At 42.4% G+C, this 57,167-nt stretch overlaps 1 protein-coding gene and 1 long non-coding RNA gene across 2 annotated transcripts; one reads left to right on the top strand and one right to left on the bottom strand.

Moving 5' to 3' along the window:
- The first annotated feature begins 29,643 nt into the window (after positions 1-29,643).
- Positions 29,644-32,307, top strand: LOC121840309. Its single transcript, XR_006079499.1, has 3 exons — positions 29,644-29,892; positions 30,054-30,227; positions 30,601-32,307. It is a non-coding gene; the product is annotated as an uncharacterized LOC121840309 (long non-coding RNA).
- A 3,055-nt stretch (positions 32,308-35,362) lies between these two features.
- LOC112220464 (NK1 transcription factor-related protein 1-like) lies at positions 35,363-38,791 on the bottom strand. Its single transcript, XM_042302835.1, has 2 exons — positions 38,428-38,791; positions 35,363-36,480 (listed from the first exon to the last, which is right to left on the bottom strand). Exons 1-2 carry the CDS (start codon positions 38,789-38,791, stop codon positions 35,765-35,767), a joined length of 1,080 nt encoding a protein of 359 aa, XP_042158769.1. The 3' UTR covers positions 35,363-35,764.
- Positions 38,792-57,167: the final 18,376 nt, after the last annotated feature.

The following is a 57,167-nucleotide window of genomic DNA, read 5'->3' as shown; positions in this document are numbered from 1 at the left end:
TGCGGTCGGATCATCACATAATTGGCATATATATTACTTTTACAGAATTTCCACGTGGGCGAGGATATTGGAAATTTAATCAAAGTCTACTAGATGATAAATTGTTTCGAACAGAAGAATTTATAACTGACTTTTTCAGACATAACATAGCTACAGCAGATCCCCTTACTGTATGGGACACTTTTAAATGTGCCTTTAGAGGCATTCAGTACTCATCTATAAAACAAAAGCAATTTAGATCAAAAGAGTCCATATTAACAAAGGAAATTGAAGGACTGACAGTACAGTTAGATAGCAATAAAACGAACGGTACTAGCAACGGTACTATAGAGGCACAGAATAAGTTAGAGGAAAAACAAAAAGAAATGGATGAACTTATTCAAGAAAGATCTAGTGTAATATATTATAATAATTAAAGCGAACTGGATGGAATATGGGGAAAAATGCACCAAATTCTTTTTCAATCTTCAATATAGAAATGCTACCCCCAAAAAAGTATTAAAACGTGTTACAAATGATGGAGTCACGCATGATTCACCACGTTAAGAATATGTTTTCATTTCAGGCTCCTCCATCTCCACTAACTGAAACTAATTGTATGGATTTTTTTTCCTAATAATAATGTAAAATTAATATCTGTACAGAAAGACTCATGTGAAGGCCAAATTACTGAGGAGGAACTGCTTGGGGCAATTGGGGCCTTTAAGGATGGGAAAACTCCAGGGCTGGATGGCATACCAGTGAAAGTATACAAAACTTTTTTTGGTATACTCAGAGGACCATTATTGGCTTGTTTTAACCACTCCTATATAAGAAGGTCTGATATCATTATTACTGAAACAGGACCCAAGTGGTATATATAAAGATCCAGTCCATTTAAAAAATTGGAGACCTCTTAGTGTTGTAATGCAAAAATCCTAGCAAAATGCTTGGCACATAGAATTAAAAATATTGTCAGATATTATTCATCCTAATCAGACAGGTTTTTTACATGGACGGTACATTGGAGATAATATAAGACAAGTACTGGAAACAATAGAACACTATGAAATATCGGGGACACCAGGCCTGGTTTTCATAGCTGATTTTGAAAAGGCTTTTGATAAAGTACGACTGGAGTTTATATATACAGTGGGGCAAAAAAGTATTTAGTCAGCCACCAATTGTGCAAGTTCTCCCACTTAAAAAGATGAGAGAGGCCTGGAATTTTCATCATAGGTACACTTCAACTATGACAGACAAAATGAGAAAAAAAATCCAGAAAATCACATTGTAGGATTTTTAATGAATTTATTTGCAAATTATGGTGGAAAATATCGACATAACCTGAAATGCCGCTCAGCAAGGAAGAAGCCACTGCTCCAAAACCGCCATAAAAAAGCCAGACTACAGTTTGCACATGGGGACAAAGGTTGCACTTTTTGGAGAAATGTCCTCTGGTCTGATGAAACAAAATAAATACTGTTTGGCCATAATGACCATCGTTATGTTTGGAGGAAAAAGGGGATGCTTGCAAGCCGAAGAACACCATCCCAACCGTGAAGCACGGGTATGACAGCATCATGTTGTGGGGGTGCTTTGCTGCAGGAGGGACTGGTGCGCCTCACAAAATAGATGCCATCATGAGGAAGTAAAATTACGTGGATACATTGAAGCAACATCTCAAGACATCAGTCAGGAAGTTAAAACTTGGTCGCAAATGGGTCTTTCAAATGGACAATGACCCCAAGCATACTTCCAAAGTTGATGGCTTAAGAACAACAAAGTCAAGGTATTGAAGTGGCAATCACAAAGCCCTGACCTCACCCCTATAGAAAATTTGTGGGCAAAACTGAAAAAGTGTGTACGAGCAAGGAGTCCTACAAACCTGACTCCATTTCACCAGCTCTGTCAGGAGGAATGGGCCAAAATTCACCCACCTTATTGTGGAAGGCAACTGAAACATTTGACCCAAGTTAAACAATTTAAAGACAATGCTACCAAATACTAATTGGGTGTATGTAAACTTCTGACCCACTGGGAATGTGATGAAAGAAATAAAAGCTGAAATAAATCATTCTCTCTACTATTATTCTGACATTTCACATTCTTAAAATAAAGTGATGATCCTAAATGACCTAAGACAAGGACCTTTACTAGGATTAAATGTCAGGAATTGTGAAAAACTGAGTTTAAATGTATTTGGCTAAGGTGTATGTAAACTTCTGACTTCAACTGTACATGACATGAATGTGATGTGAATGCCTCGGCAGTTTGACGCTTTGTCTCCGTTGACAGTCCATATTAATTAATGGTGGTATTTTATGGCGCTAGGAAGACGTTAGATGACGTCCTGAGACGTGTCAGTAGCTTCACGAGGCTTAATTACGGCTCATATCACCCCCCATAGAGTCGTGCACCATGCCACCACATTCAGCAGTGTCTTTTGCGCATCACGTAACCCATCATTGCTCCGTTCGTATTTGGGAACCCATTGATGGCAAGGAAACCCCTCTTGACTTCAACCTGTTGTGAAATGGTGTATGGAAATTGTATATGTTACTGTTTATTTTGCTGATGATTGCATCCCTAAAAATAGTCTGGATGTGCACCGGAAAGGCATGCGTTTGAATTCTAATGTGTAGGTCTTAAATCCTCGTAAAAATCCTATAAAATTGTTTTTTGGACTATATCTGGTGAGCCAATCTGTACTTTCTGCAAATAAGTCCCACCTGTCTCTGTAACGGCTTTCTTCCCGCTGAAGGAGAGGAGGACCAAAATGCAGCGTGGTTGGTGTTCAACATCTTTAATATAGACGATCAACGAGAACACTACAAAATACAAAACAATAAATGTGAAAACCGAAACAGTCCTATGCTGGTTCAATGACACAAAGACAGAAGACAACCACCCACAAAGTACCCACAGAATATGGCTGCCTGAATATGGTTCCCAATCAGAGACAACGATAGACAGCTGCCTCTAATTGAGAACCAATCCAGGCAACCATGGGCCTACAAACTACCTAGAAAGGAAACAGCCCCATAAACATACAAAAAACCCTAGACCAGAGTAAAAAACACATAAATCCCCCATGTCACACCCTGACCTAACCAAAATAATAAAGAAAACAAAGATAACTAAGGCCAGGGCGTGACAGTCTCTAAAAACGGTCACTATGCAACATGTCAAATCTTCCAACAGAGCAAGATCAGCCATGTCTCATTCTATTTTGATTATCTGTCTTTTATAGTATTTCAGCAATGGTTTCACAGATGCCTCTACTATAACAAATTACTGTACTTTATATTGATTATTATCATAACAAATGCACCGATGTGGTCAAATAATATGATATAGCCTGTCAAGATAGATTGCATGAATTCGCAATGGAAATACAATAAATCAAAAAAATGATTTAATTATTACTCTCACAATTTCGACATATATTTTCCCCATATCCCTTATCCCACCACTTAGCACTGTGTATACGCATGGTCATGGCTGTGTATACATTTACACACTCTCAATCAAACGTTCGTGTTGATAAATCTCACACTTTGCATGGAAATGGCCCCATGCAGGATTGAGAAATGAGGCCCCTGGAGGACGAGAGGGAAAACCAAGTATCCACAGACAAGTAGAGGGATGAAAGCAGATGAGGAAAATGAGGAAGAGGATTCTAGATGAGTGATATAGAGGAGGTTGTGAATTCAGGTGCATTCCTATACACCACAGGACTCATATCTCACAAATACAGCCTGGACCTGAAACTCTCCGCAGGTGGGTAGTCACTCACACAGGACAGTTACATCTATAACCTCGGGGTGAAAAAAAACATGTTACAAAGAAAAGAATAGAAACAAATATTGCTATTTACCTTTTATAATAAGTGCAAAATTGTCTTCTGTAGTGTGGTCATTGGGACGTAAATATGAACAAATTAACATTACAGTCAATGGGTACAGTAGGTGATAACATAATTGCGGCATCCCGGTGTCCACAACAGAAGACATTTCTTGATTTCTTGCTCTTATTTAGCTCTTTAATATGATTTTGCTTATTACAGTCCTGACAACTCACTTAACTATTCCTAATATATTCACTTACTAGAAACAATTTGAACATAAAACTCATAAAAAATTATTATTCGTAATTACACACACTACTTTTCAAATGTAATAAAATATGCTAATGTTGATGGCAGCCATTTTTTTTAAGAACCAGGAAGATAAAGTTGTCAAAGTCACACCTCAACATGTGATATCATTGAAAAGCCCAGAATGTCCTCTCAAAGTGGCACCAGAACTTAATACAGTGACTTGTATGGCCTCAGAGATATGGACCAAGATATGATGTCCACTAAAGAGAACAACAATGAGTTGCTGGGTCTCTGAAGGATAGGAACCCAGATACACTTTGATGTAATTCTCTAAAGAGTTCTGATCAATGCTTCCAAAAGATCATCACACTGGGAATAAGAAATGTTGTCTTTTAAATGTGCCGTACAGGGAAGGAGTGTCTCCTTTCAGTGGTTTTCCTCAATCCTAAAATAATTTAAGTTAAAGGAGACTTCATTTGGATCCAGTAGAACAGGAACGAACCCATTCAAATTCAAATCGTGCCTTTTTCAAAAACTGTCCAGGGCCTGTCTACATACTCCAGGACAGGCTCGAGGTCTGCTTGATGGGAATGTCGGATATTTTTTCCAAAGGTTTTCACCAAGGCGGGTGTACCAGAACTGCTCCTCGGACAATCCATAGACTTGAAGAAGTCTCTGGATAGAGCCCTTCAGAAATATGGAGACCTGCACATCGACTACAATGCCAGACAGTACAGAGTGGCAAGTACAATTTACACATTATTTAGCAACAAGGGCAGGTCTTGACAAACATAATAATTTGCAATAAATCCAGATCACAATCGTATTTTTCTTTGCATGCATTTGTCCTTTTACTGCGAAGTGGTTCATGGGACTTCTCTGCCTGGTTGCAACTATATTGTTACCAGCAGAGGTCACTATTGCACAACTAATTAGAAGCCGTTTGCCACTTACCAAACCAGTAGGGGGGTTGACAACTATAAGTAGGACTGCACTGTGATTAACGTATTCAGTGAGATGATGATAATAATAATAATAAAAACATCACTGTAATGGATATCTGGGTATAGTCAGTATTGACTATAGCTAGAGTCCTTTTTTATGGAAGTAAACAAATTGCACGAATGCAATTGGTGTGCATTCATACACACAGAGACACATTTTTATCCTCTCTACTTTTACATGTTTATGTTCAGATCTTCTCTGAAAACAGTGAAATTCGACATGTTATTACAGATGGTCTCAATGGGAAAAGTGAGAGGAATCAGTGGCATGGTGTCCATGGCCTCAATACCACTACCACCTGAAGGCAAAAATCCCTTAAATGTAATTCCATGTTTGGCACTTCTGTCATGTCTTTTATTTGACATTGTTTCAGGGCCTGGAAGTGGAAGAACCATTGTAGTGGTAATGGAAAAAATTCAGAGTTGGACATTTGTGCAAGTTCTGATAGTGGTGTTGAAATGTAATGCATCAGGCTGAGATTAGCACAGCAAGAGGGAATGGAGAGGCATGGCTCTAGGCACTAATAGAGCAGCCCACTTCCCTCTCTCTCTGGAATAGTATGCATATATATAGCAGTTATGAGACTCGTCGTTATGACACCTGATATTCCTTTTTAACTGGGCAGGGAGAGCGCTGTGTTTGAGGGAACGCAGAAAAGTGACAGTGACAGAGCGCCATACTGCTTGCTCCCTGTAAAGGTTTATCACTGTCAGCCCACATTTTCAATGCAAAACGCCATTGCTGTGTGATAAAGCAACAACTTAAAGTCCTTTATCATAATTAGTTTTTCCTTTTTACCCGTAAAAGCATTCCATTACCTTATTTGCTTTATCACGGCTCTGAGACGGATGGGATTGCTTTTTCGACTCAATAAACTTGCACTGATTGGGAGTAAATTGAGAAATCAAAAATGGCAAAGATGGTAGTTTTTGCTGCTTCTCACTCAACTGACAAAGAAATGGAAGTGAAGGCTAGAAGCAAAGACATTACCAAAACCAAAACAACTCAACCCTTAATAGTTCTCTAGTATATTTGTATGGATTCAGCATGTAGGCCTACACTACATTCTGTCTTCTCTTAGTTGAATTACCTTTGCATTGGAATTAATGAAACGATCCAATCATAGATTTGGATAATTTACAGTATGTTATGTTTTAATTCACTGTGGAACTATGCTTGTTTTTTTTACATATCCATGAAAACTGCTTAAAGGAAATGTTCCATTGACATCAATTTGACATTTGATTGAGGGATCCATCCTCCATGTCCATGTAGGATGACCTACTTTTTAACCTCCTAGTGCTATTTAAATGATAGGGCCAAACCTGGACCTACGTCCAGACTGAGTGCCTGCTGTACTGCAGCATCCCTCTTCCTTTAGCAGTATTCATCATCTCTCTCTACCTGCACTGGCACCCATCTGATAAATGGAAAAGGTGGATGTGTCTGACACCAGCACTCTGCAGCTTGCTGGATCTCAGGATATCATTTAAGCCCCCTTAATTATTGGTCACTGAGGTTTCTTGTAAAGAAGGGAGAATTTGTAAAGCAGGCACCTTATCACCCCCCCACCCCCTCCCCCTACCACAAAACAGGAGCACATTTAACATGCAGCATGGGAGGAATATTGCATTGTTTACCCCAGATAAGGCATCTTATCAGTACCAGGAGGAAGAGCAATAATTGATGTGTCTTCGTGTTTTTCTCATTGGGAAACTGGAGATAAAAAGAGATAGTCTATCCCCCTGCCTGTTCTGTTCTTCATCCTCACCTGATCAGGCCGTGTGTACAATATCTACAGACTGACTGGTATTAATGTTAGCACCACTCCACTCGTGGAGCTAACGGAGCCTAGTCTGCCTTCACCTTCTGCACCCCTAAACCACACTGACCACAGATCTGTACAGGGTTAATTCAAGCACATGATCACTCATTTGAGATCAGTAAGGGGATAACTGTTGTTATATCCCCGAATATCATGATCTTTATGATGTTCAGAGACTAGACCTATTTAATGTGAACGACTTTCAGCATGCATTTATCTTGACATAGTTCAAATATATTCATTAGATAGGTTAAGTAATATTCTCATCATCCTATGATTGCACCCGTGTCACGACGCTGGTTGGCCCAGTCTGCCTCTTCAGGGTAAAGACATTGGGGGAGCTGACAGTGTCATTTGGAGGATCTGTCATGTGACCTGGCTGGTCCCTCCAGGATGGAGTCCCGGGGGAGGCCCCTGAGGGGCCCGAGACTGCATTCTCATTAGTGTATCCCCCAGACACCCAGTGGGATAGTAGGCCTGGGATAGGGACCATTACCGTTGGCTGGTACCCATCTTCCCATTCCCAAAGCTTCCCTCAGTCTCCCTTCTGTTTATCTTCATGTCATATCCTCTCCCTCCCATTGAATCTTATTTACAGAATGGTCCTTTTATTACTTTTTGACAGAGACTCTTTTTATCAAACGCTGCAGCTAGAAAGTACCATGCCATATTTGGACATGGCCTTTGACCACAGAACCAATCGAATGGTAGCTAGGCTATATACAGTATGTATAGTGGAAATACTCATTAACATCCACAGGAAGTTGCTGAGGGGAGGACGGCTCATAAGAATGTCTGGAACAGAGCAAAGGGAATAACATCAAACACATGGAGACCATTACCACGATCCAGCCATTACCACGAGCCCGTCCTCCCCAATTAAGGTGCCACCAACCTCCTGTGTTAACATAACCATGTGACTGAAAATGTTTTCCAAGAGCAAAGCACATTTTGGGTTAGGCTACATTTTCTTATGCCAATGATTCTTGCATTTAAAGCATTTTACAATATTCCCAGAACACAATCTCCTTCCACAGTAATGCATAATGTAAAATGCTTCTCTATGCTGAGGAGATGGTGTGTCTGTCTGTGGACTTGTGTGTGTTTCTGAGACTGAACGCTGTCTTAGAGCCACACGGCCCAGCCTGGCAGTGAGGGGCATTAAATTGTTGTCAGAGACAATGGAGAAAAACTTTAAGGGTTTTTCACCTCCAGCGGGCTTGAGTGTGTTCTGCTCCTCCTGACCGGCTCGCAGCGTTTAATTCCCCCGGCCGTTCCCTCGACCTAGCCGCCTGGCTCCGGCAGCCCATACACCTGAGTTATTGGTTTGCTCTAATAATTTGCAAGACCTTCCAGTGAGAGTGGATATTAGCATATAAATAGCAGATGCACTGAGGACCATCACAGATGAGTACATAACATGTTAAGTTTATAAGATTGGATGGGTTTCTAAATGCATAGCCATCAAACTTGCCAAAAGACAAATTAAGTTGAGAGTTCAGTTGTCTAAGGCTGTCTCCTAAAATATATATATTTTTTAAAGGATAACAGACTTACTTAAGGAGTGCGCTGGGGCGGATGCTTCCCGGGGCACAAAGTAATTGAGATTGCTTACAGAGTTAATTAGACCACACAAAATATATTGGAAGGCGCAGGGAGCACTTTAGCCTGCTAAAGTGAGTTTTTTTCCCCCAGTAGGTGGTTGATATTTAACCAGAACCTCATTATCTACACCTTTCACTGAGGAAAGGGACGGAGGTTTTGACATGGCCAATCGATAGAGTTCACCCTGGATGTTTCAAAGCTATCTGCACACCAAGTAGCACTTTGGAAAGAATGGCTAATATTCTTCTTTAATCCGCTTGCTTCTCTCTATGAAATGTACACATGGACACATTTGCAGCATTTATATTTGGCTAATTAGGAAAAAGGTGTGTAATTGGATATATTTTCAGAATTAATGAGATACAGTCGTTGTCTCTGATTTACAAAGGATTAAAAAAAGGACAAAAAACACAGAAATACTTAAAGAAATGAAGAGTACCACTGTGTTTGCTGATGCAGCAGGTTTAAGTGTAGACAATTTAGGTTAATATATCCATGTTGTTAACTCAAAAATGATATTGGGGAGCTTTCCTGGAGTATTTTGTAAGAGGTAGAAAAAGTGATTTTCTTTATTTATACATTGTACAGGATGGGGAAAAGGTCTGTTTAAATGCAAAGGAGGGGATAGGGAATAGAGACCATATTTTTGGTAGGATTGTGTCAGCAAAATGTTTCTAAAAAAAGCTAATTCTCTGCTCCCCATACACACCCCTGTACAAGACTTATAATGCTGCCATCTCAAGATGGCAGTCCTGATTTTATCACTGCAGAATTAAAGCGAATTAAAACTTAAATAATGTTTGTCGACCAGGAATTTCTAGTGGGCTCGTAATCTTTTTCCATGGGGTTTTAATCTATCAAGGGAGAAATAACTGCTTTGAATTAAAGAAGACAACTGGTATAAACAAAATGGCAATCTCCTTTTCCACAATTGCTAGCTACTGAGAATGAAAAACTGCATGTGTGCCTGGAGTAATGTAGAAAGTTTGGGTTATGTTGTGGATTGCACTTTTTCTTGGAGGCAGAATCAGTTAAATTAGAATAGAGTTGTTAAAGCAATCATTTGTAATTGCCAAAAATTTGGTTGGGTGATTTGGCTACCTCATACCTTAATATTTATCATGTCTGTTTTATCCATGAACATCTACTTTCAAGCTTTTTCCCCCCATTATTAATATGATATATTCTGTGAAATAACGGAAAATGCTTACGTATCATTGCAAAACCATACTACTTTGTTTTGTTTTCTCACACTGTCCCTCTCACTCTCGGAGAGCAGGAATTATGAATGAATTATAATTTATGTTATTGTTGTAATATTTAAGGAGGGCTAAGAATTGCCAGGGATTTCGCAATACCTTATTAACACATTACTTAGGTGTCAATACGATATGTTTCGCGATTCTCACAATTCTATATGTATTGATAATCGATACTGCAATTTTATTGCGACTTGATGTTCCAAACATATTGCTCACTATATTTCTGCTGCAAAGAGACAAGATAGAGCTTGAGTCAGGGAAATAAAACTGATGATAACATGTTGGCTCACTATTTAAAAAGAAGTTGGAGAGCTATAGGATGAAAAATACAGCTAATGCTTCCTACAGTAGCAAAAAAAGTTGGTTGTATTTTTACAAATCAATATTTTGTAGACAAAAATAATAATAATCCCCCCCCCCCGTCACTAATATTAAGGGACGATTCAATTGGTCTTAGTGTCTAATAAGCGCAGACATTTGTTGTATTCAGTGCAGTGCGAAGGATGAGTCACTTATTCCTATTAGGCTATCACCATCTAGCCGGCCTCTCTGAGTAGCAATGTACAAAACTGTGGCTCATCTCCCTGCTGAAGGAGATGACAGGGAGTAATTGAGACCTCATCCAAAGACAGTTTAGACCCTAATCTACCGTAATCAACACCGTGCACAGGGGGTAATGAAAAATAAAGAGGGGGAATAAGATAAATAAAAATCACGCCTTGATCTCTCTTTACTACCTGACATAAAGGTAATCATGGAAGCAATTAAGCCGAATAAATGGAAAAGTGTGCGTAAAAACGGGCTCATATGCCTAGAAGAACGAAGGGCATGACGTTACGTATAATGTATGATGAAAATGACCCCTATTTAAAAAAAAATCGCATTCTGTTATGCATTGTAGCGCAGGGAATGGTTAACTACATTTTGAGTAAATTAAAAAGCATAAATTCTGTTGAAGGCTGATGCAGGCTTCGCTCATCCCCCAGACAGAGCAGAACAGAATAGCCTCCCTAGAGAGAGAGAGAGAGAGAGATATTGGGTTGCTTTCACCTTTCATAAATTCCCTGACTCGGATTCCATACCCCCAAAAATGTTGGTGGCCAGGGCAGCTCATTGTTATTCCGCCAGGATTGATGGTGGTCATTTACTCTCCTAGGGAGTTAAGTGCCCCTGTCATTCCTGAAGAGAGTAATTTGGAGGTTCCACAGGTCAGCGCTGGTGACAGTTTTCTCTTTTGATTAGTGTTAGAGTGATAGCAAAACTTACAGGCCAGGTAATAGATGAGCATGTGAAGGCAGAGACTCCAAGCAAGAAGGGAGAAAAGGAGGAGACCATCACACCTCCCCTCCAGCCCACCTTCTTCGTTCTCAACAGCATTGTCTTACAGACAGACTGTGCTATGGACATGGTGGCCACTCATCTGCACCTGTCCTGTGGTTGTTTAGTTTCATTCAACCAATTCCCTGTTGTCTGAGAAAGTGTTCCTGCTTTTAGTTAAGTGTGAAATGAAAAATAGTCAAATGCACTCCCTGATAAATCAGACAGATTTCTGCAGGGTTTTTATGTGGTAGTGATTATAGCTAGAATCCTAATAACTAGGCTAGTTGCCACCTAGTCTTCTCAGATAGGCCTAGATCGGTGTGTCTGGGAGCTCGTGTTGAGTAAATCTCCTGAAAGCGATTGTGTTGAGGAAATGCAGCTTGCTGCCTCTGAGGTGAGAGCCCTCCGTATCGCTTGGTGACCCGGTCTTTCTCTGACCAGCATGTCTCAGGTTTCTTATCAGCTCCACACGCAGACACCGATCCCACACCTCTGAATCAGGGCCACAATACACTCCACTTATCGCTCCATCTGCTGGACTGTCTATTGCTCCCTTCACAGTTTTCTTTCCTATTCACGTCTTTCAGGATTAAATATGTGTTATTATTATTAACTAATACATGTGTTGTCTTTGAGACCATAAGTAGACTTTAAAAAAATACTACCTTTGGCATTGCTAATTGTATCAGTTACTTGAAAACACAATTTGGCAGTATGTCCAACCAGCCTCATAACCGCAGAACACATGTAACCACGCCAGCCCAGGACCTCCACACCCGGCTTCTTCACCTGTGGGATTGTCTGAGACCAGCCACCCGGACAGCTGATGAAACTGTGGTTTTGCACAACCGAAGAATTTCTGCACAAACTGTCAGAAACCGTCTCATGGAAGCTCATATGCATGCTTGTCGTCCTCCCCAGGGTCTTGACCTGAATGCAGTTCGATGTCATAACCGAATTCAGTGGGAAAATGCTCACCTTCGATGGCCACTGGCACACTGGGGAAGTGTGCTCTTCATGGATTAATCCCAGTTTCAACTGTACCGGGCAGAGGTTTTCTGATGTCAACGTTGTGAACAGAGTGCCCCATGGTGTTGGTGGGGTCATGGTATGGGCAGGCATAAGCTACGGACAATGAACACAATTGCATTTAGTCAATGGCAATTTGAATGCACAGAGATACCTTGACGAGATCCTGAGGCCCATTGTCGTGCCATTCGTCTGTCGCCATCACCTCATATTTTAGCATGATAATGCACAGTCCACATGTACACAATTCCTGGAAGCTGAAAATATCCCAGTTCTTCCATGGCCTGCATACTCAACCGCCATGTGACCCAATAAGCACGTTTGCGATGCTCTGGCTCGACGAGCACGACAGCGTGTTCCAGTTCCCGCCAATATCCAGCAACACCGTACAGTGAAGAGGAGTGGGACAACATTCCACAGGCCACAAGGAGGAAGGAGATGTGTCGCGCTGCATGAGGCAAATGGTGGTCACACCAGATGCTGACTGGTTTTCTGATTTGTGATGGTATATGTGACCAACAGATGCATATCTGTATTCCCAGTCTTGTGAAACACGTAGATTAGGGCCTCATTTATTGATTTTAAATTGACTGATTTCCTTATATGAACTGTAACTCAGTAAAATCTTTGAAATTGTTGCATGTTGCGATTATATTTTGTTCAGCTTACATTGCTAATGCACTTCCATTTAGTATTTGGACTGATGATACTTTCTTTAGTCAGTCAACCATGCATACATTTTGAGCTGACTCTGTACTAAAAATACACCCTCTTCCTATCCACTAGATGAAAGCACCCGAGGGCAGTGATGACGATGATGAGGACTTTGAGGATGTGCCAGAGAAGGAGAGCTTTGAACCACAAACTCCAGAACATCTACGGGAAGAGTATGGTGAGTTTGCTCGGCTGCAGGGGATCAGGGGCACATGCATATACAACAGGGCCACAGCCAACCAAACAGCAATAAAGAGCATAGTAAAGGGCCATGCTGCCTCGATAATCCCAGTAAGCTCTCACCCTCACCTCAGGACATCGCCTCACACACACATCCCCAACTGATTGGACTGGTTCAGATACACATGAGGAAGGTGCCAAATAATGCCAGTAAAAAGCTGGTTTGTTTGTAGAGTGATTGTTTAGGGCCCAACTTGTGCAGTGTTGGTAAAGGTAGTAAATTTGACCTCAGATGAGGCATGTTCCATGTCATCAGGCTGATTTCAACTTCAGATTAAAAGTACTTCAGCATTGTACTCAATTATCCAAAGCAGTTTTACCTTACCTAAGACACGCCTTTGCTCATTTACCTGTGCATCCCCTAGGATTTATGAAAATAAACTATGTCTTCCATAATTGACAGCAAACCAGTTTATCCCCATAGTCCAGTTCTATATTCAGAAGCTCATTTTCCCAGTGTGTGTAATTTCTAATGGCAACAGTATTGATATATGGTTGCAAGGCTGTAATTCAAGTGGTTATAGCACTCTTGCCAAGATAATCCATCCACCTGACAGATGTGGTATATCAAGAAGCTGATTAAACAGCCTGATCATTACACAGGTGCACCTTGTGCTAGGGACAATAAAAGGCCACTCTATAATGCAAAGTTTTGTCACACAACACAATGCCACAGATGTCTCAATTGTTGAGGGAGTGTGCAATTGGCATGCTGACTGCAGGAATGTCCACCAGAGCTGTAGCCAGATAATTTGCTATTTTTTTCTTCCAATGTCATTTTAGAGAATTTGGCAGTACGTCCAATCGGCCTAACAACCACAGACCACGTGTAACCAAGCCAGCCCAGGACCTCCACATCTGGCTTCTTCACCTGCGGGATTGTCTGAGATCAGCCACCCGGACAACTGATGAAACAGAGGAGTATTTCTGTCTTTAAAAAAGCCCTTTTGTGGGGAAAAACTGATTCTGATTGGCTGGGCCTGGCTCCCAAGTGGGTGGCCCTATGCCCTCCCAGGCCCACCCATGGCTGCGCCCCTGCCCAGTCATGTGAAATCCTAATGAATTTATTTGAATTGACTGATTTCCATATATGAACTGTAACTCAGTAAATCATTGAAATTGTTGCATGTTGTGTTTATATTTTTGTTCTGTATAACTTCAGTCGGCTGGTGTGACACCGTGGAAAAATTTAAATTGGACGCAATTTTCATGTCGCACAACTTTTAGTTGTCTCATTAAAGGTGCAAAATGGAGAAATTGCAATGTATAGTGAAGAGAATCATTGTTTCATCTAAACCACTGTGAAATATATTTTCAATAACCAAAAATATTGTATTTTAAGATGTTTGAAGCTGGTGTACAAAACTGAAAGTAAAAGATGCAAAAACTAAGGTTAAGAACGAGAAGCATAGAGATAGCGTATATAGAACGGACCTACGCTTACATTTCGATGTGAATTTGGTCGAGTCGCATTATTGCAACTTTAAGTGCCTTCAATATTTGTATATTAATTTCTAAAACGTATAGTTGGCTTGAGGTTGAGTCATTGAAATTAGGAGCTATTGACCTTTTAAAATATTGTACATTGTGTAATTTACTGATGGTCCCTAACCAGCCCCATAGGGAAATCAAATGTCAAACCAAGCTGTCAATGGGCATTACGATCTGATCTGGTCATGTGCAGCTGCCCTTCGAATGTGCTATATAATTACTAGGGTGCTGCCAGCTGTGGGCATGTGAGCAGGATTAAAATAAACCCAACCCAGGCCTCCTCTGAGTGGCACAGCAGTCTAAGGCACTTCATCGTAGTGCTGAGGTGCCACTATAGCCTCGAGTTCGATCCCAGGCTGTGACCGGGAGCCCCATGGGGCGGCGCACAAATCGCCCGGGTTAGGGGAGGGGGGATTTTCTTGGCTCATCATGCTCTAGCAACTCCTTGTGGCGGGCTGGGCGCCTGAAAGCTGACTTCAGTCGTCAGTTGGACAGTGTTTCCTCTGACACATTGGTACTTCTGGATTAAGCGAGCAGTTTGTTAATAAGCGGCTTGGCAGGTCATGTTTCGCCTCTCCCAAGTCCATTGCGGAGTTGCAGTGATGAGACAAGATCGTAACTACCAATTGGATATATCTCAAAATTGGGAGAATAAAACATTTAAATAAACCCAACGCACCCATGACACAATTTTTTTCTTTATCATCTCCCACATCTCAGTTTAGGACGAGACTGACTTTGTGGCCAAAATTATCACAGGCCATTTTCAAAATGCGAAGTTGCTTTCTAGGGGAAGTCGCTAATATTTTGCCATAATAGTTGACAAAATGTCTATTAATACCTTCTGGTTAAAGAAGTCCTACTTGAATTGTTTCTGGACATGTATTGTCTGTTTCAATCTACATTTTGCTACATGCAATGTTTATTGTAACCACAGGGGCAGGCAAACAACAGGTCAAGGCAGGCAGGGGTCGATTATCCAGAGTAGGAGCAAAGGTACAGGACGGCAGGCAGGCTCAGGGTTAGGGACAGGCAGGCGGGTTCAGGGTCAGGACAAACAAGGGTCAAAAACCAGGATGACGAGAAGAAGAGAGGCTGGAAAAAGACAGGCGCTGATAGGACGAACACTGGTAAGCTTGACAAACAAGACGAACTGGCACAGGCAAACAGAAAACACAGGTATAAATACCCAGAGGATAACTGGGGGAGATGGGCAACACCTGGAGGGGGTGGAGACAAGCACAAGGACAGGTGAAACAGATCAGGGCGTGACAGTTCACATTCAATTTATCCTAACTCCTCGTCATCACGTTTTCAAATTAAACTGACCATGTCACTTTAATTAGATTTAAAATCTGATTAGCCAAAAAACACACCTCATTGTGTGTTGTCCAGTAGCTTGATTGCTCCATTTAATGTGTGTGAAAGTGAATGGGAGCCAGCCCACAGAGTCTACAGCAGGCTGGTTTGATTAGTGAGCTATGTAATGATCTGCGGAAGCCATGCCAAATTAACAATGCATTGCTGTTAATAAGCTTCCATTTTCCCAATGCTGTAATTTACAACATCCACCTGGCCTCTGTCTCTCTGTAGGGGGGCGAAACCACAGGGACGGACAGGGAGCGAGCAGAGCCATGCTGCGGCAAACTCACTCGTACACACTCACAAGATACTCTGTGACGAACATAATGGCTATTTCCTCATTGAATCAGAAGCAATCGTTCTGTGAGGGTAAATGATTATGATTTGGTCCCGGAATGAATCTGGCAAAGTAGTCTTTTTAGTGGCACTAAATGTGATGTATTTAGTACCAGTGTTCTGGTTGGATCTCTATTGATTTTGGCTTGAGGACTTTAACGGCACATTGTAGATGTTTCTCTTGGCTGCTTTAGATGTTTTTCCTCAGGGATTTGTTACAAATGAAAGTAGTCCAATGAAACTAAAGCAAAATAAATTATTCCGTTTTAGGTCAAAACATTTTTTTTTCAGCACCGGTGTAATCAACAGTAATCAACAGTGTAAAAAAATAGGTAGCCTACACTTTTTTATAAAAAATATTAGTAGAAAGTAAAATACAGATAATAGTTTGGTGAATAATATGCTTTTTTTTCTTAAACTTATCACATTCAGACTAGTCTATCAAATACGTCAACACATTTCTCTGAAAACATATTTTACTTCCCTCTCAAAACCCACTTTGATTCATTCAAAACAAATCTCTCTCTCTCTCTCTCTTTCCTCCATTCTCTCCACTGCTCTTTTCACGGCTGATCTTTTATCTATCTCTTCATCCCAGCACTCCTGTCAGGATGTTATCTCTTTCTCAAATTTACATTTTAATTACAAGGCCTGCTGAACTCAGGAAAATCAATATGGCCACCATTGGCAGCCACGTTCTGTGCCTCCCTGCCGCTATAGGCCTCTCTATTTCCTCTTATTGATTTATCTCTTTAACACCTGCAATTTTATTGCTTCAGCTACCATTTTTGTCAATTTGAACAGAAAAATAAAGGATTTGCTAGTATTTCACAATTCCTCAGATGGGGTCTTTGCTTGGAACAATGCAATAAATCAGAGGGATGGAGGGCTCTTGGATTAACCCAGGGATACGCCAAGGAAGGAAAGAGCTCTCTCTGAGGAGAAAGGAGAAAGTGCATGAAACATTTAAAATGTTACTTGTGCCTCTGACCAACATTACATTATTTCTATTGCCCTCTTTTGTTCCTGGGGAGGTGGGGGGGGGGGGATTTATTTTAAGAAATACATTTGCATCATAGTAATAATTTTTCGTAGTACCATAGTATTTTCTAATGTATCTGGTCTGTTACTCTTATCTGCCTACACTGATATTATACGTGGTGGAGAGGAGAGGAAGATGAGGTTAGATACTCACAAACATAGCTGTCAGGCAATTACCCTGTGTCCTTTGTGATGTTAAAAACTGCCCTTTAAATCTTTTAATTTATTTGTTTTAATAAGTTTAAATTGTCCTGGCGTACGCCCGGGGCAGGTGTCGGCTTAGAGCAGAGCTGTGATCTCTCTTCCAGCCTTCCAGTCTGACCCCCATAGAAGCCCTCTACAGACCCTCCCTGCCCACCCAGGAGGCTAATGCACTGTGGCCGAGCCACTCCACTCCACTGTGTTAGCATCACCTACATTAGGTGTGGGAAACATCTCGAGGCTCGAGGGCCACACAGAATTTTGTTATTGGAGAGGCTGTGGATGTTGTTTAAGAGGATAGTGTGTTTAAGAGGATAGTTGTACATTTTACAAAAGGCTAGGACAATAAATAGCTGGCCCACAGACACTCTGGTCAGTGAGCACACAAAACTGAAGTAGTATAATGTGCTAGATAAATCTGTGCATAAGTCTACGGAAGTCCTTGAATATATACAGTATATAACCTCATATAATGTAATATAAAAACTATATAACCTACTCTGCTGGTTATTCCAGGTTTGGAGCCGTCCCCCTCTACCTCTGTGGCCAATAAGAATCCAGTCCAGCCTCCAGTGAAGCGTCCTGCACCAGCAGCCTCTCACACCCTCTCCAGGCCCAGAAAAAGAGCCACTGATTAGGAACATGACCCCACCTGTTCCAAGCAGGGCCAACCCCACATACCTAGCTCCAGGTGACCCCTCTCTGCTTCATTTCATAACTGTATATGTTTGTAACATAATTTATGTTTATAACATATATTGCACCATCCCCTTCCATTATATCGTTCCACATGAATTGGAATTTGGGACTGCTACTTGGAAATATTTGGTGTCACGGCCAATGAGAAGAACCACAGCCTCAACTACTTGTAACTCCCTGTTGTCTCCCGTCTCTCTTTTTAGCTCTGCAGCAGGAGGTAGCGAGGACCCCACAGACCAGGCTAGTGACTCCTGTGAAGAGAGGGAGAAAGCTCCAATCATCCCCTTCGGTCTGGTCCTCTATTACTGGGGAGAGGAGCAACACAACGCAGGGAAAAATCATCAAGTACATACAGCCTCACAACACCCTCAATGACTAGCCTATTTTATTGAGTAAACATTGAAATGGGCAACTGCAACGTCTCGGGTTCAACTACTGCACACAACTTAACTTCTCGCAAAGTTTTTTATTGCCATTAATATGGCCACTAGAGCACTATTATCTGTTCAGAGGCATTGTAAATCTCTGTTATTAGTTTTAAAATGTAAAGATAACGTGATTATGAGTTATGAAAACAGACTCTCCCATAACAATGCAACTAAATTCTCAGCTATTAGCTATAGAATTGCTACAGATTCATGTTAATAAAGAACAGGTCATTGCAAATGGAGTTCCTCACACCCCTTCCTCTATCCTGGTATCCAAGAATAGCTCCCAGCACCAGTTCTGGGTTCCCAACTAGATAGAGGAGGAGGTGGAGAATAAGAAGTTTGCCGGCCAGATGAAGTCCAGGTACACTATATATACAAATGTGTGTGGACACTGCTTCAAATTAGTGGATTCAGTTATTTCAGCCAAATCTGTTGCTGACAGGTGTATAAAATGGAGCACACAGCCATGCAACCTCCATAGACAAACATTGGCAGTAGAATGGCCTTACTGAAGAGCTTAGTGACTTTCAATGTGGCACCGTCATAGGATGCCACCTTACCCACTAGTCAGTTAGTCAAATTTCTGCCCTGCTAGAGCTGCTCCGGTCAACTGTAAGAGCTGTTATTGTGAAGTGGAAATGTCTAGGAGCAACAACGGCTAAGCCGCGAAGTGGTGGGCCACAATCTCACAGAATGGGACTGCCGAGTGCTGAAGCTTGTAGCTAGTAAAACTCACCTGTCCTTGGTTGCAGCACTCACTACCAAGTTCCAAACTGCCTCTGGAAGCAACTTCAGCACAGGAACTGTTCGTCGGGAGCTTCGTGGGTTTCCATGGCGGAGCAGCCGCACACAAGCCTAAAATCACTATGCACAATGCCAAGCGTCGGCTGGAGAGGTGTATAGCTCGACGCCATTGGACTCTGGAGCAGTCTGACAGACGCATCTGGGTTTGGTGGATGCCACTTAAATGCTACTTCCCCAAATGCATAAGACCAACTGTAAAGTTTGGTGGAGGAGGAATAATGGTCTGGGGCTGTTTTGCATGGTTCGGGTTAGGCCCCTTAGTTCCAAAAATCTTAATGATAAAGCATACAATGACATTCTAGACAACTCTGTGCTTCCAACTTTGTGGCAACAGCCCTTTCCTGGTTCAGCATGACAATGCCCCCAAAGCGAGGTCCATTCAGAAATGATTTTCCCAGATCAGTGTGGAAGAACTTGACTGGCCTGCTCAGAGCCCTGACCTCAACCACATCGAACACCTTTGGTATGAATTGGAACACCGACTGCGAGCCAGGCCTAATCCCCTAACATCAATGCCCGACCTTGTGGCTGAATGGAAGCAAGTCCCTGCATCATGTTCCAACATCTAGTGGAAAGCCTTCCCAGAAGAGTGGAGAATGTTATAGCAGCAAAGGGGGACCAACTCCATATTAATGGCCATGATTTTGGAATGAGATGTTCGATGAGCAGGTGTCCACATAGTTTTGGCCAATAGTGTAAATCACATTTCCATGGGTAGATCATCCCACGAGACGAGCTGGGAAAACCCACCAACCCAGAGGACGCTGAGCGCCTAGAGAAAGAGGAGAGGGAACTCAGAGAGCCTGGTGAGGGACATAGGAGTGGTCCTATTACATACTTTTCCTTTTTAAAATTAAAAGAATATCAAGGAATTGAGACTGAAAAAAGTAATTGTATAATTCTCTAGCTCACAGCAGTCAGTAATATGGCTCTAGGCATTGCCAATATGCAATAGGTTCCCTTCAATAATGGTCTTAATGTACCAATAGTTGCCCTGTGCAGTAGCAGCCCTCTCCGGTCTAGACTGTGGTAAAGAAGGAGAGCCAGAGACAATGGAAACACTTCCTGCCTCTGACTCCCCCAGTTTTCTCCCTTGGAACTCTCCATCACTCCCAGTCCCATCCTGTCACACAAAGGAGAGGAGCAAGACAGCACCACAGAGCCAAAGTCAGGAGGCCAGAGGGGGTGGGCCTCTTCAATAGCCCCGATAATAGGTTGGGCTGCTGTGTCTGGCTCTGGGGTCTGGCTCTCTCTTTCTCTCTCCCTCTCCTGGAGGCCGCGCTAAAAGCCAATTAAGCGTGTGTTGGCTGCTGCCAGCGGAGCGTCGGATGTGCTTTCTCTGCCTGCAGTCACTTGTTAACAAACAGGTATCAGGGCCAGCTGACTCGGGGCACTCGCTTGTGAAATAGCATCTTTTGTAACTAACTACTCTATTGATCCCCCGCTCCATCAGCCCTGCAGACCCATCCCATCCAGCCACTGCCACACAGTGTGTCTAGGGCTCTCTGAGCTCAGCACAGCGGCAGGCCCTCCCACCGGTCCGCCAGGCCACCCACCAGGTACCAACTGTATGAGGACCTGCAGAGTTCCATCAATCCTCTCACTGCCTGCCTGGTCACTCCACTCGCTCTCCTAGAGCACTATTGATTTTTGCTCAAATGCCCTCAAATAGTTTCTTAGTGTGGCCCCACACACTCATAGGTTGTATTTTATATTCTACAGTAACCAATTTATGGGTCTCTGACTGTTGCCAGTCTGAAAGAGAAGTAGACCCTGGCTTGTAGACATTGCAGCACGTTTATCTTTCGATGCCAACTCAATTCTTAATTTGAACTTAATTTGTCTAACCATTCCAAACTCTTAAAAATAGGATTGGTCAGGCTGCTATAGGTTATCACTGTTAACAATATTGAAGACGTCTTCGATGTCTGAGAGAAAGAGTTACGGTTTATGATCCATCTTTGCACATTAAGGTATAAGTAGATTTGAATTAGAATTCCCAATTATAGTCATGACATTTAGTTAATTTGCTATGTGGCTCACATTGAATTTAGCAATAGTTAGCTGGAATATTGTATTAATGATACTCCAGGCTTGCATTGATGACTTATTTCAATACAGTTATTACAGCAGCTATTTTTTACACTCTAAAACCTCCAGGCCATCCTGCTGAAATGACATTTACACCAGAGAAATAATAAATGATCCACTTTAGTTATGGTTCAAAAACCACAGTCTCAAACAGTGTATGTGTCGAACTGCTTTGCTTTATCTTGGCCAGGTCGCAATTGTAAATGAGAACTTGTTCTCAACTTGCCTACCTGGTTAAATAAAGGTGAAATAAATAAATAAATAAAATGTTTCTTGAGAAATAACGGTAGTGTATGCGTAGGGTACCTCTACTGCCCGTAGGCCAAGGCCAGGACTGTGCTCCTGAGGCTCTGTCTGTATACTGTATAGTGTCAGTCCAGGCTCCCAGCTGCCTTTGTGGTGGTTGGTCTGTATGGTGTGTGGCCTGACCCTGTGGACGGGCACAGCTGGAGTGGAATCCAGGCTGTTGACAGAGAAAAGGCCCATGCTGCAAGGGGCTTCAGACAGCTTAACTTAATAAGGGCTCTCTCCTCTCATCCTGGGGATGGGAACGAAAGCACACAAAATGCAGGACTTAACCACAGAGGGATCATGTAATAGGGGGCTTTCACCATCCCATTCCAACCCGACACTGCCTGCCACCCCAGGGGAGATGAACACTCCCCCACCCCAAATTAATTTGTAACTAAAATTGGTGCCCCTCTTTTACAGGCTCTCACAACATGTCACTCTCAGGGGTGATTGAGGAGAGCCCTAATACAGGACACAAAATATCAACAAACAAACAAACACCTTTTTTTCAGCTTGATGCTGTTATGAGGCTGAGTTGACGGTGCAGTTCACCTATTCCATCAAGGTTAGCCGTAGCCTTGGAGTGGGCCATCACAGCCATGATTAATCCCCCATACCATCACCATCCTCTTGTAGGACCTTGAAACACATACCCTTTCTGGGCCCTGGGCTGGCTGCATGTCTCTGAAACTGTCTCATACAGCCTCATCAGGTCTTCCACACTGTGTTGTCTGTGTGAGGCATTTTAGGTTTGACCTTTCTTTTAAAACCATAATCGAGTATCTGTATTAAGTTGTCTTAAAAATATACAGTACCAGTCAAACGATGGGACATTCCAGGGTTTTTAATTGATTTGTACTATTATCTACATTGTAGAACAATATTGAAGACATCAAAACTATGAAATAACACATATGGAAACATGTAGTAACCAAAAAAGTGTTTAACAATTTGAGATTTTTCAAAGTAGCCACCCTTTTCCTTGATGACAGCTTTGCACACTCTTGGCATTCTCTCAACCAGCTTCATGAGGTAGTCACCTGGAATGCATTTCAATTAAAGGGGGGCCTTATTAAAAGTTCATTTATAAATAATGGCACCAGAAGGGATGGCTGCAGTTTTATAGGCTCCTAACCAACTGTGCTATTTTGTTCTTTTTTTCCAATTTTTTGTAACTCATTTTGTACATAATGTTGCTGCTACCGTTGCTGCTACTGTCTCTTATGACCGAAAAGAACTTCTGGAATATCAACCAAGAGTTATTCGTAGCCATCAATATTATTTGTAGCCATCTATTTACCACCAAAAAACAATGCTGGCACTAAGACTGCACTCAATGAGCTGTATAAGGCCATAAGCAAACAAGAAAATGCTCATCCAGAAGTGGCGCTCCTAGTGGCCAGGGACTTTAATGCAGGCAAACTTAAATCCATTTCATGTCATGTGTAACCAGAGGGAAAACAACTCTCTAGACCACCTCTGAACACATACAAAGCTCTCCCTTGCCCCACATTTGGCAAATCTGACCATAATTATATCCTCTTGATTCCTGCTTACAAGCAGAAACTAAAGCAGGAAGTACCAATGACTCGCTCAATACAGAAGTGGTCAGATGACATGGATGCTACGCTACAGGACTGTTTTGCTAGCACAGACTGGAATATGTTCCGGAATTCATCCAATGTCATTGAGGAGTATGCCACCTCAGTCACCGGCTTTATCAATAAGTGCATCGGCGACCTCGCCCCCACAGTGACCGTACGTACATTTCCCAACCAGAAGCCATAGATCCCAGGCAACAACCGCACCGAGCTAAAGGCTAGATGTTTCGCTTTCAAGGAGTGGGACACATAAGAAATCCCGTTATGCCTTTAGACGAACCATCAAAAATGCAAAGTGTCAATACAGGACTAAGATTGAATCCTTCTACACCGGCTCTGACGCTCGTCGAATGTGGCAGGGCTTGAAAACTATTACAGACTACAAAGGGAAATCCAACCCCGAGCTGCGTAGTGACGCGAGCCTACGAGATGAGCTAAATGCCTTTTATGCCCACTTTGAGGCAAGTAACATGGAAGCGTGCATGAGATCACTAGTTGTTCCGGACAACTGTGAGATCACTAGCTGTTCCGGACAACTGTGTGATCACGCTCTCCGTAGCCGATGTGAGCAAGACATTCACATAGCAGCAGGGCCAGACTGATTACCAGGACCTGTACTCAAATATGTGCGGACCAACTGGCAATTGTCTTCACTGACATTTTCAACCTCACCCTGCCAAGTCTGTAATACCTACATGTTTCAAACAGACCACCATAGTCCCTGTGCCCAAGATAGCGAAGGCAACCTGCCTGAATGATTACCGCCCCGTAGCACTCACGTCGGTAGTCATGGCGTGCTTTGAAAGGCTGGTCATGGCTCACATCAACACCATCATGCCAGAAACCCTAGACCCACTCCAAATCGCATACCGCCCCAACAGATCCACATATGACGCAATCTCAATTGCACTCCATGCTGCCCTTTCCCACCTGGAGAAAAGTGAGAATACTGTTCATTGACTACAGCTCAATGTTCAACACCATAGTGCACACAAAGATCATCACTAAGCTAAGGACCCTGGGACTAAACACCTCCCTCTGCAACTGGATCCTGGTCTCCCTGACGGGCCGCCCTCAGGATGTAATGGTAGGCAACAACACATCTGCCAAGCTGATACTCAAAAAGGGGGCCCCTCAAGCATGCTTAATCCCCTCCTGTACTCCCTGTTCAAGCACGGCTCCAACACCATCATTAAGTTTGCTGTCGATAAAGCAGTGTAGGCCTGGTCACCGACAACGATGAGACAGCCAATAGGGAGGAGGTCAGAGACCTGGCTGTGTGGTCCCAAGACAACAACCTCTTTCTCAATGAGAGCAAGACAAAGGAGCTGATTGTGGACTATAGGAAAAGGAGGAACGTACAGGACCCCATTAACATCGACAGGACTGAAGTGGAGAGGGTTTAGTTCCTTGGTGTCCACATCACCAACAAACTATCATGGTTCAAACACCAAGACAGTTGTGAAGAGGGTTAGACAAAAAAAATCCCCCTCGGGAGACTGAAAAGATTTGGCATGGGTCCTCAGATCCTCAAAAGGTTCTACAGCTGCCCCATCGAGAGCATCCTGACCGGTTGTATTTACCGCCTGGTATGGCAACTGCTCAACATCTGACCGGAAGGCGCTACAGAGGGTAGTGTATAAGGCCCAGTACACTGGGGCAAACCTTCCTGACATCCAGGACCTATATAATAGGCGGTGCTTGAATCTTGACTAGCACCCCAAAAATGTATCATATTACTCAAGTGCTAGCCTCTCCACACTGGCTTCCTGGAAAGGCTAGGGCTGATTTCAAGGTTTTACTAACAAAGCATTACATGGGCTTGCTCCGACCTATCTCTCCGATTTGGTCCTGCCATACATACCTACACGTACTCTATGGTCACAAGATGCAGGCCTCCTTATTGTCCCTAGAATTTCTAAGCAAACAGCTGGAGGCAGGGCTTTCTCCTATAGAGCTCCATTTTTATGGAATGGTCTGCCTACCCATGTGAGAGACGTAGACTCGGTCTCGACCTTTAAGTGTTTATTGAAGACTCATTTCTTCAGTAGATACTATGATTGAGTGTAGTCTGGCCCAGGGGTGTGAAGGTGAACGGAAAGGCACTGGCGCAACGAACCGCCCTTGCTGTCTCTGCCTGGCCGGTTCCCCTCTCCCCACCGGGATTCTCTGCCTCTAACCCTATTATGGGGGATGAATCACTGGCTTACTGGTGCTCTTCCATCTCATCAGTAGGAGGGGTGTGTCACTTGAGTGGGTTGAGTCACTGATGTGATCTTCCTGTCTGGGTTTGGGCCCCCCCTTGGCTTCGTGCTGTGGGGGAGATCTTCATGGGCTATACTCAGCCTTGTCTCAGGGTAGTAAGTTGGTGGTTTGAAGATATTCCTCTAGTGGTATGGGGGCTGTGCTTTGGCAAAGTGGGTGGGGTTATATCCTGCCTGGTTGGCCCTGTCTGGGGGTATCGTTCGACGGGGCCACTGTGTCTTCTGACCCCTCCTTTCTCAGCCTCCAGTATTTATGCTGCAGTAGTTTGTGTTGTGGGGCCATGGTCAGTCTATTGTGTCTGGAGTATTTATCCTGTCTTATCCGGTGTTCTGTGTGAATTTAAGTATGCTCCTTCTAATTCTCTCTCTCTCCCTGTCCCTTCTTCCCCTCCCGGAGGACCTGAACCCTGGGACCATGCCTCAGGACTACCTGACCTGATGACGTCCACCTGGTCGTTCTGCTGCTCCAGTTTCAACTGTTTTGCCTGTGGCTATGGAACCCTGACCTGTTCACCAGATGTACTACCTTGTCCCGAAAACCTGCTGTTTTTGACTTTCTCTCTCTACCGCACCTGCTGTCTCTAACCGGGGCGGCAGGGTAGCCTAGTGGTTAGAGCGTTGGACTAGTAACCGCAAGGTTGGAAGTTCAAACCCCCGAGCTGACAAGGTACAAATCTGTCATTCTGCCCCTGAACAGGCAGTTAACCCACTGTTCCTAGGCCATCATTGAAAATAAGAATTTGTTCTTAACTGACTTGCCAGGTTAAAAAATATATATATTTTTTTTAAACTCTGAATGTTCCGCTATGAAAAGCCAGCTGATGTTTACTCCTGAGATGGTGTCCTGTTGCACCCTCTACAACCACTGTGATTAATATTTGACCCTGCTGGTCATCTATGAACGTTTGAACATCTTGACCATGTACTGTTATAATCTCAACCCGGCACAGCTAGAAGAGGACTGGCCAACCCCTCAGAGCCTGGTTCCTCTCTAGGTTTCTTCCTAGGTTCCTTCCTTTCTAAGGAGTTTTCCTAACCACTGTGATTCTACATGTGCATTGCTTGCTGTTTGGGGTTTTAGGCTGAATTTCTGTGTAGCACTTTATGACATCGTCTGATGTAAAAAGGGCTTTATAAATACATTTTATTGATTGATTGATTGCCAGAGGAAGGCCCAAAAAATTGTCAAAGACTCAAGTAATCCAAGTCATAGACTGTTCTCTCTGCTACCGCATGGCAAGCAGTACCGGAGCATCAAGTCTAAGACCAAAAGGCTCCTTAATAACAGCATCTACCCCCAAGTCATAAGACTGCTGAACAACTAAACTTGTCACACCCTGATCTGTTTCACCTGTCTTTGTGCTTGTCTCCACCCCACTCCAGATGTCGCCCATCTTCCTCATTATCCTCTGTGTATTTATACCTGTGTCCTCTGTCTGTTGCCAGCTCGTTTTGTTTCGTCAAGCCTACCAGCGTTTTTTCCGTGCTCCTTTCTGTTCCTGTTTTCTAGCTTTCCCGGTTTTTGACCATCTACCTTCCCTGACCTTGAGCCTGCCTGCCATTCTGTACCTTTCGGACTCTGCTCTGAACTACTGACCTCTGCCTGCCCCCCTGTTTTTGTAATTAACTTCTGTTACTTTGAAACTGTCTGCATCTGGGTCTTCTCCTAAGCTTTGACAGTACGAACTGGCCATGACGGACCCAGCAAACTCGGACCAGCTCTGCAACGCTGTCTCCTTACAAGAGCCACATTTGGAAGGCACGAGGAGTTGCTTCGTGGTCTTATGGAAGGGTTCCAGACCTTGGCAGAACCTCATGACCGCGCGTTGAACACTTTGCTGGAGCAATTCCGCGGGTTGTCTGTCAGGCAGTCTACCATGACGGTAACCTCCCACCCCCTCAGTAACCTGGCTGTTAGCAGCGCGGCCTCCCCGGTTTCCCGAGAGCCCCACTTACCTCCCCCGGAACACTTAGCTGGAGAGTCTCAGAGGAGGAGGTTAAGGATGAACTAGTAGCCTGGGAACTACTGACGGATCTCGACTCGCTCGTTGCCTTGACCACCCTGATTGATGGGCGGCTACAGGAATGCAGGAAGGAGAGGGGGTCCGATTCCACTCACCTGCCCAAGGATTCCACCTCGCCTCCAAGGCATCCCGGAAGTCCCAGACGTCTCCGTTGCCGAGAGGACTCGAGGCGACTCTATGACTGCAGGATCGAACTTCCTCCAGGCACCACCCCGGGACTACTGTACTCTCTGTCGGGTCAGGAGACCAGGGCTATGGAGACCTATATCAAGGACTCCCTAGCTGCAGGGTATATCCGTCCTTCTGTCTCCCCCGCTGGCGCAGGGCTCTTCTTTTTGGAGAAGGACAAAACCCTCTGCCTGTGCATTGACTACCGGGGCTTCAATGATATCACCGTGAAGAACCACTATCCACTACCACTCATCGCCTCGGCCTTCGAGCCACTACAAATATATCTAGTCATGCCATCTGGCCCAGAGACCCAGAGTTACCTCTGTTGCAGGGGATGAGTTCATTAGAGTTACCAGCCTCAGAAAATGGGCAATTAACTGCACCTCAGATTGCAGCTCAAATAAATTATTCACAGAGTTCAAGTAACAGATACATATCAACATCAACTGTTCAGAGGAGACTGCTTAAATCAGGCCTTCGTGGTCAAATTGCTGATAAGAAACCACTGCTAAAGGACACCAGTAAGAAGAAGAGAATTTCTTGGGCTAAGAAACACACGCTATGGACATTACCCTGGTGGAAATCTGTCCTTTGGTCTGATGAGTCCAAATATGAGATTTTTGGTTCCAACCTCCGTGTCTTTGTGAGATGCAGAGTAGGTGAAGCATGGATGGGAAGTTGTGATGGTGTGGGGGTGCTTCACTGGTGACACTGTCTGTGATTTATTTAGAATTCAAGGTACACTTAACCAGCATGGCTACCACAGCATTCTGCAGCGATAGGCCATCCCATCTGGTTTGTGCTTAGTGGACTATCATTTGTTTTTCAACAGGACAATGACCCAACACACTTCCACGGCTATTTGACCAAGAAGGAGAGTGATGGAGTGCTGCATCAGATGACCTGGCCTCCACAATCACCTGACCTCAACCCATTTGAAATGGTTTGGGATGAATTGTACCGCAAAGTGAAGGAAAAGCAGAGTGAAGGAAAAGCAGCCAACAACTGCTCAGCATATGTGGGAACTCCTTCAAGACTGTTAGAAAAACATTCCAGGTGACTACCTCATGAAGCTGGTTAAGAGAATACCAAGAGTGCAAAGGGTGGTCAGTTCAGAACAAATTCTTATTTTCAATGACAGCCTAGGAACAGTGGTTAACTGTCTTGTTCAGGGGCAGAACGATAGATTTGTACCTTGCCAGATCGGGGATTTCGATCTTGTAACCTTTCGGTTACTAGTCCAACGCTCTAACCATTAGGCTACCTGCCGCCCCAATGTGTCCAAATTTCTGACTGGTACTGCATATGTTTCATTGCCACATACACCGGAGAGGTGCAATGAAATGTGTTGTTTTACACGGTCAGCTATAGTAGTACGACATCCCTGGAGCAAATTAGGGTTAAGTGCCTTGCTCAAAGGATATTCAAACTAGCAATCTTTCAGTCACTGGCCCACACTCTAAACACTGCTGCTCTGTATTTGAATGTGTCCTGTCTTTGAATGTTTGGACATTCTCATCCTCTAGTCCATCCAAGTGTTTGAGTAAATTGATGTTTATGTCATCTTTAGGTCTCTGTGTCTACAGTATGTGATTGGATGTCTGCAGACTACACACGATAAAGTTTAGGAAGCCTTACACCGGAAATCCATTTAACGCGTTGGGCGGGGCGATGAAACAACTAAGCCCCATAAATGTTTAATGACGGGAAGCGACGTGAGAGTGGACGGTTGGGCTTTGTAAATATTGTCGAGGGAGTGTGAACAGGGCGGGACCAAAATTGGGGAATGCTGAAAATTTGCTGTGCACTCCGTGACGTCGCGTTGCTATTGGCCAATTGAAGCTCACTGTAATTTCCAACCCCTACGGTATTGACTGTTGATACCAGCTAGTACTACGTAGCCTGCTTGTTAGCACCAACATGAGGGCGAAGGTAGCATGGCTATCCGAAATTACGCGTTCAAAGGATCTTAGTTGTTATAGATTGCATGCTAGAAATGTAAAGGTAATTTCTATTTGAGACGATATATGCAGCCTTTACCGTGAATGCAGTCTTCCGCTATCGCTGGAGCCATTGCCTTTACATTTCAATAACGCAGTAATGCTGACTACTGTTATACTGATTGAATAGAGCCATGAGTCTAGTTAATTTGTTTGTTTGTTTAGACTGGCGGGACCCTGAGGTGATGAGGGACATAGAGCTTGCCACTGGAGAGGACCTGGGAAGGGCAAGAAAGGTAAAGGGAAGGGGAAGGGCAAGAAGAAATACCCCAACTTCAATGATCTCAAGAAGAGTGCCATCACTTTACGCTCCAGACTAGAGAGGAAGGTTTTCAACTCGTAAGTAGGCTACTCACTCAGAAACAAGTGGCCGTTTTTCTCTGTAGCTCAGTTGAGGTGCAGGGAGTACAAGTCATCCCCAACACAATAGATACATGGCCTTACATTCAGTCACTAGTCGTTAGTGTATTGACGTTGCGATAAATATATTATTTAAAATATATACTGTAACCTTGTTACAGATGAATCATCCCATGTGTAACTCTTTACTTGTGCATGTACTGTATAGTGTAAAATTCCCATGTGCATTTGAGAGGATTCATTATTATTCAAAACCCACCTAGACACTTACTGTTGGTTAAAGTGTTTTATTATGAAACATAACCACTAATAAACATCTGTAGTTCTAATCCTTTCATACTTCATTTTTCAGGAGCTCCATGAGGCGAGTGACAGACGTCATATAACAAATCGACAAGTTGAAACATGCAAAGTTTGCAAACCAATGTTATTAGGCTATGCACTGAATTAACAGAAAAGTTGAGGAGACCGGTTGATTTTGTGCCAGAAATATCATACTCATCTACAGATACTGTCTGTACTGGTGGAAATAACTCAGGAACCTTTTTCAAGATTCACACACAAAGACTTTAATGTGCATGTAATAACACGTTGAATTGCATGCTTTCTGATTTGTAAAACAAATCCAAGCCGTTTTGATTCGTTTTTATAAAATAATTTGTCAAATAATATTATTTATTGATTGATGTGTAACATGAATGTGATGCCAGTCTTTGTAATCGATTTGTCATTGTGATTTTCAGTGGCATAACTCTCAGAACTCTTTTTTACACTGCAACTCTATTTTTCAATATCTCTTTTGTAATTATCATAAACAACCAGTGCTTAATATTCGATGTGGAAGTGGTAACCGAATTTACCACTTGTGGATGACCGGCAGATTTTACAAATGTTTCCTACACCTATATAAGTTGCCAATAGCTGCCCTGTGAATCATTATTTTTTTAAATGTTTAAATAATGCTTATTTCCTCTGATATTGTGTAGATTATACATTTTTTATTCAATTTAACTAGGCATGTCAGTTAAAATCAAATTCTTATTTTCAATGACGACCTTCCGGGGAACAACTGCCTTGTTCAGTTGCAGAACGACAGATTTTTACCTTGTCAACTCGGGGATTCGATATCAACAACCTTTCGGTTAGTGGCCCAACGCTCTGACCACTAGGCCCCACATATGTTGATAATTAGTGAGTTCTTGTTAATTCTTGTTGTGTTGGCTTAGTACATCTTGATTGCAAGGAGAGGAATCTTCAGGCGCTGTTGTTGAGCTGTGTTTTGGTTCATTGTGTTCCTAGGCACCAATTGGGCAGGTCGTGTGGGAGCAAATGTTATGAAAAAAAGTCAATGTTGCACCAGGGCAGGCTACTGTCTGCTGGTCATTGGGAGCACATTAAACTAATTGCTTGCACATAAGCTGTCATGTTCTTTAATATTGAAACGTCATTAAACATTCCATCATAATAGTTTCCTTCATTCAGTTCACTGTGTCAGCAGCTGAAATATTATTCAATGAGCATACTCCCCAACCTGAGTATTTTTTTTCCTATTAGGGCCTATGTCAAATCGAATTGGCTTGCATTGTTGTTTACATGATTTCTAAAAAATATATCCCCAAAAATAAACAAGCCAGCTCCCTAGATGCCAGTGAAAGAGTAGCCCAGGGATTAAATTTGCTTCTGGAATTGCATATATTTTTATGACAGGGCAGTGGCTGCTTGAGAGTCAAATGTTTTGTTAAAATGATCCTATTTAGCCTAATTATCATAATATCCCAAAAATGTATTAAACTATTTTCGATGTTTTGTTACTCAAATCAAGCATATGCCTAGTTCACCATGTAGGCCTATTTCTATCAGTTAATTGTCAAGTTATTATTAAATTATATCTTGCAATTGGCATACTATTCAACATAATAATTACACTATTGCTTTTATGAGACCATTCAAACGAAAGTAAGACCTAGATTTAATCAGATCAAACGTTAAGGAACGAATTGCAAAAATCGCTGAAGCTGGAGATTTATATTTCCCTCACTAACTTTAAACATCAGCTATCTGGGCAGCTAACCGATTGCTGCAGCTGTACATAGCCCATCTGTAAATAGCCCACCCAATCTACCTACCTCATCCCCATATTGTTTTTATTTACTTTTCTGCTGCTCTTTTGCACACTACTTGCACATCATCATCTGCTCATCTATCCCTCCAGTGTTAATTTGATAAACTGTAATTACTTAGCTACTATGGCCTATTTATTGCCTTACCTCCTCAGACCACACTGTATATAGACTTTCTTTTTTTCTATTGTGTTATTGACTGTATGCTTGTTTGTTCCATGTGTAACTCTGTGTTGTTGTTTGTGTCGCAATGCTTTGCTTTATCTTGGCCAGGTCGCAGTTGTAAATGTGAACTTGTTCTCAACTAGCCTACCTGGTTAAATAAAGGTGAAATAAATAAAACTGTAAAGAGCCGACACCTACATAGAGCTGATGTGTTGGCGGTGTTAGAGGAGGTACTTTGTTGGATCTGTCAAATTGGTGAGCAGCTGATCTTGTGACCATTGTCAGTAAACAATTAGAAATAACGAGGTTGAAATTAAAAATCCTTCAACAAAACAATGAGGATTTCACCCGCCTAATCAAGGTGTGCTTCTCAAATTCCGCTGTTGGGATTTATCATAATGACACTGTGCAGCCAATGGCAATGTCCGCTTTAGGTATAGGCCTAATTCCGGGAGCCACTTTTGGAGAGAAAGGTCGCTAAGTACATTGTTGGAGCATGTGTCAATACTGATATGATTGAAAGTTAGAAAAGAAAGAAAGAAAGAAAGAAAGAAAGAAAGAAAGAAAGAAAGAAAGAAAGAAAGAAAGAAAGAAAGAAAGAAAGAAAGAAAGAAAGAAAGAAAGAGAACGCTGCTATTGGATCAGATATGTCCTTAACATTGTAATTATTTCACAATACTGAAGACGGATCTGCTCCTATAGAGATATTACCACCTATGGCTGCAAATATTGAGACCATGTGATTCCATGTTTAGTGGCATATAGCCTAAGTGACATACACTCTTGGAAAAATGGATAGAACCAAAAAGGGTTCTATGCTTGTTTCATACAAGCTACCCCTTAAGGTTCTATATAGAACCGAAATTGGTAGGGTTCTATATGGAACCAATTTTGGTTCAGTGAAGATGATCCCCCGAGGTTCTGATCAAAGAACCCTACAAAAGGGTTCTATATATAACCGTTAGGGGTGCCATATATGAGTCAAGCAAAATAACCCTTTTTGGTTCTATCCAGAACCTTTTTTTTCTAAGAGTGCAGGAGGGCAAAAAGCATATAACGACGCATTTAACTGTTCTATGAGTGGTCTGATGCAGGCATCAGATTACGTTTTTTTTTTAAATTGCATCTTTAATAACGATGGTTGTGGGAAACCGCTCCGAGATTTAACGATGCTCCTACAAGGTCCTATCTTTAAGATGCTTTTGGGAAACTGGCCCCTGATTGAATCGGCCCTAAGATGTCTTTAAGAACAAATGTCGCGCAGTGCGCTCTCCAATGCAGAGGGGAATTTAATGATTCCACTGCAAAACGTGTTGAAAATAATTTTATATTTACATAATGAACCCCTTAAAACTCACATTTTATCCAACAAGATATTCCAAGATCCTAAGACTTGATAAAAACAGCTGGCAGATAACAAAAAATGACACACTCCATAGGCTATTTTCTGTAACGCCTTGGTCGGGTCTGTGTGTCTTCAAGAAATGTCCCATTTTCTAAATAATCCCGAAATCTGGAAAGTTGTTTAGACTATCTACAAAGTAGAGGTTATATTCCAGGCTACGTCGTATAATGCATTTGTGTTTAGTCATACCTACATGTGAAATTCTAGAATGGTTCCAGGAGCACGTTCCCTAATGGCTGGCATATGCCATTTCATCACGGCATAAATACAGACTATGATCCGAAGCGAAATAGTCATCAGGTGTAAAGGGAATATAAATAAATGCTGTATCCATGTCACTTTTGTCCTTATAAACTCGACGAAACTATAGTTTTAAATATTGTATATACCTACCCTACAACTTGCATCGATAGTGCAAAACGTGCACTATTGACTGGATTTTCTGCACTTCTAAAGTGGCCCTATTCAAATGCGTCTCCTTATCCCAGATGGGGGGGAAATTAAATTGCTTAATTAAATACATTCAATCACCGCGTGTTTTTGTTAGACTTTTAATTATGAACTCATTCAAATATTATATAACCTAAAAGGGTGTTTTATGCACAAGCGCATTTCGTAGCCTGTATCTATCCTTAATTTGGCATGACGTTCTCCCACAATGAAACTCGTTTCTCTCAAGAGTTATGAAGTCAAAATCCCTCTTTTACACAGGGATGCCGTTTAAGTTACCAGTGAGTGTTTTTCCTCATCAAATGTATTCAGATTTCGTATCAATAAAGCCTATATCAATAAATCCATTATCCATTAAGTAATTAAATTTAATTAATAAAAGTTAGGCTATAGATATTCGCCATGACGGATCCAGTAATAGGCCTATGGTTGGGCTACTGTATTTTTCGATATCTACTAATCCTTTTCCGCACAAAAAAATATTAAATATAGGCTGTAGCTTTTTTGCTAGAAAACAAATGCAACATAATATCGTCGGTTTGCCAACATAAATAACTGGTCAAATAAATAAGAGTTAAACATGTCTTAAAAAGGGGGTAAAAACTCTGTGTTCAGTTCCAAAATGTCCTTTAATTTGGAGGAAAAGGGAAAAAAATGATCGACTGATAAGAAACAGGATTTAATGTATTGAATCTATTAAAGTAGCTTATTCGTTTGTAAATGGTAGCCTATAGTTTATTATTATTTTACTTTGTCTTATCAAAGACGAATCCAGATGAAGTGTGTATTCATTACAGCCAAATATTCTCAGGTAACTATATAAAATAAATTAGTAGCGACAACTTATATGAAAACAATCATATTTAACTTTCACAGTTTAGTTACACAGTAATTACAATATTTCAAGCCATTCCAGATGTAAATGAACGATATTGATAGGCCTACATGTATTTTTTAAACTCTCTAATATTTATGAACTGCATTCGAAATTTGAAGCTAGACATATATTTGTCAACATTTGTAGGCCTATATACATTTTGACCACGAGTATTCACATTCTATCAAAATGAAAAACAAATAGAACATTAGCATAATAAAAAATATTATTCCCTTGGTAAAGGTAAGTTTTCTTCGAGCATTAAATGTCCTTGACGAAACAGCAACATGAAATGTTCATCAGAGTTCTTCCCATCTTGCGTCAAGTGCATTTTAGTCTTTAGGTAAGGGCATGTCTTTAGTTCTCTTAAACCTTATGTGTAATATGGTTATTTAAGTTCATATTTCATTGGAGTCAATTCGTTTGATAATATCGGTTAATTTAAGACGCCTCTGAAAACATAATATTTGGGCGTAAAACCACACGTATGTCCATGTCTTTATAGGTGTGAAGTGTAAAACGCAGGCGCTCCGTAGGTCTGAGATCCCAACATGAAAGGTGACAGTACCGCATGACTTGGCAGAAAGGGTAATTGGGTGGTGCAGACTAACCCGCCTGGCCCGTGACCATAGCTCGTGTGCATTGACAGATGGCCGCTCATGGGAGGAGACGGGCTGAGCGGACTCAGGCCCCCTAGTCCATTGCTCTGGCCATTCGGCCCCCCGCCCGTCGGGGCGCTGGTGTCTGCGCCAGGGTTCTGCTTCTTCCACTTGGTCCGTCGGTTCTGGAACCAGATTTTGACTTGAGTTTCAGTCAAACTAAGTGACAGTGCCAAATTTAGCCTCTCACACACGGAGAGGTATCGGGTGCACTTGAATTTGTTCTCCAGTGCAACAAGTTGTTCGTAAGTGAATGCTGTCCGGGCCCTTCGTGGCTTACCCGACTTTGAATCGGAGCCAGAGCGCTTTCGCTTCGGCTTTCCTTGATGACTTTGTCCATTCGACCCTGACTGTTGCGTTTGCTGTCCGTCAGGACTTCTTGGGCTCTTGCTCTCCTTGTCGTCGTCTTCACGGTGGCCCAGTTCCCCCTGGGTATTTTCAGTCAGTCCACTGCTGCTCTCCTCACTAAACAAGTCATCCTGCATCTCGCTGTCAGAGTGGGAGTCTCTGTTGAAATCATTCTCGCATTCGTCCGATCTGTACACCAGCCCCTCATCTGTAAAGAAAACAAGACATGCAATTGAGTCTTTTTAAATTAAGAATCACAGAGGCCAAGTCATTTAGACAGATAATATTCAATAACTTATCAAGTAGCATATTCTAATTAACATATTGCTGAAGGAAATAGTGATGAAGAATCATGCCAGCTAATGCGTAATGGATAACTTTTTCCTCTATCCTCTATCTGTCCTCTCACCTTCATACAATTGTATTTATGAAGATAAACTGTTGTTTTTATCTCCACATTGTGCATTTATGTAGTCTATTGCTGTTGCGTAAGGATTTATTACAGTAGCCTATATGCACAAATAATGCTCTGCGTAAAAATTTAAAAGTCACAAACGTAATTCATGTTACCAATTTTATGGTAGACTATCAATGAAATATTGAAAACCTGCTTGTAATATGGTCTACTTTGACACCTTTAAGAAAAAGACTTGAGGCCTAATTATTTAGGAAAATCTTTACTCTAATTGAGTATAGGCATACTAAATATTCTAACAATATTATTTGTTTTTTAAAATCCATTTATGCTACATTATATTAGGCCTAAATTGTTCAATAAGGATAGACGTATTGTTTCTCAAACTTTTTAGATTCATTTGGTTTGTTTTAATATATGACCATTATAACACATAACCAGGTGAAAGTTAAATAAACAAAATTGTCTTTCAATTATTTTCAGGACAAGGCATCACTTTTACGCACACGCACCATCGTATAACAAAATAAATTATTAGAATTTCTTATATCAACCAAATATTTACTTTTGCATGATTTAAACAATACTTATACTTCCAGGGGAATCTTTTTTCCAATAAGGCCTGCACATCTTCAGCAGTGTTTGTTGACACAATTTTGGCAATTTGCTAAACCCTCTTCATGTGATCATATAATCTTAAGAATAATGTTTTTTGGTTTGTTAGTTTGTCTATTTCATTCAGTCCATAACAAATTACCCGGTCGATATGGCTGGTAATGCAGTGTCCTCTTCTCTGACTGATATTTTAAATGCAAAACCTATAAAGTGGTTACGGAGATCAATGTTTGTTCCTTATATTTTCGTTTAAAAAAATGACAGTGGGGGCAATATCAATCTCATGCCTTTTTTTCTGGGATCAATATCTTCCCTAATAATAATAATAATTGGTTTTAATCGTGTAATTATCCGAATTTTGACGTTATAATTAAGCTGTTGAAGGAGAGTCAGGCAAGCTGCCTGAACGAGATAGGCTACTCAATTCGATAATAAGATATCGAACTAGCCACGTTCCGAATGTCACTCTGGGGCGATTTTCGCCATTATCCTGCAAAGCACTTTAAATGAAATGTAATCGAAGGGTTAAAAAAAAGAGATTACATGCATTTTTTTCTCTGGGGTAGCCTAAGGGAATGTGTGCATGGCTAGAATATTCCACATCATATAACCTAATTTAACCTCAGATATGATCAAATTTATTTCTGAATCAAAATCTATTTTGAGCAGAAATATAATTACATAATATAGAATGCAAAGTTAGATGTGGAAAATACAATTTCATGAACTCCTTGATCTAAAAAAACTTGCAGGACCCTCTAACCTCAAAGACATAGGCTAACCTAATAAGACAAACACTCATCCAGTTCTCTGTCTTGTCATGATCAAAACAAATAGGCTAAAACGTGGTTTTACTAATAGGTGACATTATGTAACCGACGTAATTGAGCGTCTTCCTGAAGCATAACATCTAAGATAACAAAATGTATATTATATGTCTAATCTAAATTAGATTTTTCAGAAACCTGTAGGCTATTCAAGTGGGCCTACATCATAAACAACAACACTTTTGGAAAACCAAATGTCACCAAGAAAGACACAAACACTTACTTAGTGCTGTATATTTTTTACATTCATAGTCTTCTGCATAAGATTTCTGATCTACAGCATGATTCGAGTCGTCACCTCCACGGTTCTCTGTCCCGAAGGCGATTTCACTGCTGGTCCGGTTAGGATTTTGCTTTTTGCTCGTAAACTTATTTGGGTCCAAAATGTCCAAAACAGAAAACGCGGTGGTCCGGTGAACCGTTGGAATTGCTATTGGAGCCGGTTCTTGACGTGGAGAGTTGTTTCGACTGTCCCCTTGCAGTATGTCTATACCGCCTGGACAGGAAAACAGCGACAGTTCGTTGGTAGAGAGCCGCTTCTCGCAGTGATTGTCCATGCTTTCTGGACCGGTCACGACGATCACCGCTGTTTGGGCAGCCACAAAAGACGCCGTCGGAGAAGCGATTGAGAGATCTCCCCCCTGAACCTTCTCTCTATTCATGACTTCTCTTCAGGCGGAAGAGCACGTTCTCTTCTTTTGAACTATCAGAGATTTAGCACCAAGACAGTAAATTTAAGCTTATCTTTCAACCGATGACATAATATCGCATACAATTTGAGAAAAGTAGTCTAATGTCTGGTGCGGTATTCCTGCACAGCTTGCGTTACCACCCCTCTACGGCTGTACTGCTCTGGACAATGTTACACACGGCTGGTAGGAGGTGATGGTTCACTGTTGGATGTTGGTCTCCCTTGCTCAACTCCTTTTTTGGGTTTGAACCATCCCCTCAGGACCCGCCAACGTTTATGTCATGCATGCAGGCACACCTCGCTCGCTCGCTCGCTCGCTCGCCCCCCTCGTTCGTCGCCAAAACTTAGACACAAGCTACGCCTTATTTATGCATTCATATTCAACTGTGGGTTGTAATTGGCTACGAATTAATCCCATGTCTCTAATAGCCTATTATCTCCATATGAGCGCGTGAGAGGAAACAGAGGCGCACGGAGAGTGAGGGATGATGCGGTTCGTGATATACTCTGCAGTCAGCTCGGTTTCAACTCCACTGAACTGGAAATGATCTAAATAGGCTTATTTTTCCTTCCTCCCTCGCCTATATCGACCACTTTGTGGTTGTGATACTTATTGTTTTATAAAGTATTTACAATATCATAAGGCCATGATCTAACTTTTTATCAGCATTCAGTGATCCATTGCAAATGAAGGTTTTCAGTATAAAATCTGTAAGGGAAGGCTATTATTATTATCACTAGGCTTATTGTTATTTTTTTTATAAGCTACCCATTCAAACATTAGCCTAAACTCATTGCATTCGCTTGATAAAGTTCAGATGAGAGAGATTCGTTATCTTTAAGGCAAATTACCGGGCACTTTCCAGAATTCAATTATGCATTGAATAAACTCAGTAATGCCCCTTTCAGTGAAATATTGATTTCTAATCTGAGATGTAAATATTATGCCAGAAAAATAATAGACAAAATAATTTGATTTTGATTTAAAGACGTGTTTATTCTAATCTCGACCTTAAAATTCTACTTACTCTCATTTTATGCACTCCTTAAAACAGTAGAATATGGCACATCATAAAGAGAGAAAAAAAGAAAAGGAGGTGTGCCAAGCCTCACAAAATTGGATTTCACTCGTCCGGGGGCTGATGACACATACAAGGTCAGCTCTTTGCAATTACCGCGGGCAATGATCATTTGGGAAGTAGAAATTAAAAGTTGGGGAAAACAATGGGTAAAACAATCATCTGTAATTTTGATAGGAATGAACATGATTATTATATCAAGAGGGCAAGCCCAGGTCAGGGGAACCAGCCCTGCTCTCCACACCTCTATAGAGACTGACTGACTGCTGATACAGACTCCAGAGCAGGGTCCACAACGGCCAAACTGTAATTAAACAACTATTCGATTTTCATCGGATCTATGCTGTGTCCTAACAGTGGTTTGACGCGTCGTTCTTTCTTTATGTTTTCGAAGTTTGTGACTAAATACGCTCACAATTGCCTTATAAGTTAGGACCAAACACATCATTGGCTAGGACTCTATTTGCTGGATAAATAAAGGAAAAACTGATAATTTTTATGTTACTTTTTCTCCCCAAGGTGGGATGATAGCCTACAAATAATCTCTTTACATTTGTTAATAATGATGATGATTACATAGGCTAGGAATAAACAACAATAGCCTAATTATAAGCATCATCATCGTAACATCATATTAAGATGACATATTACATATTACATCATATTGAAATATTTTAAAGCTCTTCTTCCCTGTTTGAGCTAAGATACTGCCGCCACAATGCTGCCCTTTTAATAACCCAGATCACCTTCGCCAATGGCACACAAGACACCACTGATATCGAAAAACATATACAACATTCGTAATAACTTTGAATATGTTGTCACTGATTTTATCCAAAAACAAAACACCTATTTTCATATTCCCATGTAGGCCTACTATGACACGCATTCAAATGTCCCTTGTGGTCCAACCTCTTGATCTGAATATACACAATTAATTATACTGCAGCATCCGCGGGTCCGGCTGTCCCGTCGAACAGATTGGGGGGACGTGGTGCCATAATTACTATTTCCACGTTGCCTCAGAGTCCATTCTCCACATTTAGACGTATAACGCTCGATAATTTGCATGTAAATAGTGTCTTTCAAGACCCTCTTTTTCACTGAACTTTGAAAGGGCCCCGTGAATTACCGACAGTGACCTGCCAATTATCCGTACATTAATCACTCAAGTTAAATCTCATGACAACAGCCTCTCTCTTCTTCAACGGCAAAATGAGTCATCTGTCAACATGAAAAACCAGTCTGGCCCTTCCACAGACACCCCAACCCCACCAATGTTACAATAACAGCTGAATAAATAGGGTCACATGCACCAGGCTCTTCCATCTTCGAAAGTCCATGGCAAAATGTTCAGGTGCAGGGCAGGGCAGGATCTGGGTTTAGTAAGGAACATCAATTTACATCTGATTACACCAAACTGAATGAGTTGAGAAGATTTAACCATTTAAATCTGTATTCCATATCAGATACATGTATGCTGACTCCCCCACTAGTAAGCAGCATTCATAAGGTTAAAGACTCCACATAATGATAGAATACACAGACTTGTATGAACAGTATTTCAAATTATATACCCTTGGTAAGATGGTGTGTTTTACAATCTGAATAAATGCAAATACCCAAATCAGACACTGAAAAAATTATGTTCAACACCCAGTCAGCATCCAATACCGAACATGAGAAGGCCAATCCTGAGAGAGCCCAGGCTCCCAGTGAGAGATATGGTATGGCAGAGAGCGGGATAGGCATGGCTCCCTGTGAGAGATTGCATGGCAGAGAGAAGGAGACTGGCATGGCTCCCTGTGAGAGATTGCATGGCAGAGAGAAGGAGACTGGCATGGCTCCCTGAGAGAGATGGGATGATAAGAGAGAGAGCACTGCGACTCCAAGTTGTGTCAGGTACACTAGAAGATTTAAATCACCATGGAGGGAGAGAGAATCTAACTCAGTAATGATCTTAATTAAGGTTAATGAGCTCTGATCTGCCTCTAGATTATTCAATTAATCTGATCATATGAATGAATCATAATTAGAATAATTAGAAACTTAGAAATGTATTGCAGATGATACCGTTTCTTGCTACACAGGACCCAGAAGAATTATAGTGGGCATGTTAATATCATCAAATATTGCTTCAGACTTCAGACAATACTGTAGCCTTCCCTCACTTACTCTGTTAATGGTAATAATAGTAACAACAACAACAACAATAACAACAGTTTTTCACTATAATATCAAAGACTGTGGGCCACATTCAGTCAAATCTGGTAACCGAGTGTCTCTGGCAAACTAATGCAGAACCATATTTCGTTTGCCGTTGGCATCACAGCGTCCTGTGGGGATTTTCGTCTAGCTACAAAAGAAGTTCTAATGCTGGCTTGTGATAAAGCTGTAAATGAGTGACTTTTTTATGTGAGCTGACCCTGATGTCAGCATACAAGCAGCTGTTTATTGAAATACATTCCAGCAAGTCAGGTACTTGTACCTAGCTAATGAGCCATTGCATCTAGGGGACAGTTAACCTTGTTAATTGGCCATATTTTAAGAGGTGAACTGGGAATCAACCACAGATTTTTGATACATTTTATTACATTGTTACAGTGGGCATACTGGAACCAGAAATCGGCCCTGGCATTTCTAACACACCGGTCAATTTTTTTCCTTGAGGCCCCCACACCGGCTCATTTCTTTCCTTGAGGCCCCCATTATTAGCCAGATATTGATCCTTTGCGCTACAAACCCAAGTTAGACAGGGCCTCTATGCAAAAAAATGGACCAGCCTATCTGGCATTTGGTATTCAAACTAGTTCAAATACAGCTGCCCTGTTGGATTCTGTTTAAAAAATCTGAAAAAAATAAATGTTAGAAAAGTACTAGTGCACCACCTCACAACAGTCATAATATGTCACCAGGGTTGGTGAGTCTAGCAACTAACCTAGAAAATGTGGATATACAGTGACCATTTGATTTGTGCAAGAACATTATGCTACAGTGGAAGGGTTCCGTGCATACACTTAATTCATATGTAACATGAATCCAAACAGTGCAAGATGAACATTTTTGTCTTATCCCAGACACCTGGCTTCAGGGTTTGATTGAATAGAACTCTGGGTCTCGTATTGTGCAAATACACTACATAAAAGCAACTCAAAACACTATGTCCGATTTCTGGTACATTTTCTGTAGAGACATATAGTTCCAGGGAGGGGTGTTTGAGGGGGTTGTGAACAGCACGGCAGCAGTTTAACGATTTTGAATGAGCTCTGAGTGGTAAAAACCAGACAATTCCCCATCACGATGGCACATGACAGTTAAAATGACCAGAAATCAATATTCTGACCAGGTGTCTCACACTGATAAGACCGACCAAGACAATGTTGACTATTAAACTTGACAGCTTGAGATATTACACTATTAGTTATGCTATTTTTAATAATCTATAATATTTGGGCTATAATTAATTAATTATACGGGTCAGATAATATCTGAGGCTGAGATGAGGTCGGAGGGGTCTACTATGGTGGGTAATGAGAAAGGAGAAATCTAATCTAAGGATGAGGAGCCGTGAAGGAACAAATATACAACCACCTCCCTTCCTCGGATACAGAGGAGAGAGGAAGAGGAGGAAAGGGGAGAAAGGAGGGAGAGAAAGAGGTACATGGGCAGAAAGAGTGAGCGAACAATATAGAGGGAAATTACCAGTAGGACCAGTAAGATGAAGGAAAACATGCATATGTAATAACATTTTAAACATTTTTCATGAATAGATCCAAAGCCTCTTTTAGATTTCAGCGAGAACAAAGAGAGATTATATATAAATAAAAAGAGCAGCAAAATTCACAGCTTTGTATTATTTTGATGTACTACTAAGCCAATCATGGATAACATACACTAGATAATGCTATATGCTATAAAAGCACTGCTTTTCTCACAAGCAGTGCAAAGTTAAATGTTGAACACATATTCTTAAAGCTGTGCTCCACAGCTAGACAGACACTACTAGCATATGATGCAACACCCCTGTAACTGGGAGAGCTCTCCACATATTGGCTGTGATGGATTGCAGTGTGCAGGTCAGTATTGTGATGTTCTGGGTGAAGGAGAGGATGACTCCACGGTTCTCTGCAGGCTGATTGGGGGTCACCACGGCCGTCTTAATGGCTGCCGCGAGGTGAGACACTTTGCCAGAAGCCAGATCATGTCTGATTTGCAGAGGTTACACATCAGCTGTCAAACTGTTTGCTCTATTTCAGCAAAAGTTTAGTCCTGCTTAAAGACTGAAGCCACTATAAACAATTAAAAGTGACACTGTTAAGGCTACTGCTTAACTTTTCAGATTTACACCAATAGCACCGACTGCTGAATAGCTACTCCCTGAAATAACTTTCAATCATTTTCTTGGGTCAAATGGAAAATCAAGAGCCACGAAAATGCACATTTTAGAAATACAGAGCATTTACAAGTTTTGTTCAGGTCTAATACAGCCATTTGTATCTCAATATCAAACCATTTCTGGGTAACAATTAAGTACCTTACTGTGTTTTAACATAAAATGGTAAAAAATAAACTAAAATAACTTCTTAGCAAAAAACTATTTCTCAAGCAAAAGGTTTGGAGAGGGAAAACTGAAAACTAGCTGTTATTGGCAGAGGTTTAGAACTTTCTTTCTTATTGGTCTATTAACTAATTTACCGCCTGGTGATTTTACCAGGCAGGCCAGAACTCCATTCCACCAAAATAGGCTGAAATTTCACGTGGTCTTTTCCAACACTAAAATGAATTATCAAATCAAATCAAATTAGTCACATGCGCCAAATACAACAGGTGAAACAGTGAAATGCTTACTTACAATCCCCTAACCAAGAATGTAGTTTAAAAAATATGAATAAGAATAATAAATAAAAGTAACACGTAGTTAAAGAGCAGCAGTAAAATAACAATAGCGAGACTATATCCAGGGAGTACCTGTCCAGAGTTAATGTGCGGAGACACCAGTTAGTCGAGGAAATTGAGGTAATATTTACATGTAGGTAGAGTTATTAAAGTGACTATGCATAGATAGTAGCAGCGGCGTAAAAGTGTGTGTGTGTGTGTGTGGGGGGGGTAGCCATTTGATTAGATGTTCAGAAGTCTTAGTGCTGTTAGGAGTGTGTATTGGAGGCGAAGTCAGGTGCAGGAAAGCAGAGTGTAGTGAACAGGCGCACTTTTTATTCCAGTCCAAAATGACAGCACAAAGTAACATAAAATGTGCCCAAACACGGAACATAGACAAAAGGTGATGCGTGTAACAATATCCACAATTCCAAAATACCCGTAACACAAAAAATCTTACACAAAGACATGATGGGGAACAGAGGAATAAATACATATGGATTGATTGGGGAATGAAAACCAGGTGTGCAGGGAACAAGACAAAACAAATGGACACATGAAAATGGAGCGGCGATGGCTAGAAAGCAGGTGACATCGACCGCCGAACGCCGCCCGAACAAGGAGAGGAGCCGACTTCGGCGGAAGTCGTGACAATTGCTTGGGGGTAGAAGCTGTTTAGAAGCTCTTGGACCTAGACTTGGCGCACCTGCAATGCTTGCCGTGCGGTAGCAAAGAGAACAGTCTATGACTTGGGTGGATGGGGTCTTTGACAATTTTTAGGGCCTTCCTCTGACACCGCCTGGTATAGAGGTCCTGGATGGCAGGAAGCTTGGCCCCAGTGACGTACTGGCTGTTCACACTACCCTCTGTAGTGCCTTGCGGTCAGAGGCTTAGCAGTTACCACACTAGGGTGATGGAAACAGTCAGGATGCTCTCGATGGTGCAGCTGTCAAACCTTTTGAGGATCTGAGGACCCATGCCAAATAATTTCAGTCTTCTGAGGGGGAAAAGGTTTTGTCGTGCCCTCTTCACAACTGTCTTGGTGTGTTTGGACCATGTTAGTTTGTTGGTGAGGTGGACACCAATGAACTTGAAGCTCACAACCTGCTCCACTACAGCCCTGTCGATGAGAATGGGGGTGTGCTCGGTCCTCCTTTTCCTGTAGTCCACAATCATCTCCTTTGTCTTGATCACGTTGAGGGAGAGGTTGTTGTCCTGGCACCACACCGCTAGGTCTCTGGCCTCCTCCCTATAGGCTGAGGATCAGTGTGGCAGATGTGTTGTTACCTACCCTTACCACCTGGGGGTGGCCTGTCAGGAAGTCCAGGATCCAGTTGCAGAGGGAGGTGTGTAGTCCCAGGATCCTTAGCTTAGTGATGATCTTTCAGGGTATGATGGTGTTGAACGGTGAGCTGTAGTTAATGAATAGCATGCTCGCATAGGTGTTCCTTTTGTCCAGGTTGGAAATGGCAGTGTGGAGTGCAATAGAGATTGCATCCTCTGTGGATCTGTTAGAGTAGTATGCAAATTGGAGTGGGTCTAGGGTTTCTAGGATAATGGTGTTGATGTGAGCCATGACCAGCCTTTCAAAGCAATTCATGGCTACAGACGTGAGTGCTACAGGTCGGTAGTCAATTTGGCAGGTTACCTTAGTGTTCTTGGGCACAGGGACTATGGTGGTATGCTTAAAACATGTTGGTATTAGAGACTCGGACAGTTGAAAATGTCAGTGAAAACACTTGATAGTTGGTCTGCGCATGCTCATAGTACATGTCCTGGTAATCTGTTTGGCCCTGCAGCCTTGTGAATGTTGACCAGTTTAAAGGTTTTACTAACATCGGTTGCAGAGAGCGTGATCACACAGTCATCTGGAACAGCTGGTGCTTTCATGCATGTTTCTGTGTTATTTGCCCCAAAGCGAGCATAGAAGTAGTTTATCTCGTCTGGTAGGCTCGTGTCACTGGGCATCTCTCGGCTGTGCTTCCTTTTGTAGTCTGTAATGGTTTGCAAGCCCTGCCACATCCGACGAGTGTCGGAGCCGGTGTGGTATGATTCAATTTTAGTCCTGTATTGACACTTTGCCTGTTTGATGGTTCGTCGGAGGGCATAGCGGGATTTCTTATAAGCTTCCGGGTTAGAGTCCCGCTCCTTGAAAGCGGCAGCTCTAGCCTTTAGCTCAGTGCGGATGTTGCCTGTAATCCATGGCTTCTGATTGGGGTATGTACGTACTGTCACTGTGGGGATGATGTCATCGATGCACTTATTGATGAAGCCAATGACTGATATGGTGTACTCCTCAATGCCATTGGAATATTCCAGGAACGTATTCCAGTCTGTGCTAGCAAAACAGTCCTGTAGCTTAGCATCTGCTTCATCTGACCACATTTTTAAATCAAATCAAATCAAATCAAATTTTATTTGTCACATACACATGGTTAGCAGATGTTAATGCGAGTGTAGCGAAATGCTTGTGCTTCTAGTTCCGACAATGCAGTAATAACGAGCAAGTAATCTAACTAACAATTCCAAAAAAAACTACTGTCATACACAGTGTAAGGGGATAAAGAATATGTACATAGGGATATATGAATGAGTGATGGTACAGAGCAGCATAGGCAAGATACAGTAGATGATATCGAGTACAATATATACATATGAGATAAGTATGTAAACCAAGTGGCATAGTTAAGTGGCTAGTGATACATGTATTACATAAGGATGCAGTCGATGATATAGAGTACAGTATCAGCGTATGCATATGAGATGAACAATGTAGGGTAAGTAACATTATATAAGGTAGCATTGTTTAAAGTGGCTAGTGATATATTTACATCATTTCCCATCAATTCCCATGATTAAAGTGGCTGGAGTAGAGTCAGTGTCATTGACAGTGTGTTGGCAGTAGCCACTCAATGTTAGTGGTGGCTGTTTAACAGTCTGATGGCCTTGAGATAGAAGCTGTTTTTCAGTCTCTCGGCCCCAGCTTTGATGCACCTGTACTGACCTCGCCTTCTGGATGGCAGCGGGGTGAACAGGCAGTGGCTCGGGTGGTTGATGTCCTTGATGATCTTTGTGGCCTTCCTGTAGCATCGGGTGGTGTAGGTGTCCTGGAGGGCAGGTAGTTTGCCCCCGGTGATGCGTTGTGCAGACCTCAGTACCCTCTGGAGAGCCTTACGGTTGAGGGCGGTGCAGTTGCCATACCAGGCGGTGATACAGCCCGCCAGGATGCTCTCGATTGTGCATCTGTAGAAGTTTGTGAGTGCTTTTGGTGACAAGCCAAATTTCTTCAGCCTCCTGAGGTTGAAGAGGCGCTGCTGCGCCTTCCTCACGATGCTGTCTGTGTGAGTGGACCAATTCAGTTTGTCTGTGATGTGTATGCCGAGGAACTTAAAACTTGCTACCCTCTCCACTACTGTTCCATCGATGTGGATGGGGGTGTTCCCTCTGCTGTTTCCTGAAGTCCACAATCATCTCCTTAGTTTTGTTGACGTTGAGTGTGAGGTTATTTTCCTGACACCACACTCCGAGGGCCCTCACCTCCTCCCTGTAGGCCGTCTCGTCGTTGTTGGTAATCAAGCCTACCACTGTTGTGTCGTCCGCAAACTTGATGATTGAGTTGGAGGCGTGCATGGCCACGCAGTCGTGGGTGAACAGGGAGTACAGGAGAGGGCTCAGAACGCACCCTTGTGGGGCCCCAGTGTTGAGGATCAGCGGGGAGGAGATGTTGTTGCCTACCCTCACCACCTGGGGCGGCCCGTCAGGAAGTCCAGTACCCAGTTGCACAGGGCGGGGTCGAGACCCAGGGTCTCGAGCTTGATGACGAGCTTGGAGGGTACTATGGTGTTGAATGCCGAGCTGTAGTCGATGAACAGCATTCTCACATAGGTATTCCTCTTGTCCAGATGGGTTAGGGCAGTGTGCAGTGTGGTTGAGATTGCATCATCTGTGGACCTATTTGGGCGGTAAGCAAATTGGAGTGGGTCAAGGGTGTCAGGTAGGGTGGAGGTGATATGGCCCTTGACTAGTCTCTCAAAGCACTTCATGATGACGGATGTGAGTGCTACGGGCGGTAGTCGTTTAGCTCAGTTACCTTAGCTTTCTTGGGAACAGGAACAATGGTGGCCCTCTTGAAGCATGTGGGAACAGCAGACTGGTATAGGGATTGATTGAATATGTCCGTAAACACACCGGCCAGCTGGTCTGCGCATGCTCTGAGGGCGCGGCTGGGGATGCCGTCTGGGCCTGCAGCCTTGCGAGGGTTAACACGTTTAAATGTCTTACTCACTTCGGCTGCAGTGAAGGAGAGACCGCATGTTTCCGTTGCAGGCCGTGTCAGTGGCACTGTATTGCCCTCAAAGCGGGCAAAAAGTTATTTAGTCTGCCTGGGAGCAAGACATCCTGGTCCGTGACTGGGCTGGGTTTCTTCCTGTAGTCCGTGATTGATTGTAGACTCTGCCACATACCTCTTGTGTCTGAGCAGTTGAATTGAGATTCTACTTTGTCTCTGTACTGGCGCTTAGCTTGTTTGATAGCCTTGCGGAGGGAATAGCTGCACTGTTTGTATTCAGTCATGTTACCAGACACCTTGCCCTGATTAAAAGCAGTGGTTCGTGCCTTCAGTTTCACACGAATGCTGCCATCAATCCACGGTTTCTGGTTAGGGAATGTTTTAATCGTTGCTATGGGAACGACATCTTCAACGCACGTTCTAATGAACTCGCACACCGTATCAGCGTATTCGTCAATGTTGTTGTCTGACGCAATACGAAACATCTCCCAGTCCACGTGATGGAAGCAGTCTTGGAGTGTGGAGTCAGCTTGGTCGGACCAGCGTTGGACAGACCTCAGCGTGGGAGCTTCTTGTTTTAGTTTCTGTCTGTAGGCAGGGATCAACAAAATGGAGTCGTGGTCAGCTTTTCCGAAAGGGGGCGGGGCAGGGCCTTATATGCGTCGCGGAAGTTAGAGTAACAATGATCCAGGGTCTTTCCACCCCTGGTTGCACAATCGATATGCTGATAAAATTTAGGGAGTCTTGTTTTCAGATTAGCCTTGTTAAAATCCCCAGCTACAATGAATGCAGCCTCCGGATAAATCGTTTCCAGTTTGCAGAGAGTTAAATAAAGTTCGTTCAGAGCCATCGATGTGTCTGCTTGGGGGATATATACGGCTGTGATTATAATCGAAGAGAATTCTCTTGGTAGATAATGCGGTCTACATTTGATTGTGAGGAATTCTAAATCAGGTGAACAGAAGGATTTGAGTTCCTGTATGTTTCTTTCATCACACCATGTCACGTTGGCCATAAGACATACGCCCCCGCCCGTCTTCTTACCAGAAAGATGTTTGTTTCTGTCGGCGCGATGCATGGAGAAACCCGCTGGCTGCACCGCTTCGGATTGCGTCTCTCCAGTTAGCCATGTTTCCGTGAAGCAAAGAACGTTACAGTCTCTGATGTCCCTCTGGAATGCTACCCTTGCTCGGATTTCATCAACCTTGTTGTCAAGAGACTGGACATTGGCAAGAAGAATGCTAGGGAGTGGTGCACGATGTGCCCGTCTCCGGAGTCTGACCAGAAGACCGCTTCGTTTCCCTCTTTTTCTGAGTCGTTTTTTTTTTTTTGGTCGCTGCATGTGATCCACTCGGTTACACTGGTTGTAAGGCAGAACACAGGATCCGCATCGCGAAAAACATATTCTTGGTCGTACTGATGTTGAGTTGACGCTGATCTTATATTCAGTAGTTCTTCTCGGCTGTATGTAAAGAAACCTAAGATGACCTGGGGTACTAGTGTAAGAAATAACACGTAAAAAAACAAAAAACTGCATAGTTTCCTAGGAACGCGAAGCGAGGCGGCCATCTCTGTCGGCGCCGGAAGTGGCTTATTGACCGAGTCACTGCTGCTTCCTGCTTAGATTTAGCTTGTAAGCAGGAATCAGGGGGTTAGAATTGTTGTCAGATTTGCCAAATGGAGGGCGAGGGAGAGCTATGTACATGTTTCTGTGTGTAAAGGTGGTCTAGAGGTTTTTCCCTCTGGTTGCACATTTAACATGCTGATATAAATTTGGTAAAATGGATATAAGTGCCCCAGCAGAGGAGAGCAGGCGAGTTGGCAGTGGTTCCCCCACAGTGACGGAATGTTCCCCAGTAGAGGAGAGCAGACGTTTGGCCGAGGCAGGCATGTCCCACAGCAGACCAGAGGAAGGCCTAGATAGGGAGGTAGTGGTAGTAAGTCCAGTGAAGATGGCAGATCAGGCTGGACCCCAGGAGCAGGAACAGATATTGGTCCTGGGACCAATTTTATTTTAACATCCTGGCCACCCCGAACAGGACCCCGGTCATCGACTGGGTCCCTGGCCGGGGCTGGACAGGTCATCAGGAATGGCCAAAGGGAGGTCGGATGCTGCTGTGGGAATAGGTAGAAAGTGAGGGGAAGCCAGGAACCCCTGACCGTGGGGTGTCAGCTCGCTGTAAGGGCAGCAGCTGAGCAATCAAATAAGCACTGTGTGGCGACTCAGTCAGAGTGGGAGCCACCCCCTGTAACGCTGAGCCAAGGGCTGCTCCGTCATACCCTGCTGAGTATAATAATGTTCAAATGTCCAATGTCCCTTTGGTAGCTGGGCAGAATGCTGGTCTGGAGTGGAAGAAGGAAGAGGTTGGTACGGCAAAGCATAGGGTCAAGTCAGCAACATAGGCTCTCTACCGTGTGGCGATGCTGCTAGAGTTGCTTAGGCAGCCAGAGCTGGAGAGAAGGTTCCCCCAGGCTCCACAGTAGTGGAGGGGGGGGATTGAGAATGATGTCTGGGGTGTGGGCTCAGTCTCTGTAGCCCACACTGGAGCCAAAGAGGCCGCATTTCCTCGCCATACAATCACAATTCTATTTTTATTTATTTATTTTAATATTTATTTAACTAGCAAGTGAATTAAGAATAAATTCTTATTTACAATGACGGCCTGCCAAAAGGCAAAAGGCCTTCTGCAGGGACGGGGTTTGGATTTCAACTTTTGCCTAAAATGACATACCCAAATCTGACTGCCTATAGCTCAGGCCCTGAAGCTAGGATATGCAAATTATTGGTGCCATTTGAAAGGAAACACTTTGAAGTTTGTGGAAATGTGAAAGGAATGTAGGAGAATGTAACACAATAGATCTGGTAAAAGATAATACTAAGAAAAAAAACAATCGTTCTTTTAAAAAAAAAAACATTATCTTTGAAATTCAAGAGAAAGGCCATAATGTATTATTCCAGCACAGGTGCAATTTATATGTTGGCCACTAGGTGGCAGCAGTGTATGTGCAAAGATTTGGACTCATCCAATGAATCATTGCATTTTTGTTCAAGATTTTGTAGCAAAACTGTCCAAATGTGCCTAATTTGTTTATTAATAACTTTTCATGTTCAAAAATGTACACTCTCCTCAAACAATAGCATGGTATTATTTCACTGTAATAGCTACTGTAAATTGGACAGTGCAGTTAGATTAACAAGAATTTAAGCTTTCTGCCAATATCAGAATTGTCTATGTCCTGGGAAGTTTTCTTGTTACTTACAACCTCATGCTAATCACATTAGCCTACGTTAGCTCAACCGGCCGATGGATGGGACACCGATCTCGAAGGATTCGATAAAATAAATAATTAAATTAAAATATAGGACAAAACACACATCACGACAAGCTAAACAACCACAACACTATATAAAGAGAGACCTAAAACAACAACATAGCATGGCAGCAACTCATGACAACACAGCATGGTAACAACACAACATGACAACAACATGGTAGCAACACAACATGGCAGCAGCACAACATGGTAGCAGCACAAAACAGGGTACAAACATTATTAGGCACAGACAACAGTACAAAGGGCAAGAACGTAGAGACAACAATACATCACACAACACATCCACAACTGTCAGTAAGTGTGTCCATGATTGAGTCTTTGAATGAAGAGATTGAGATAAAACTGTCCAGTTTGAGTGTTTGTTGCAGCTCATTCCAGTAACTAGCTGCAGTGAACTGAGAAGACAAACGACCCAGGGATGTGTGATGTTTAGGGACCTTTAACAGAATGTAACTGGCAGAACGGATGTTGTATGTGGAGGATGAGGGCTGTAGTAGATATCTCAGATAGGGGGAGTGAGGCCTAAGAGTTTTTTACGAATAAGCATAATCTTGCAATGGGTATACAGAGATGACCAGTTTACATTAGAGTATAGAGTGCAGTGACGTGTCCTATAAGAAGCATTGGTGTAAAATCTGATGGCCAAATGGTAAAGAACATCTAGCCGCTCGAGAGCACCCTTACCTGCCGATCTATAAATTACGTTACCGTAATCTAGCATGGGTTGGATGGTCATCTGAATGAGTGTTAGTTTGGCAGTTTAGGTGAAAGAGGAGTGATTACGGTAGATTTAACTTTAGCCTGCAGCTTTGATGTGTGCTGAGGGAAGGACAGTGTACCATCTAGCCATACCCCCAAGGACTTGTATAAGGTCTAAACCGTCAGAGGTAGTAATCACACCTGTGGGGAGAGGGGCATTCTTCTTACCAAACCCCATGACCTTTGTTTTGCAGGTGTTTAGAACAAGGTTAAGGGCAGAGAAAGCTTGTTGGACACTAAGAAAGCTTTGTTGTAGAGCGCTAAACACACAATCCAGGGAGGGGCCAGCTGAGTATAAGACTGTATCATCTGCATATAGATGAACGAGAGAGCTTCCTACTGCCTGAGCTATGTTGTTGATGTAAATTGAGAAGAGCGTGGGGCCTAGGATCGAGCCTTGGGGTACACCCTTGTTGACAGGCAGTGGCTGAAACAGCAGATGTTCTGACTTTATACACTGTGCTCTTTGAGGTAGTTAGCAAACCAGACCAAAGACCCCTCAGAGACACCAATAATCCTTAGCCTGCCCTCAAGAATGGAATGGTCTACAGTATCAAAAGATTGGACCAAGTCAATAAAAATAGCAGCACAACATTGCTTAGAATCAAGGGCAATGGTGACATCAGTGAGGACATTTAAGGTTCCAGTGACACATCCATAACCTGACCGGAAACCAGATTGTATACCAGAAAGAATAGTATAGACATCAAGAAAGTTTTTCCAACACTTTTGATAAACAGGGCAAAATAGAAATAGGCCTATATCAGTTAAAATCAGCTTGATCTCCCCCTTTAAACCTTTCACACGTATCAATGCACGGGTGTGATCATTCTACAGTGGTCCCTGAAGCGTACGATCACACCCATGTGATTAGAACGCTTTTTTAGAACGCTTATTTAGAACGGCCAGTTTCGAATGACGCAACAATCAGCATTTGAGCTGGCTACACTTTTTTTCAGGAACTATTGAAACAAACACAGTCCTTACAAAGTTATGGCTAGAATGTGAGCAGATTATTTTTGGATGCAATGTTCAGATATTCACAGAATTACCTATAGCATAACACAATCATCCAAGCCGGAGAAATGTAGGCTACATTTGTCCTAGCGCTAACTGAGGAAAGATTGACGCAACACAAGCGGTCATATTTGTATAACTCTCGGCTGACAGAAACTACAATATGAATTAGCTAATAGCAATTACTATTTATAATTAATCACATCACCGGTGAGCTCAATATTGATCAAAATAATTGAGTAATACACTTTCTAGAAATCGAAAGTAATCCGATGATAATTTTCAGTGCGCCTCCATGTGTCACGTTTGTGATGATAGACTGACCAAGGTGCAGCGTGTGTTGAGTTCCACATCTTTTATTTAAGTTAAACTTTCAAACAATAAACAAACAATGAACGTAAAGTCGTAGTGCTCAACACACTAACACAAAACAATATCCCACAAATGCAAGCGGGAACAGGGACACCACACCTTAAGTATGATCCCCAATTAGAGACAACGATAATCAGCTGCCTCTATTTGAGAACCATACTCAATCCCAAACATAGAAATAAATCGACTAGAACACCCAATAGTCACGCCCTGACCTACAACACCATAGAGAACCAAGGGCTCTCTTTGGTTAGGGTGTGACACCATGCTTTTTTCCCTCACAGAAACCAAAGATAATAAGAGTAGACAAGATGAGTTTGGTCTGTTTACAGTATGCATTTTGAAGGGGTGTGTCGTCTACCATCGTTCACATCCCACCATTCACTTCCTGAAGTTCTCAAAGAAGGAATGAACCCTTACTCACCTAATTTTGTTATAGCATCTTTGCTCGACAGACGATTACGTGAAACCAAGAGCATTGTATGTCAACAAACATGGCTCCACACACATAGCTGGAATTAGCTTAGCCCATCATAATAAGTACAACCTTCAAAAGAGTATTTTACACACATAATACCTGCCCATTACAATCTATGCAATAATCAAAATGCATGATGAAAATCAAAGAGTTACTTGAAAACATGTAAATAAACAGTAAATATATCAATAATTACTAAACAAAATATTTTCTGATAGTGATTTATTGATACAAATGTTGCGTGCTGGCATTCAGTCACATAACCTCTCACTCCCACTCTGAGCCATGCAGTGTTGTTTATGTTTGTAGCTAGTGAGCTAATCTGTAGCATTAGCAATGTCTCTCAAAGAGGACCCACAAACACGGTAATTCTGACAATGAGTCTGAGTATGAAAGTCAGGAAACAGATTCTGACAGTGACAGTGAGGAGCTGCCCCCGGCCATTGAGAACCCTGAATCTGAGGACCCCTTGACCACTGACAAAGTCCCAGTTCCCTTTGAAGATGCTGGTGGTGATGTAGGTAGACCGACAGTGGATGAAGTACAGGAGTTCTGTGGTATCTGGAAAGCTGCCAGCCGTTTCACCCCTCCTGGCACTGCTGTTTGCTTTGATGAGTCCCAGTCTGGAGTGCAACGCCCCTTGCCATTTCCGTCTGAGTGCTTCAAGTTGTTTCTGACAGAGGAGCTGGTGGGAGACATAGTAGAGACCAATCGCTATGCCTTGGAGCTACAGGAGAAGAGAGAGCCAGGAGTGGGGGGGACAACCACAATTAGTGAAATGTATACTTCCTGGTGACAGTCCTCATGGGGATAGTAGAAGAACTCCCTAAGAGAATACTGGAGCACAACTCCCTTCTTTGCCACCCTCTTTTCCCAAGACTGCTTTCTAGTTCTGCTGCTATGACTGCATTTCATCAACAATGCTACTGCCATCCTAAATGACCCGTTACACAAAATTAGAAATGTCAACAGCTGGCAGTAAAGTGGCATGACAAACCAGACATTCATGTCCTCTCCACTGTCCATACAGCAACCATATCGGCCACAGGGAAGGTGGACCACTCAGAAAACGACAAAGTGATACAAGAAGATATTTTTCCAGGGTAGCTTCAAATTACAACAAGCTTCAACAAACTTCTCTGGTAGCATTGTTTTACAGAGCTAATAGAAGAATGTAACTAGCTACATAAGCACGATTGAATATAACATCATAAAGGTTATGAAATTAGTAACCTTACCTCGCGTGTCCGTGGTTATAAGGAATAAACACAAATATATTATGCTCCAAACACAGTGAGCTACAGTAGAAACGGTATAACACGACGTACAGAAACTATTATAATGTAATAAGGCACTTTCTTTGATAGAAACGTGTCTGAATTTGAGACTGGGTGTCTGTAGTGACACCTTTAGCACTGAGACGCTGTGCCTTAGACAGCTGCGCCACTTGGGAGTCATACGGCCAGGGTAGCTTCAAAATACAACACATGCTAATACTACTCTGAAAAATCAAATCAAATCTTATTTGTCACATACACATGGTTAGCAGATGTTAACGCGAGTGTAGCGAAATGCTTGTGCTTCTAGTTCCGACCATGCAGTAATATCTAACCACTAATCTAACCTAACAATTTCACAACAATGACCTTATACACACAAGTATAAAGGAATGAATAAGAATATGTACATAAAAATATATGAATGAGCAATGGCCGAACTGCATAAAGTAGATGGTATAGAGTACAGTATATACATATGCGATAATTTATGTAAGTTATGTAAACATTATATAAAGTGGTATTGTTTAAAGTGGCTAGTGATACATTTATTACATCATTTTTTCATTATTAAAGTGGCTAGAGATGAGTCAGTATGTTGGCAGCAGCCACTCAATGTTAGTGATGCCTGTTTAACAGTCTGATGGCCTTGAGATTGAAGCTGTTTTTCAGTCTCTCGGTCCCCGGTTTGATGCACCTGTACTGACCTCACCTTCTGGATGATAGCGGGGTGAACAGGCAGTGGCTTGGGTGGTTGTTGTCCTTGATGATCTTTTTGGCCTTCCTGTGACATTGGGTGGTGTCCTGGAGGGCAGGTAGTTTGCCCCCAGTGATGCGTTGTGCAGACCGCACTACCCTCTGGAGAG

This window comes from Oncorhynchus tshawytscha, linkage group LG21 (genome assembly GCF_018296145.1).
Source record: "Oncorhynchus tshawytscha isolate Ot180627B linkage group LG21, Otsh_v2.0, whole genome shotgun sequence".
In the NCBI taxonomy this organism is placed as follows: Eukaryota; Metazoa; Chordata; class Actinopteri; order Salmoniformes; family Salmonidae; genus Oncorhynchus; species Oncorhynchus tshawytscha.
This window is presented reverse-complemented; position numbering and strand designations above follow the sequence as displayed.

Coding starts and splice junctions, on each gene's coding strand:
- LOC112220464 (XM_042302835.1), bottom strand. CDS start 38,791: ATGAATAGAGAGAAGGTTCAGGGGGGAGATCTCTCAATCGCTTCTCCG. Junction 36,481..38,427: donor CGGGACAGAGAACCGTGGAG/GTGACGACTCGA, acceptor TTTTCTTTACAG/ATGAGGGGCTGGTGTACAGA.